General features: G+C 41.6%; 1 long non-coding RNA gene and 1 pseudogene across 3 annotated transcripts; one reads left to right on the top strand and one right to left on the bottom strand.

The window, feature by feature from the left end:
* Window positions 1–23330: 23330 nt before the first annotated feature.
* On the bottom strand, window positions 23331–47929 carry LOC112669784 (uncharacterized). Of its 3 annotated transcripts, XR_007405762.1 has the most exons (4): window positions 47650–47929; window positions 38614–38727; window positions 23964–24060; window positions 23331–23573 (listed from the first exon to the last, which is right to left on the bottom strand). It is a non-coding gene; the product is annotated as an uncharacterized LOC112669784 (long non-coding RNA). The 3 variants fall into 3 exon arrangements; XR_007405763.1 differs by lacking the exon at window positions 23964–24060; XR_007405764.1 differs by lacking the exons at window positions 23331–23573; window positions 23964–24060 and adding an exon at window positions 24068–25313.
* Window positions 47930–62967: 15038 nt separating this feature from the next.
* Window positions 62968–72089, top strand: part of LOC112670052 (putative elongation factor 1-alpha-like 3) — an 11787-nt pseudogene continuing 2665 nt past the window's right edge.

The raw sequence follows: 72089 nt of genomic DNA, 5'->3' as shown, positions 1-72089 counted from the left end.
ATCAATTTTATGTAAAAGACCAACCATAAAAGTCCTGTGGCAAGCCACTCGAGACCCCTCTCACTCTAGACAGCTCTTTTCTTTCCTTTCTGTTCTCACCTTCACTGAATAAACTTTCACTTCACTTCATTCTTTTGTGCCTGCAAATTCATGACTCTATGAGACAAGAACCCTGCAACCCTTCGACAGTATCTTGTTTCTAAAGAAGGCCCATTTCTTCCATCTGTGTTGCACACCTTTGCAATGTGACTTGGCAGCTCCTTTCATTAAAGGTGAAACCTCTTTATCCATCCCTTGAATCTCGCTGGCTTTGTGACTGGCTTTGGCCACTCAAGTGTGACAAAAGTGATGGTGTGAGACTACTGAGCCCAGGCCTCCAAAGGCTTAACAACTGCAGCTTTCACACTTTTGAAAAATGGCTGTTATCATGTGAAAGAAAAATGGATTTTCCTGTTAAGAAGGGAGAAACTATGCAGAGGAGAACCAGACACCAGTTAAAAGCTCCAGCTGAGGCATGAGAGTGAGTCCACATTGAGAAATCCAGCCCCCGTTGAGCTAGGGATGGGGCCCGTAACCACAACAGCGAGCCGCCACCAGACCAGTAGAAGAACCACCCAGCTAAGCCCAGCTCTCATTTCAGAACTGTGAGCAAATAATTGATTGTTGTTTTAAGCCACAATTTTTGGCACAGTTTGTTACACACAAATAATAACTAAAATACTAAGAAATAGAGTAATGGTCCAGTGAGTGTATCTGTGCTATAGAAAAGCCAGCTGTTCACAAACACCTTAAGATGCACAGTCTTATTTTATTTCCTCCTTGACCTGTGTGATAGGTGTTGCCATCATCTCATCTATGGATGAAGAAACAGAGACTGGGAGAGAATGAGTAACTATTCAGCGCCATGCCACCTGTAACTGAACCAGGACTCAACTTTTTTTAATTTCAAAAACCAGGGTACTACTTGTCTTTTAGTGGTTCAGAGTCTCTGAATCAAGAGAGATGACACGAGAGGAGTTATACTTAAGGAGCCTTATCTGCTTCTGAGCCTGATGCAGATCATGAGATTATGGACTTCAGGCTTGATGCCATCATGAGAACTTTTTGTCACACTACTGGTGCCTCTGAGATGCTACAGTTAGATGAAATTAATGCAATCTGGAAATGAAAACCCCTAGAACTCAGAGATTACACATAACAGCCCAACTGTGTACAAGAGGACAACTACAGAGATACTAAGTAGACGGATGTTAATGAGAACACCAAGCACAGCCCTGCCTTCAGGTCTTTGCACTCACTATTTCCACCGCATGAACCACTCTGCAAGGAATCCACAGGGCTTGCTCCTTCCCCTCCTTTAAATGCTCTGCTCTTTGCTGCCTGGTCTGCAAGGCCTTCCCTGGCTGCCCAATCACAATGTATTCCCCTTCCAGATTTGCTTTACTCTGTAGGACTTACCACCCTCTGACATGTTATTTTCCTTACTGGTTTACTTATTTGTCTGCCTCCCCCGACTAGGATGCAAACTCCATCAGGAGAGGGATTTTTCATCTGTCTTATTTAATAGTGTATCCCCACTGCCTTGAATAGTTCCTAGCATGTGGTAGGTACTCCACAAATATGTGCTAAATGAATGAATGAACAGAATACAGTTTCCCCCACCTTAGTAAGAAATTGTGGATTAAAGATAGCTAAACTATAGAAGTTTCTGTCCAAATATCTGTTTTCTCTAGCTTTCTGGTTTCTGTGTCTCTGGTCAAACTCACCTTTCCTCACCCTCTGAATTCTAAAGGAAACTGCTAGGCTCTTTGGCTCCTAAGAAATGGAGCTTTTCAGTTCCATTTCAGTCCCAATACTCTGAGCCTCTGACCCCAGAACTTCAAGGCACTCATTCTTCTTCTGTTCCTTTCCCTGCTTTTCATGTGCTCTCTTGGACTTCCATCTGGCCTTGGCCACTGCTTCTGCACTTGTTGAACAAGAATTCTAGATACACACAGAAAGACATGCAGTGAGGTGAGAGAGGGGGAAATGATGAAGCTTCCTCAGGGATTCCAGGCAACGAAAATGGAGAAATGAGCATTTTAATGGATTTCCTTCTCTTAGGAAAGTTGGAGATCCTTGGGGAAAAGTGTGGACTCTTGGAGAAATCATGTCATAGGTTCTTGTTTCTGCCCCAATACCTTTGTTTATGCTGGGCATGCACACACACACACACACACACACACACACACACACTCATACCCCTGTGTGGAATGCCCATCTCTAATCCCAGATTGATCCCATATTTCAGAATCTACTTCTCCTTTGCTGCTTATTCTCACCACACCATCTAATTTCTCTTCTCTGAAACGCTATGGTATTTATGGTCTATAACAATCTATATCAGTCAAGGTCCTAGCAGAAAACAGATGTCACCCTTAGCTGGGATGTTTGAAGAGATGTTTAATAAAATGTCTATTTACAGAGGTATGAGCAAAGGTTAAATGAACTGCTTTTTCTGGGCCCTCTGGGAAGAAGATGCCAAGAGAAGATTAAACTTGCAAGAATTTTTTTATGGGAAATATCTATACGAGAAAATGGGAGGGGACTCTGGGAAGGCTGGAAGAACAGTCAAACCATGATGCCAGTTTAACCCTAAAGGAAGCCCAGAGGAATAGAAGGTAGAAGCATCCTAAGGATGATACAGTCTTAAGAAAGTTCACGAGCCCTCAAGTCAATGGCAGTCATCAGACAGTTCTGTGTCATCCAAGAATTGACCTTCTTTACCATAGCTACCACACTCATTCATTGACTGGAAGTGGCTCATGGGAAGTGGGTCCTCAGTATAATGTGATGGTAGATTTTATAGCACAGCAATTGGCATCCTTGGTCATCTGTGCTTCCTGTAGTTGGGGATTCAGTCCACCTCTACACTACAGTCCACCTCTTGCACCAAACAAATTTACTTCATACTGATTTGGGCAGCATCCCTTAAAAGGCTCCAGTGGACTTTTCTTCCTGAGGGGGAATCAGAAGAGGGAAGTTGGTGCCCCATCTCTGGGACTATTGTTCTATCTTTGCAATTGACCATGAGGCCGCAGCTAATTTCCTTTCCACTACCCTTTTAAATTTTTCTCAACTTCAGCTATGCTTCGCCAAGACTTTGGCAGGTCTTGGTGCCTTTCCAGGTGGTGTAACCCAAACTTCCATTCCTGAGGGTTAAGAGCCCATGATAGTCATTTATCTCAGGGTAGGGCAATTGCATATGTTCATTCATACTTAAGATGAGGAAATGGAGCTTCAGGAGAGACCCAGGTAGATCACCTGAAGTGTTTGCTCAGGCTGATCTAACATAACACCAGATTGGGTGGCTTAAAAAAAACATAAATTAATTTTCTCACAGTTCTGAAAACTGTAAGTCTAAGATCAAGGTACCAACAGGGCTGGTGTCTGACAGGAGCTTTCCCCTTGGGTTGTCAGCAGCTGTCTTCTTGTTGTGTGTTCACATGGCCTTTTCTTAGCTCATGTTCACAAAGAGAGAGAGAGCTCTCCGATATCTTTTCTTATATGGACACTAATCCTATGGGATCAGAACCCCGTTCTTATGACCTCTTTTAGCCTTCTTTGGAGGGCTCATCTCCAAATATAGCTACATGGGAGGTTAGGGCTTCAAAACAGAAACTTGGGAGGAACACATTCGTCTATAACACCCAGATTCTTTCCTATCATAATTGTGTAAAAGTAGATAGGCATCTTCTTGTTGCTCACTGTCATTTGGCCCTGTAAGTATAATGGCTCCTCTCCTTGCTCATTGTCTCTGGGCACAGTGAGTCCGAAGTGCTTTGGCAACATTCTATAACTTGTTCAATGGTGCACTTGTTGTGATGCCTGGCAAGTATACACCCTTCAGCAATCTGAACCTCCAACCCTGCAGAAGCCAAAGTTGCAGGGACAGGGCATATAATATCTCCTCGTGGGTCATGATGGTTAATGGGGCTGCCCTTACTTCTACTCCTTCATTCCTAGAAAACTGCGTCTTTCTTGTGGGATATAGAGCATCATATAAGGGTTACTGATTTAGTAAATACTGCATCCTGAATGATGACCCAATCCCTTCTGAATGTTCCCTCTAAGCTAGGGCTTCCATTGTGCCTACAGACATTTGTTCCATCATTCCATTAGCATGACTGCCTCTGAGTGATGCAGTATTTGATAAGACCATTGTATCCTCTAGTCTTGGTCCCACTCCAACACCTTCTTTAATTTGAAGTGGATCCTCTGATGAAATGCTGCGCTGTGTAGGATTCCATACCTCAGGATCAGGCATTCTGCAAGAGCCTAGATAGTGATGCAAGCTGAGGTTTTGTGGGCAAGAAAGGCAAACCCAGCCCCAGAAAAAGTATGCTTATGACACTTTCAGGATGGAAGGGGGCCAATATAGTTAACTTGCCACTAAGTGGCCCATTGGTTTCCTTGAGGAATAGTGCCTAAGTGAATTGATTTCTGTGATAACAGTTTAGACATTCAGAATTTGCAGTGACTAAGTCAGCCTTGGTAAGTGAAAGTCCATGCTGCTGGGACCACAGATTCTTCCTTTCTGACACTGTAACTACTCTACTTGTGAGCCCATTATATGCCAGTCTGGGGTGACTGATGATGAAGGTTGGATAATGTCAACAGAACAAGTCCTTAGACCTACCTGGTTTTCCAGCTGATGATGGATGCTTGCTGGTGAGAGTTAATGCAAATACACTTACTGGTGAGTGAAGTACAAAAATCTTCACAGTTTATGCCCATATGTCCACCACATGCCTCTACTCCACACTTCCTTGTTTATGGCCCCCTATTCCTTTTGCATTCTGACCCTGGACCAGACCATTGGCCATTCAGCTTGGGCCACTTTTCCTTCCCTACAAAGAAAATAATCAGGTGTATCACTTATAGCTCTACCCTTGGGAACACTTTCTTTCTCTACTGCCTATTAAGGCCACCCCTAAGTGTGGGGACAACACAGCTGGTGTCCACTTTTGACTTGCACATATGTACTGAGTTAATCCATCTGTAAACCAAGCTCAGGCTTTTTCTTTCTTTTCTAGCTGGACATATGGGATTTTCCTATATGGCTATAAGCACAAATCAGAAAAGGACATTGGTTCAACTGGGTGAGTGACAAGGAGGTCTGGGCTGCTTATTCCTGCACATTACTCATGCCCTTTGGCCCTGCCCAGATTCAACCCCAGATGTACTATTTCCATACCACAATGGATGCCTGACGGACCTGTCTGACTTCATAACTTGGCAGGTTTGACAGAACCCAGCTCATAATAGACAGTTCCAGATGCATTGTCACTTGATGGTTATGGCTAAGTGCTCTGTCTCTACCAGGATCCAGTAACATGCCAAGAGCTATTTCTCAAAGGGTGCATAATTCTCCAGTGCAGATGGCACGACTTTGTTCCAGAATCCCTGGGGCCTGCATTGTGAATTTCCCACTGGAGTTTGCCATAAGCCAAGGTCACCCCTACCCATCCTTCCTTCCTCCAACCAATTACTCTCGGGCCCCTTTCATCTTATTTTTTCATCTCAAAACTCTATGTTTGACCTATATAACATTGTATTCATTTCCCAGGGTTGCCATAGCAAAGTACCATAAACCAGGTGGCTTAAATAACAGAAAGTTACTGTCTCACAGTCCTGGAAGCTACAAGTCTAAGATCAAGGTGTGGGCAAGGTTGGTTCCTCCCGAGGGCTCTGAAGTAGAATCTATTCCATGCCTCTCCCTCAGCTTCTAGTGATTTGCTAGCAATATTCAGCGTTCATTGTCTTATAGAAGCATCACCCCAACCTCCCACTCCATCTTCATGTGGTTTCCTCCTATATGTGTGTCTGTGTCCAAAGATTTGGTCCATTTTTATAAAGGTACAAATCATATTGGATTAGAGGCCCACCCTACTCCAGTATGACCTCATCTTAGCTAACTAAATCTGCAACAACCCTATTTCCAAATAAGGCCACATTCTGAGGCATTGGGAGTTAAGACTTCAGCATGCAAATTGTGGGTAACATAGTCCAACTCATCACAAACATCTTGACATTGTCTCCTCATTGAGCACCTCTCTCTGATGTCTTCTTCCTCCTGGAATGAGGACGACTGCCTCCTTATCTGCCAAGTTCTGCTATTCTTTGAATCTGAACCATTCATGTGGAATGGTGGTGAGCAGGAGGCCTCAGGGGCAGCTGTCCCACTGACACAGGCCAGGCCAGCAACCATACTCACCACAGGCTCCACCCTTGCCAGACCCGTTTGATCCCAGGACAACAGCATGTCCTGAGGCCTGTTACTCCTCCTGACCTTCAGCACAACCACCATCCCCTCCTTTTCTCCACAGACTTGATCCTGACACACCATAGTTCACATGTTCCTCACCAGACAGCATGAAAGGCACCTTTTAATGAAGCTATGTTCACTCCAGAAGCATGGAGCTAAATATAGCTGTGAAGGAGCCCAAATGACTTCAGGACTCCAGACCCTTTCATCATCTTTGTCAGGCCTTAATAAACCCCCAATTCTACCCTGCCCCTAACCATCATTATAAATAAGTAGCATGCTGCAATTAAAAAAAAATTAAGCTAGGAGTCAGGAGAGCTGGGCCCTAGCCCAGGTTCTGTTGTATATACCCAGGTGGCCTTGAGCAAGTCATTTCCACTCCCTGATTCTCATCTGTCAAACCAACAAATGGACAAGGAACTATAGTTGATCTCTAAGTTGCCTTCAAGCATGAATGACTTAGGGCTCAAGCCTGGCTGGTCATTAACTTGTCCAAAGAGAATGGAATATATTTGCTCAGTCAGGGCAGCTTATTTGAAAATGTCCTTTTCTTGAAAGTAATTGTGTGAAAGTAATTGTGAAACTGTGAACAGAAGACCCTTTGCCCATATTTAAAATTAGGTTCCTGATTATTTTCCTTCAATATATTTCCAGCTCTATCACTGCATAACAAACCATCTCATAACTTTAGTGGCTCCAAAAAATAATTGTTTGATAATAACATAGTAATTGATGATTATCCCTTACATCTTTGTGGGTTGACTGGGCGTGGTTGTGTGGCTCTTGCTCCAGGGTCTCTCATGCAGCTGCAGGCAGGTGGCAGCTGGTGCTGCAGTCACTGAAGGCTCAGGTAGGCTGACCTACCCAACAGGCTGTTAGGTGAAGCTGGCTGCCAGCAGACTAGTTAGCTGGGGCACTGAGCAGAACACCCACAGGAGGGCTCTCCATGTGCCTTGGACTACCCCAACATAGGGGTGAGTTGTGAGAGGAAAAACCCAAGGGTGAGTGTGTCAGAGAAGGGAAGCAGAAACCATAATAAATTCCTGTCACCTGGCCTTGGAAGTACCAGCATACCATTTCTACCACATCCTATTGACCCAGTTAAAGGCAGCCCAGATTCAAGGGGAGAGGAGTTCATTCCACGTCTTGATGGAGAAGTGTCCAGACCACATTATAGAAGGGCATGCCAAGCAGAATTGGTATGACCAAAGTTGGAAAATGTAATTTGCCACAATATAGAAACCTGTGTTACAAACCTGCACAATAGAATGCATATATAAATGCATAGAAAAAGCATCAATAATACTTACCTCTGGCTGACAATTTTTTAAATTTTACTTTATCAAGTCCTTATACGGGGCTTACTTACGTACCAGGTACTTTTGAAAGCACCTGAACACATACAAACATGTTTAGCTCTCAAAAATCCACTTAAATCACTATTATTACCTGCATTTTACTGATTGAAAAACTGAAACACTGAGAGGTTAAGGAAATTGCCTAAAACCACACAGCTATTAAGTGCTGGAATTTGAGCTTAGGCAGTCTCGCTCTACAGTCTATCTGCTACAATTAAACTGAATGTCTATTTTTCTTTTAATTGGTTTATAATTTCCACAATTGTTATTATTGAAGTATAATTGACACGCAATGTTGTATTAGTTTCAAATGTACAACATAGTGATGTGATAATTCTATACATTACTCAGTGCTCACCATGATAAGTGTAGTCACCATCTGTCACCATACAGCGTTATCACAATATTATTGACTATATTCCCTGTGCCATACTTTCCAGCTCTATGATTTATTTATTCTATAATTGGAATTTTGTATCTCTTAATCTCTTTTATCTATTTTGCAAATCCCACCCCCCACTCACTTCCCCTTAGGCAACCACTGGTTTGTTCTCTGTATTTAAGAGTCTATTCAATTTTTTGTTTATTTGTTTTGGCTTTTAGATTCCATATGTAAGTGAAATCATATGGTATTTGTCTTTCTCTGTCTGACTTATTTTACTTAGCATAATACCCTCTAGGTCCAACCATGTTGTCACAAATGGCAAGATTTCATTCTTTTTTACGGCTGAGTAATAGTCCGTCGTATACGTATATACTACATCTTCTTTATCCATTCATGTATGGATGGACATGTAGGGTGCTTACACTTCTTGGGTATTGTAAATAGTGCTGCAATAAATATGGTATCTATATATTTTTTAATTAATGTTTTTGTTTTCTTTGAGTAAATACCTGATGGTGGAATTATTAGATCATATGGTATTTCTATTTTTAATTTTTTGAGGAACCTCCAGAGTAGCTGTGCCAGGTTTACATTCCCACCAACAGTGCACCAGGGTTCCCTTTTCTCTACATCCTTACCAGTATTTGTTAATTCTTGTCTTTTTTTAATCTCTAATTTTTAACAATGCACATGCATTATTTTACAAGTCAGAAAAAAATACTCACTGACACTGAGAAAAAGAAGTCTATGAAAATTCAGCTGTGCATTTGTTTCCATGAACTTGATATTGCAGACACAGTGCTTCAGTCTAGACTAGGAGGTCTGAGAAGAAAAGGCAGCTCCCAAAGGAAATGGTATGGTGTTACAAAACTCGTCCTAGGGCTTGGGGTGCTTGGCTTCTAACTCTGGTTTAGCTGGACCCAATCAGGTGAAATCAGGCTAATAGCATCCCCAGCTATACACCTTCCAAATAAAATCTTTTTAGATAAGAACAAATGCTTCCATAGTGTAAGTGTGTCCTAAATATTGCATGGGACACACTTAAACTAAATATGTATCTAGTTTTTATCTGAAATTCATATTTAATGGAGCATTGCATATTTTCATTTGCTGAACCTGGCAATCCTGCCTGCAGTGAATGTGGTAGGGGCTCTGGGACCCCCACCAGGAATGCTACAAAGGTGGGTGAGAGGTCAGGACCCAGGGGCAGAATTTTATGGAAGAATTCAGCTCCATGTTTTTCCTTACTGGAGGCTGCAGAGGAGGAGGCTCTGAAATCAGAACACCCCTGGATTAAGGCTGTTCTGTGCTTGTACCTGACAAATTAAAAATAAGTCAGAGGAACAAAATAAGTCATAAGAATAGGAATCTGTTATCTGAGATACTTCCTCCTTCTACTGTGTCTTTGGCAATATGTCTGTCTGTCACACTGGGTGTAAAACCACTCACTTCCTCTCCTACCTGTGAAAAACAATGAAGAGCACTGACTCCAAGTGTAAGATGGCTGTGGGACAACAGGGGCAGGGTATGGGTTATGGGAAGGTGGACAGTGCAGAAGGGCTTAAGGTTTAGTGAGAGAACTTCTAGTTAATTCTGGAAAGGAATGCCCTTCTCTTGTGGTTAAAGGCTGGGATGGATCACAAATTCCTAGTGACAGTGTGTATTTCAGTGGGTACTTCCTGTCAAAGGGTCTTTACAGTCTCCTTTCTTGAAGTCATGGAGAGCAGTGGTTTAACTCTATAACAGATATTCCTATCTGTTATATATAACTCCTATTAATCCTATTAATCTGTTAATATAACTCCTATTCCCTGGGCAGGGTGGACCAGTGTGAGGACAATGGACCAGTGTGAAGACCTTGAAACTTGAATTTGCATCCCTGCCCCCTATTTGCTGACCATGTGACTCAGGCATGTAATTTAACCTCCTGAGCATTGAATTCTCCCTTTGCAAAATGGCAGGCCCCCCAGAATTCATCTCCCTTGCCCTTCCATTCTCCTCTGCAATTACTCTTTCCAGACTTTCCATTCCCTAGCAGGAAGCACGCTTTCCTTGTTCCCCTTTTTCCTCCCCTACACACCCTACACTATCAAAACTTCTTTCCTCTGTCCCCCTCCCAGCTCAGGCCCTCCTCCTCACCACCACCTCTTCCAGTGCCCACTGACCTTAGATTAAATGTACTCCATCTCTTCCTGCCTAGGGAGGTTGACACATTGCTGGGTGCAAAGGAAGGCAGGCACCTGTGATGGTCCAGGAGTGCCAGGAGGGTCCCGCAAGGTACCCAGTGCTGGATCCTGAGTAGACCCAGAGAAGGAGGCCTGCGTCTTATGAACATTTTTTATATGTCAAGAGTGAGTGAGCAGGAAGCTTACGGCCACCATTAGTGTGCAATGAAGCAATTCCAGAGTTGATGTGTTTCAGCAATTTAGTATCTGCAAAACCCTCTGCCTGAGAGAAGCCATAATCATGCCTGTGTGTGTGTGTGTGTGTGTGTGTGTGCGTGTGTGAGTGTGGGTGCATGCACACACACAGGCACAAGTGTACACATTTCAGAAACTCCAGTGTCTTCAAAACTCCAGTGTCTTCACATGGATATAGGAATTTCATGGAGTTGTAAGCCCCAAGCCATATCATAGAGCTTCCTGATCATTGCCTTCCTGGGAGGCCACAAATATCCACTCTTGTTCCCAGGATGCAGCTCCCAGAGCTGGCCCTCTGGATCTGATTACATCCCAGATGTTTCTAAAGCGTTCTGGTAAAAGCTGTGCCGTAGTGCTAGTTTAAGTAGAAATGATCCCCATTCCCATCACCATCCCATCATCATTTTGTAAAGAGGCCAGCCCCAGAGAACACTTTCATTATCTAATCATCTTAACTTGCATAATTATTTCCCTAAAAATACAATTAGCAGATACACCTCTGGGATTTAAAATATATAGATAGCACAGCCTAACACAAAAATTGTATCACAAAAAGAGAAGACACTGAAACACAGAAAAAAAAAAAAAGAGATTACAAGATTCGGGAGAAGATAGAGGCAGAGGTGGGGAACTAAACAGGAGAAGGGGAAATGAACAGAAAGGAGAAGAGCAGAGAGAATGAGGTAGAGGTAAGGAGAGAGAACTGCTTGCAGACGTGGGAAACCTCATGACAATGAGCATCAGTGCCCTTTATCCTAGCAGCCTGAGTGCCTCTGCTGCCCACGTGCTGATCAAAGAACACATCAAAGGCCACTGCAACCAGGAACTCCAGCCCAGAGAGCTGCTCCTGCTCCATGTTCTCCTGCCCACTTCCAGTATAGCTGTCCTGCTTTCTGCCCCGTTGCTTTATATCCAGGGCACCCCTCGCTGCCTCATCTCTCCAGGTTGACCACTTGCCTGCTGGTAAGGATGTGCTTCCTATAGGCATCAACCTTGGTTCCAGAGGCCTGAGATTCTAGACAAGTGACTCCCACTCCAGTGCCCTAGCCAGGCTTTTGGACACTAAACCTTAGGCCGAGCTCTGTCCTGGGATCCTAGTTGTCTGGGAGTGGGCATCAGACATCAAACCCCTCACTCCTCCTCCTTCTACCCTAGAAATTTATGAACATATTGTTAAGATAATGCTAGGAGAAACAGAGACCCCATGGCAGTGTTGAAGTTCCTCACCTCCTTCAGGTGTCAAGGGGCAGATGTGGTAAGGATGAAGCCCAAAATTGGGGCTGCAGAGGCCCAGCATCAGCTAGTTCTCAACCCCACCAGACAGCAGATGTAAAGCACAGGCACGGTCAAGATACAGAGCAGGGAACTCCGGACAGATACTGACAAGGTTGACCAATGTGATCCTGCCAAATTACCCCTGTTCCTTCCTTGCCCTTCAGGATGGGGTAGGAGCAACTCCATTGCTGCTGGCCTCAGTTCACATCTTGCCCATTACAGCCTGCCCATACTTTTGTATCTGGTCCCTTTCTAAATTAAGCTCCTTTATATTATCTCCATTTGAGCGTGCCAACTGTCTCCTGTGGGCTCCAACTGATACAGGTGTTAATAAACATTAAGGGGGAAAGGTATTCTGTTGCCAAGTAAGGTTGGAAAAGCCATGGTTAAATATAACCAGATTTTCCAGCTGCAAAGTATGGTTAAATATGTACTGAGATGTTAACGTGCTTTTTATTCTCATTGCTATAGGAGGCTCAAAAGTATTGGGGTGTTTCCCAGCCCCCAAATAAGAAGTTGGCTAACCTAGTTCCAAACCTTGACTCCAAGGACCCACGATGGGGTTATGTCAATGTTGTTGCTGTTATGTTACTTATTAATTAGCCATTATATTATTATTAATAATAATATTATATAATATTATTATGTTTCAGAGGTTAATGTCAAACACCTGGATGATAAACTTCAACTGAGATTGAGTTCAAGAAGTGGTGACCAATAAAAAGAGAAGGATAGGCTCCTCAGACCCTTGGGTGAGACTGAGGATGGACTGAGTGAGTATCTTTAGCAACAGGACCTGAGTTCCAGTTCCTGCAGTGCCCTAGGATGGTCAGAGCTTCAGTAGAAGCCTGAGTACATTGATGCCTGCAGGAGATAAACATGGTGTCACTGGCTTAAGAACCTTGGTTGAGATCCCTACTCCCAAACTGAGCACAGAAAGAGCAGAGCCATCATCCATGTTCAGGGTGCCTCACAGAGACCTTTCAGCTCCCCTTTTCAAGAATAAAAGGAAATAGAGGCACAGTAACTGATGTAGCAGAGTTAAGAAAGCTGTACTCTACAGGGGGCAGAGGGGCTCTCACATCTGTGGCTTTCCCTGCAAGGACCCCAGAAGTCTTGGCAATGGGAAGCAACAGCTACCTCAGAAACAGAAGGTGAGGCAGGGCTGAAAAAAAGAGATATCAGTTGGCTGAAGTCAACATGTGGAACTGTTAGGCTCCCAGGTCTTCTTCTTTGCAACCCTGGATAGCCACATGACTCTCCATCCTGCCCAGATGGCAGAGCAGAGGTTGGTCCTCTAATTATACTGAACTGGAAAAGCTTCAGATACAAGTGCAGGAATACTAAGCAAAACAAAAGCAGAGTTGAATCTCAGGGTTAAAAACAGAAATTAAATACTACATTTTGAATAGTGAGAACACCCCCTCCCAGCTCCCTATTGCCATCCAACTTTGAAAATGACAGCAGTCAGATAGAGACAAAGATAGAGGTAGAGATAGAGATGGTACAGGTAGAAGTAGAGAGACAGAGACAGAGATTCCAGGAGGAGATAGACTTTTCTGAAGAAATTGAATTCTCTTATCTTCTCACCAAAAAGAAAGACCTATATCCTGCTTGGTGCTTGATAACTCTACAGGGAAACTATGTAAGAAGTCGTCTTCCCTCAATACACACACACACACACACACACACACACACACACACACATAACACACACACACACGAGTGCTTCTATTTTTAAGATCTTGCTCTTAAACATGAATGACAACCATGAGATATGCTAAAAAACTGCAACCAAAATGAACAGTTGTGGAAAAAAGAACCCAGAGGAAACAATGTTGGAAAGAATAGAATTTCCAAAAACCTCTGTTAATATCTTTTAATTAATATGAGAAAGTATTGTATCTATGGAACAAATATAGGATTCCATTAAAGAAAAGAACAATGAGGGCAGCCCCAGGTGGCGCAGCAGTTTAGCGCCGCCTGCAGCCCAGGGCGTGATCCTGGAGACCTGGGATCGAGTCCCACGTCAGGCTCCTGCATGGAGCCTGCTTTTCCCTCCTCCTGTGTCTCTGCCTCTCTCTCTCTCTCTCTCTCTCTCTCTGTATGTCTATCATAAATAAATAAATAAATAAATAAATAAATAAATAAATATCTTTAAAAAAAAAAAAGAACATGGTCATCAAGACAGTGTGGTACTGGCACAAAACAGACACATAGATCAATGGAACAGAATAGAGAACCCAGAAGTGGACCCTGAACTTTATGGTCAACTAATATTCGATAAAGGAGGAAAGACTATCCACTGGAAGAAAGACAGTCTCTTCAATAAATGGTGCTGGGAAAATTGGACATCCACATGCAGAAGAATGAAACTAGACCACTCTCTTGCACCATACACAAGATAAACTCAAAATGTATGAAAGATCTAAATGTGAGACAAGATTCCATCAAAATCCTAGAGGAGAACACAGGCAACACCCTTTCTGAACTTGGCCACATAACTTCTTGCAAGATACATCCATGAAAGCAAGAGAAACAAAAGCAAAAATGAACTATTGGGACTTCATCAAGATAAGAAGCTTTTGCACAGCAAAGGATACCATCAACAAAACTCAAAGACAACCTACAGAATGGGAGAAGATATTTGCAAATGACCTATCAGATAAAGGGCTAGTTTCCAAGATCTATAAAGAACTTCTTAAACTCAACAGCAAAGAAACAAACAATCCAATCATGAAATGGGCAAAAGACATGAAGAGAAATCTCACAGAGGAAGGCACAGACATGGCCAACACGCACATGAGAAAATGCTCTGCATCACTTGCCATCAGGGAAATACAAATCAAAACCACAATGAGATACCACCTCACACCAGTGAGAATGGGGAACATTAACAAGGCAGGAAACCACAAATGTTGGAGAGGATGTGGAGAAAAGGGGAACCCTCTTACACTGTTGGTGGGAATGTGAACTGGTGCAGCCACTCTGGAAAACTGTGTGCAGGTTCCTCAAAGAGTTAAAAATAGACCTGCCCTACGACCCAGCAATTGCACTGCTGGGGATTTACCTCAAAGGTACAGATGCAATGAAACACCGGGACACCTGCACCCCGATGTTTCTAGCAGCAATGTCCACAATAGCCAAACTGTGGAAGGAGCCTCGGTGTCCATCGAAAGACGAATGGATAAAGAAGATGTGGCTTATGTATACAATGGAATATTCCTCAGCCATTAGAAACGACAAATACCCACCATTTGCTTCAACGTGGATGGAACTGGAGGGTATTATGCTGAGTGAAGTAAGTCAATCAAAGAAGGACAAACAGTGTATGTTCTCATTCATTTGGGGAATATAAATAATAGTGAAAGGGAATATAAGGGAAGGGAGAAGAAATGTGTGGGAAATATCAGAAAGGGAGACAGAACATAAAGACTCCTAACTCTGGGAAACGAACTAGGGGTGGTGGAAGGGGAGGAGGGCAGGGGGGTGGGGGTGAGTGGGTGACGGGCACTAAGGGGGACACTTGACGGGATAAGCATTGGGTGTTATTCTGTATGTTGGTAAATTGAACACCAATAAAAAATAAATTTAGTATAAAAAATAAAAAAAGAGAACAATGAAAGAACAGAAAGAATTCTTGGAAAATTAACATATGATAGCAAAAATTGAAAATGTAAATAGAATCAAAGGAAGACAAAGTCAAAGAGGTCTTCCAAAACAAAGAAACTAAAAAGGAAAGATTAAAAGCTATAGGGATCCCTGGGTGGTGCAGCGGTTTAGCGCCTGCCTTTGGCCCAGGGCGCGATCCTGAAGACCCGGGATTGAATGCCACGTCGGGATCCCGGTGCATGGAGCCTGCTTCTTTCTCCCTCTGCCTATGTCTCTGCCTCTCTCTCTCTCTCTCTCTCTCTCTCTCTCTCACTGTGTGCCTATCATAAATAAATAAAAATTAAAAAATAATAAAAGCTATAAATAAATGTAGGGAATAATCCAAGAAGTTCAACAATTATCTAATAGACATACCAGAAAAAGAGAAGAGATAAAAAACAGAGAGAAGAAAGCCATCCAACATGTGTAACAAAAATATCTTCCATGACCTGAAACATATCAGTCCCCTAACTGAAATGGCTCCCTGATTGCCCAACACAACCAACGAATAAAGACCCTACATTTAGGCTCCTCATCATGAAATTTTAGACCAACAGGGGTCAAGACAATGTCTTAAATTCTTGCATAGAGAAAAAAATGTCACATCAAAAGGCATGAAATACGAATGACAATTGATTTCTCAATAACTACGTGGGAGGTTAAAAGACAAAATTCTGAGCAAAATTTCTTTTAATTTTATTTTACTTAAATTCAGTTAATTAACATTAATAATTGTATCATTAGTTTCAGAGGTAGAGCTCAGTGATTCACTAGTTGCATATAACACCCAAAGCTCATTACATCACGTGCCCTCCTTAATGCCCATCACCTGTTACCCTATCCCTCCACCCACCTCCCGTCCAGCAACCCTCAGTTTGTTTCCTAGAGTTAGAAGTCTCTTACAGTTTATCTCCCTCTCAGATTTTGTCTTATTTTATTTTTCCTTCCTTTCCCCTATGGTCCTCATTTTGTTTCTTAAATTCCACATATGAGTGAAATCATATGATAACTGTCTTTCTCTGATTGGCTTATTTTGCTTAGCATAATACCCTCTAGTTCCATCCACATCATTGCAAATGGTAAGCTTTCATCTTTTGATGGCTGAGTAGTATTCCATAATATATAACTCTCTATATTATATATCAATCTTCTTTATTCATTCATCTGTTGATGGACATCTAGGATTGTTCCATAGTTTGGCTATTGTGGACATTTCTGCTATAAACATTGGGGTGCAGGTGCTCCTTTGGATCACTACATTTGTATCTTTGAGGTAAATGCCTAGTAGTGTAATTGCTGGGTGGTAGGGTACTGAGCAAAATTTCTTTTCAATATAGAATTAAATTCCCAACTAAACTAAGATTCAAGCATGAGAGTAGAATAAAGATATTTTTAGACCTACAAGGTACAGTCATTTCAACAGCACCTAGAGGGCAGCCCTGGTGGCTTAGCAGTTTAGTGCCGCCTTCGGCCGGGGGTGTGATCCTGGAGACCCGGGATCGAGTCCCATATTAGGCTCCCTGCATGGAGCTTGCTTCTCCTTCTACCTGTGTCTCTCTCTCTCTCTCTCTCTGTCTCTTTGTGTCTCTCATGAATAAATAAAGCCTGATGTGGGGAGAGTTGAAATCTTGACCTGAGTTCTTGAGTATAGGAAAGGAACAAGAGGAAAGGACACTGGGAGAAGATACAAGTTTCAAAGAACCAAGTATCATTGAGTCAAAAAGCAGGTGTCACAGAAGAAAGAGAGCAGGAAAACTGTTTTTGTTTTTTATACTCCTTCGTATATTGTCAGTTGACATACGCATTGTCCATCGTTAGTTTAGAAGTTGCGGACAATATAATTATTTGCATATCATAAACATACACAGGTCCACACATGGACATATAGATATATCTCAAAAATAAATTGCTCCATCATTTTTTAAGCACACTCCATGGACTCTGATTACAATAGCAATGTCACAGTGCCATCATACACTTTAAAAAGATACAAAAAAGCTTAACCTTATCAGCTGAACAAGTAGTTAAGTGAACAGTAAAAGTCAGAGAATTAACTTGAGCAGGTGCTTTATTAAGATGGGAGTTTGTGGGTGTGAGGGAGGGATAATGGAGTTTCTGAGGTGGAGTAAGTTGTGTCACACCCAGGAACTGTGAGACCAGGGTGCTGGAGAGCCACCCAATTGCCTTTGAAAACACAATTGGTGATGTCTGAGTTGAAAGAGGGGCAGCCCGGGTGGCTCAGTGGTTTAGCGCTGCCTTCAGCCCGGGGCATGATCCTGGAGACCCAGGATCGAATCCCATGTCAGGCTCCCTGCATGGAGCTTGCTTCTCCTTCTACCTGTGTCTCTCTCTCTCTCTCTCTCTCTCTCTCTGTCTCTTTGTGTCTCTCATGAATAAATAAATAAAATCTTTTTTTTTTTTAAAAAAAGAGCACCTAGATATTTAGTGGAAAAAAAGTGAAAAAGAGGAAAACATGGATCCCAGGAAACAGGGCTCTAGACAGGACAATAAGAAAGGTAAATTCTAGGATGGTAGAAAAGGAGAGCCCCAGATGGCAACTTTACAGCAGGTACAGAGAGCAAATTGATTTAAGTGGGATTGGAGGGTTACTTACTTTGAAGAAGGATGGCATTTTAAAAAGCAAGCTGTTACAATCCCTGTTAATGAGCACACAAGAAAGGAAACACAGTTACAGTACACTACTTGGCTCAACAGTACACAAGATTCACTTACCATAAGCATAGAAATACTGAATATTGGCTTACACAGAATTTGTGATATTAACTACATTATTGGTGTGGCAGAAATGGTGTTAAGAGTATAATTTCCCACATTAAGAATATGCATTCTGCACCCCTGAGAGTGAGCTGAAATAGGCATCCCCCCTCAAAATACATCTAACTACAGAACCCATTTGTGGTGAGGCATCCTGTAGGGCTGGTGTTCCATGAAATATCCTTGAAGGATTTTGTCCACCTACCCTCTGATTCTCCCAACCCAGGAGCCTGCCTTGGAGTAAAGAGATCCAGCACAATGCCTATTAAATCACAATGCATAACAGTGAACTTATAAGTCTAAATGAATGAGGCTCATAGGAGTCCAAAATCACTGTTTTGAGGCAGGAAGTTTTAATGAAGAGAGTGGGACACATTGACATCGGCTTCTAAAAACTGAAGAGATTCTAAAGCCACTCCTTGACGTGCTTTCTGCCAGACTGACCAGATTCCCTGAGGCCTCTGGGTACCTGAGATGAAGTCCTCCTTTCTCTTTCTTTCTTTTTTTTTTTTTTTTTAAGATTTTATTTATTTATTCATGAGAGACAGAGAGAGAGAGAGAGAATGGCAGAGGGAGAAGCAGGCTCCATGCAGGGAGCCTGACCAAGGACTCGATCCTGGATCTCCAGGATCATGCCCTGGGCTAAAGGCGGCACTAAACCACTGAGCCACCCGGGCTGCCCCTCTTTCAACTCAGACATCACCAATTGTGTTTTCAAAGGCAATTGGGTGGCTCTCCAGCACCCCGGTCTCACAGTTCCTGGGTGTGACACAACTTACTCCACCTCAGAAACTCCATTATCCCTCCCTCACACCCACAAACTCCCATCTTAATAAAGCACCTGCTCAAGTTAATTCTCTGACTTTTACTGTTCACTTAACTACTTGTTCAGCTGATAAGGTTAAGCTTTTTTGTATCTTTTTAAAGTGTATGATGGCACTGTGACATTGCTATTGTAATCAGAGTCCATGGAGTGTGTGCTTAAAAACTGATGGAGCAATTTATTTTTGAGATATATCTATATGTCCATGTGTGGACCTGTGTATGTTTATGATATGCAAATAATTATATTGTCCGCAACTTCTAAACTAACGATGGACAATGCGTATGTCAACTGACAATATACGAAGGAGTATAAAAAACAAAAACAGTTTTCCTGCTCTCTTTCTTCTGTGACACCTGCTTTTTGACTCAATGATACTTGGTTCTTTGAAACTTGTATCTTCTCCCAGTGTCCTTTCCTCTTGTTCCTTTCCTACACTCAAGAACTCAGGTCAAGATTTCAACTCTCCCCACATCAGGCTCCTTCATTTTTTCCCCATGCCTTCAGTCTTCTGTGCCATCTGCCCTACAAACACCCTTCAGTCCAGGTGCACATGGGTACCTGAGCAGCGCTAGAGAATTCATATAACCATGATGATTGGAGGACTGGCGATATTTTCTAGTCTCGACCGTGTCTTGGGACTACTTGTCCATGTTAGCTTCTTCTCCCATTCACAATATTCCCTATCTCCTTAAACCTGTACCTTCTTTGCTTCACCTCCTATTCACAGTGGAAGAGGCATCTGTCTCCAGGTTCACAGCCAACACCTCCTCTTCTGTCCTCCGTCTCATCCACTGCCAGCTCAATGGATTGCTGTCATTCATTCACAATGGCAGCTCTTCCCCCTCTACCCGTTCCTCCCCCATCAAGTCTTCTCCTCAAATCTATGTCACTTGTCATTATTACTTTCTCTCTCTCCTTCCATTCTGAGCTTCTTAGGGGATATGTGTGCACTCGGTATCTCCACTCAGCGTCTCCTATTCCCATTTTAATGTAAACATGCTTTCATATGTTTCTGCCCCCACCATGGCAGGGAAGTTATTCTTGCCAAGGATACCTGCCAACTGCCAAGTGAAACAAGTGCTTTTTAGCCCTTACATAACTTTGTTCTTTGGTGTACTTCATGCTCTTGACCAAGAATTCTTTCTTTTCTCTCTAGAACATTCCTTTCCCTGCTTCTTTCTTCTTCTTTTTTGACAATTCATTTACTCATCCAGAAAGCATTCATTGAGCACCTATTCCATGCAAAGCTGGGCACAGGAGCCCACAGTCTGGTTGAGGAAGTTGGTCATGGAGACCCAGAGCACTCTGCCAAGGGCTACAGGTGTAGTGTTGAAGTTTATGTATGGGAGGGAGCATAATGAAGGGATTGTCCTTTACACTTACAAGAGAGGTTGTCAGAGAGGACCTGAAAGGTGACAGAGTATTTGCCAGAAAGACACAAGGAGATGTGTAGTCCTGGAAGATTGCCTAGGAAGCGAAGATTGGGAACCCATATTGGCCTCAGACCCCTAGCCTCCTGTAAGGTGTGTGGTGTGGTTGGGGAGTAAGTGGAGGGGTCTGCTCATCACTAGGTCTCCCTCCACCAGCATCCTATGGCTGCCATTACTACAGTCACTCCTTTGTCTATCTTTACTTCCCCCTCAGAACCCTCTCCCTGAGTGATTTCAGGTTTACACCCATCTGGGTGTACAAAACATAACTTCATCCTCCTCCTGAATTCTCCTTTGTGGTTTATAGTTTCCTCATCCCCCAGTGACCAATGGTGGAAGCCTGGGGGTCCTTCTGGACTCCCAGCTGTCCTTTCTCTTCCTCTGACAATATCCAGATCCCTGCCAGTACTACTGCCAGATGCCTGCACCTCCCACCCCCATGGCCACTGCCATGGTGCGCTCTCAACCTCTCTAAAGCAAGCTATCCTGAAGACCTTCTAACTGGCTTCCTTGCCTCAAATCTCACCCTCCCTCTTCATGCCAACCACTAAGAGACCTTCCTAAAACACAAGGATGGTTACACTTTCCTTCACTTCCTGTCACCATAGCAGGTTTCCTCAAACTTTCCAAGAGACTCTCCCAAAGGTAGAGCAGAGCCAACAGACTCCCCCTGAGGGGGCTGGCCTGGGACCCAGCCAGAGGCTTATCCCAATGCTATAATCATACTTTAAATTACTTAGCTACTGAATTATTCAACTTCTTCCCCAAGGATGTTCAAATAAAATTAATGCCCCAGGAAGATTACACTGTGTTTATTTCTCTTGTGGCTTTGAGTTCTCCCTGACATACCATCTCATGCCATCATGTAAACCCGTTCCCCAGACTGAGGAGCAGACATGCCCACCTAAAGCCTGGTACATAAAGCTCTCCTAACCTGGCCCATGCCTGGCCCTCCAGTGCCACCTCTCCCCTCTTCCCACCTCACACTCCATTCCAGTGATACTCTCTTTGTGTCCTCAGATAACAGGCTTGTCCAGAAAAAAAACTTAACTAATTATACTCTGGTTTAGAAATGGTCTTCAACCAGAGGGCCCCTCTCACTTTAAAGCCTCAGGGCTTTCATTTTGCAGTGGACTTCTGGAAACCTCACTATGTAGTATTGTTATTTTTATTAAAGTAATAAGTTTCTCACTTTTTATGAAGTGCACATGTTCATTACTTAAAAAGTAAGCAATAAAAAAATACGAAGAACAAAATAAGTCAGTCAAACTCCTACCACTATCTAGAAATAAGCAATATTAACATTTAAAAATCATTTCAGGAATACCTGTATGCATAACAACTTTGTGATTGTTTATATGTTCATCTCTGGTACAAGGCAGTGAGCTCCTTGAAGACCCAAGTCTCACTCACGTGCCCAGCCCCTCCGAATGCCTGACTATGCTGGGCTAGGGTAGCAGCCCCCTAGTGCCATGTCCTCCAGAAACAAGAATCCATCCTTCCTGCATGAGCCTCCCCCTTCGCTGACCATCAGCTTTTATTTATTTATTTTTTTAAAGATTTTATTTATTTAGGAGAGACAGAAAGAGAGAGAGGCAGAGACACAGGCAGAAGGAGAAGCAGGCTCCATGCAGGGAGCCTGACATGGGATTCGATCCTGGGTCTCCAGGATCATGCCCCGGGCTGAAGGCAGAGCTAAACTGCTGAGCCACCCGGCTGCCCTGACCATCAGCTTTTAGCTCCAAACCTTGGGCTCACTGGGTCCCCCAGCTTTACCTCCCTCCCCCACTTTTTACCACCTGTTTCCTTACATCCTGCTGGGGTGAAGATTCACCAGGTGAGAACCTGGTGGACTTTCTAATTACAGGGGAATTGACAGCCTGGGGTGGAGAGATGTCTATTTTTAGCTGTGTGAAGAGAAAGGAGATCAAGAGCAAAAATCTTCTGTCAGAACTTTCCTCAGCTCCTACTCCTGAACTGAGCGGGTTCCCAGGGTCTCAAATTTAAAAAGTTTTGGAACGAAAGCCAGTGAACAAGAAAAGTGATGGGAAGAGCTACAGGGAGGGGAGAAAATGGTTAACATTGCTGTCAGAATATTTGTTTTGGAGAGGTTTGCAAAACAGTGAAATGTGTTTACTGTTCAACGTTAAAAAGCTAACAAGAAATAGATACAGAGGCAGTGTGACACTAACTGTCTTTGACACTGGTGATGGCCCTTTGGTTGGAACAAATTCACCCAGTGCCGAAACAGATTATTTCATGCGTCCATTGTCTTGAGAGCCACCCTTTGCAAATATTCTAATGCCCAAGTTGGCTCATCTGTCCACTTATTGATTTATTTGAAGGCAGATTGGTGTGGAGAAGCATCCGGCAGGAAGGACCCTGCAAGGATGCAGGAGCCAAGGGCAGGGGAGGATGAAGTCTCCGGTAGGAATCACCTCAGCTGCAGGCCCTTGGATCAGGTGAGGCATTGTCCCCTGGGACCATCCCCTAGGGTGATGACTCATTCTGACCTGCCATTGTCACTCATTTAGTCTTCACAGCTATAGGAGGAGAGGAATTCTCAGCCACCTTACAGATGAGGGACTGAGGCACTCAGACAATTCTGTGGCAGTCAACTGGCAGAGGGACAGAGCAGGGATCTGGGCTGAAAGTCAGTGCACTCCCCACCACCTTCCCCTTTCCCTGAGTCCTGCTCCTTGAGAAAGGAAACCAAAGCCTCTTCCCTCCAGCAAGCTGGGCCTTTGCCACACTGGCCCATCTCTCACTCTGCTCCTCTGCAGGCATGCTCCTACCCTCCTCCAGCTTTCACACAAGCACAGGGGCTCAATTTAGGGGTATAGGGATTAGGCAACTCTGCCTTCTGTAATTAGAATAATAGAGTCCATTAAAGTTTTCTTAGCAATTGATATTGTTCAAAATGTTTCAAATATATCTTTAAAAATAACATCAACATAGTTCAGGGAAGCCAATTCCCATTGACTTGGTTACAGCTGCCTTGATTGTGTTCTGAGTTGAGATGGATCCTGAGGTCAACTCCAGGTGCAGTGGGAAAAAGTCCAGGGGTTAATGCATTGCATCATCTGTGCATATAGTCAAATCACATCATAAGCACATTTAATTCGCCCAAATCGACCACTAAGGTTCTATAAAAATGAAAGCAGAGACAGAGCAATTTTAGGAGTTCTACACATTCTAACACTCAGTAGACACATGCCCTGGAGTGAACGGATGATGGGCTCTCACCCACCCTCATGCGTCTCCTGGTGTGAGCATCTCACCACACTAAGTGGGATTTTGCTGTTTCAAAAAGATAACAAGTATTTTCAAACAGCAGACCCTCAAATATGAATCCAAATATTTCATCCACACTGTTCTGTTTTAACACTGAAAAACATTTTTGAAAGGCTTGAGGTTTCCAACTTGGCACCTTCCTAAGAGATTTTCAAGGCTAATTTTGTTTATGTGCAATTTTGTAAGGAGCCCATTCCTTTAGAACTCATCACTCACACGGGACATAAATCTAGAGTACTTACCATCCTGGTAGAGCGGATGAGCACTGGGCTGGATTTACACCTGCCAGCTCTGCCATTTACTACATCTCCAGTAAATTAGCAGCTTCCTAAGGCCTCACTGCAGACAGAAATAAGTAGCCCCAGGTAAACCCCAGAGCCAAGTGTTGGGAAAATACTTCAGCTGTGTTCTTCCAGGTTCCCAAGTTTTGTCTTTCACTCCATCTCCTACTAGCCGAGCCACCTTGGTCAAGTCAGTAACCTTTCTGATCTGTTTCCTTATCTTTAAAATGGGGCCAATAATCCACCACAAGTGGCTTCAAAGAACAAATCCAACAAGATAATGTGGGAAAAAGTATTTTTAATTTTAAAATCACTCTAAAAACAGTTTTGCTTTGCTTGTAAGTGGTTTTCTATTTGTGTTTTTAAGTTGCTATTGTGTATCAGAATGCAGAGCTGATCCTGTCATTCTCTATCTAAAATCCTTCTGCTATAGACTGTTTATAACCCTCCAAAATCCACATATTTTAGCCCTAACTCTCAAAGTGATAGTACTTGGAGATGGGACCTTTGGGAAGTAATTAGGTTTAGATAAGTTCATGAGGGTAGGACTACCATGATGGGATTAGTACCCTTATAAGAAGAGGGAACTACTCAAGACCTCTCTCCCTCTCTCACTCTCTTTCTCTCCCCACCCCCTATCTTTCTCCACACCAAGGAAAGACCATGTAAAGATATATCCATGGAAAGGGACCTCACCAAGAACTCAACCATGCTGGCACCCTGATTGTACACTTCCAGCACCCAAAACTATGAAAAATAAATGTTGTTTAAACCCCCAGTCCATGGCATTTTTTGTGACAGCTCAAGTAGACTAAGTCACCTTCACTGACCGCCTGGGTCCTCAGGGAAGAGAGTATCTTCCAGCCTTACATGCCAGGTTCTTCATAAGCTGGCCTTTGTCTACCACCCCCTGCCCATTCAACACATACAAACACATCTGTAACTTCAATTTCCCTCACAGACCATGCTTCAAATAATTCTTTTCCATTGTGTATGTTATTTCCTCCTTTGGTGAATGATTCAAACTTCAGGAATCAACTCAAAATTAATTTCTCTGTGAGGCTGAATCAATTATTCTGTTGTCTTTCTTATGCCCATGTGTGCTGTGGTGCTTGTCGCATCGCATTGTAATTGGGTATTTAAATACCTTTACCCTCAATTGACCTTGGGAAGTATGAGGAGCTCTTTCTTATTCCCTTAATTAATGTCAACCTTCAGACTAGAGCTCAATAAATTGATGGGTGGATGAATTAATGAATGAAGGAAGGATCCATTTTCAAGTCAGAGGTTCATGGCTGTCTCCAGACAGTTCTGAAAGTGAAGAAAATAGTAGTAGTAGCAATGTGACTACTTTGGAGATGTCTACCACATTTCCCTCAAAAACTTGAAATTCTTTTTCCCCATCCACCTAACCTGACTACTAAGCTTCCTTTATGCCCTCACTAAGGAAGAGCAAACTTGGAAAATCCCACTGAAGCACCTCTTTGCAAAGAGAAGGATTGAAATATCTCACAGTACCGATTAAGTTGGATCACCAAGTATTTTTTATTTAGTGCCATTTAAAAACTATCTATTCAACTTACAGTTAACATGATAGCCAATGTAAACTCTTCTGATATCTTCTTAAAATATGAACAAAGATACTGAAAAAAAAAGAAACCTTACAACCAATAAAACTAAGAGAACTTTACAGGAAAGTAGATGGAAGTGTATTAGGGAAAAATACCTAGCCAATCTTTGCCATATGATATATTGGGACTCTGTACCACATAAAACAAAGACTTTTTACTTTTATTAATTAATTTATTTATTTATTTTGTGGGTTTTTTGTATATATTTTTTTATTGGAGTTCAATATGCCAACATATAGCATAACACCCAGTGCTCACAAAGACTTTTTAATTTAGTCTCTGACTCAAACTTAGAAACCAAGGTCTATACCAAGCATCAATGTGAGGAGCCATTCCTTGGTGCTGATCTTGAGTTTTGACCAAAAAACTACTGCCTGATCAATTGCTCCCTCCTACTGGCCACCAACTTAAACCCTGCATTTTTCTACATCTCTTTGGCAAGAACTCTTAGGGACCACTCATTACAAGTTCAGAGAAGCTAGGAAATCTACATTTTCATGTATTCCATCCATTCAGCTTATCAGGGAACAAGGCAAATAAATAGCAAAAGGAAAAGATGCCTTCTAGGTTATTACCAGAGTTTGGCAGTTAGACTAGAGGTTGTATACACAAACCTAGCTGATAACTTTGGGTCTGGGAAAGTGAAGATTTGAGATTTTGCCTCAAATAGACAAAGAACAGGGAAAGTGCTATTGGAAATATCTAACAAAAGAATAATACAAATTTTAATTTGTTTGAAGATGAATAAAGGAAAATAATTCAAAGTAAGATAATTACTTAGCAAGAGAAATGGAACAGCATCTAAGACACAGTGGAAGAACATACCTCTGAAAAATGATCACCTCCGGGCATCAGAAGAAAATGTCCAGAAATCTGTATTCTCAGTAGAATGCAACAAGTCATTACCTCTTATGAAACAGAATGAAAAGAAGCTGAGATTTCAAAGACAATTGAATGAAAAGCAGAAATGGATAAAATATAGAAATGATTACCAACCTTTCAGAGTTATAATGGACCAGACCTGAGTGGATTATAAAAATCACCTTTTAAGGCATTTTGAGTTCTCAAGAAAAGAAAATCTACAAGAGAGGGAGATGGAGAAAGCAAGAACAACTTGAGAGAAGGTGCACTGAGGACTATAAGGACAGGATTGCTTTATAATTAAGTTCCTTTATCATTAAAATCAAGAGACTAAACTTGTAGCCCTATGCTAATTGAGGAAAATGAATCTGATGACCTATTAAACCGAGGTCCTCCAAAGACACTGAAGAGGTCATAGGTCGCTAATGCTCCTTGCTTCCTAGTAAAAGTAAGCACAAATCCTCTGGATTATAATAACCCATCAGATGTTCTTAGTATTCCCATCCATTAGGTTCAACCAAATATGAACTCACAATACAAAATTTCATCCAAACCCACAAGAAAACAAGGTACCATGATTAAGAATCATCAGAAATAAAATGCAACACATCACAATATCTGAGGGAAACTACAAAACTTTAAAGAAATAAATCAAAGAAGAACTAACTAAATGGAGAGATAGTTTATATTCATGGATAAGAAGACTCAATATTGTCAAGATGTCAATTTCTCCCAGCTTGATCTATAGAGTCAATACAATTCCAACCAAGATCCCAGCAAGTTGTTTTGTATCAGTAAATTGATTCTAAGGAATATTACACTACTTGACTTTAAGACTTAATATAAAAGTACAGTAATCAAGACAGTGTGATATTCAGTGTGAAAGAATAGACAAATAGCTCAATGGAGCAGAGTATAGAGTTTGAAATTAGACCCACACAAATATAGTCAACTGATCTCTGACAATGGAAAATAACAAAAATGTTGCTAGAAAAATTGCACATCCATGAAAAAAGAAAGAAGAAAGAAAGAAAGAAAGAAACTAACAGAGACCTTACATCTTTCAAATATCAAGAATAAAATGAAGAATCTTATAAAAAAATATAGTCAAGGAAAATAAAATAGCTTTCCTAAAAAAAAGATAGCAAGCTATTCTCAGAATTTACCTATCTTAAACTTAAATGCCAAAGGCAATGGAATAATAGCAACAAAGTTTTGAGGAAAAAAAGACTTACTGCCTGAAAACTCTATGCTGGTTGTTGCTTACGTGTAATAGCAATAGAAAATATTCTTGGATATACAAGGACGCAAAAAATATACCACTCACAGTCTTTTTGAAGGAAATAAAAACGAATTAAAGACAAAACAGCTGACAGGAATAAATGAATAAAAATAACTCAACACTGAAGAAAGTATTCTGTAAAAAAACTGGTAAATACTGAAATTATTAAGATAAAGATTAATTTTTTAAAGATTTTATTTATTTATTCATGAGAGACACAGAGAGAGAGAGAGAGAGAGAGACAGAGACACAAGCAGAGGGAGAAGCAGGCTCCATGCAGGGAACCCGATGTGGGACTCAATCCCAGGACTCCAGGATCATGCCCTGGGTCAAAGGCAGGTGCTAAACCACTAAGCCACCCAGACATCCCAAGACAAAGATTTAAATGAAAACACCTGCTATCAATGAAATAACAAAAAAAGGGAAATGTCAAAAATAATTATCAAAAGAAAATATATATAACATAAAATGATAGTAAATACACAGTAATTTACTAGTCTAAATATTACATATTAAATTAACACATACTCTCAGTAAGAGAATGATTGAGGGAAGTAAATTATGCTAATTTGTAAATAATATATTAGAAGGTATTAGGTAATATTGATGATATTTTGATAATACTAGACAATTGATATTTGGTTGACATTGATAAAGACAGGGGGTAATTATATCCTTTTAACTAAAGGTAATCACTTAGAGAAGAAAACAAAAGAAACATTGATGTATTTACCAAAAATAAAACAAGGATATATATTTCTAAAGTACAAAAATGGCCCTAAAAATAAGATGAAAGAAGTAGAAGAAAACTTTTCTGTGATAGTAATAAATAACAATAGGATAAACTCACCTACTGAAATTCAAAGACATTCAGAATGAATTTTAAAGAGTCCAATTATAAATTATCTACAAGACATACATTTAAAATGACACAGATAGTTTAAAAATAAAAAGATGAACAAAGATATACCAGACTAATGTGAACAAAAAGAAAACAGAGACCAGAAGATTAATATTAAAGTAGAACTCAAAGCAATATTCAATAAACAAGATAAAAAGGTCCATATTTAATTGATAAAGGGCAAAATGCACAAGGCAGATAAAGTAACATAAAATGTCTATGTTTTGAATAATGTAGCACCAAATTACATGAAAAAAAAACTATTAGAAATACCAGAAGTTGATAGAAACACATTAGAAGCATGAGATTTCTTAATACATATTTTTGGGACCTGATAGAGATAATAGGAATATAGAAGAATATAGATAATGTGATTAAGAAAATTGATTTAACTTTTTCATTAAACCCGGCAGTTTATACAGAATATATCTTTTCTTCCAGTGTCCATGAACATTTATGAAAGTTGACCATATAACAGGCCCTAAAGAAAAACTCAAAAATTTACTCAGAAGCAAAAGCTAATCTCTTCATTCTCTGGTAGACACTATTATAAGATTAGAAAGCCAGTGCAGATGCACACATATACCAAATCAACTGGAAAATGCTATCCTAAATCATTATGGAGCTAAAGAGGAAATCAAACATATACCTAGAGAAAGCTTGGATAAGAAGGGGGACAGACCATGTCTCCCATTAAAAGATTCAACATTATAAAAAGCAAAATGCACACTTCTCCATCAAGCTTAATTTACAAATTTTAATGTCATTCTAACAAAATCCCAGTCAGTATTTTTATTTGGAGAAATAATTCTAGAAACTATATAAATGGTGAATTGATGAGCTTTTTTATAGTAAAAAAAGATTTCGAAAAATAATAATTGGAGAAAAACTAGCATTGGAAATTATTAACATAAAGGATAAAGCTAAAACATTAGAAAAGGTACTGATACAAACGAAAATTTTACCTAGAAGTCTAAAAATATACAATATCTCAATATAGTTACATAATGCTTCAAATCAATAGGGAATCAGTATTATTATTATTATTATTATTATTATTATTATTAGGTGCTTGGATAATTGGTCAACAGGGAAAAATTTAAAAACCCACATCCCATCATTAAAAATAATACCCAGGTGACAATAGAGTATGAACTAAAATAACAAAATACTATTTAATAGTTAGGGCAACCTGCCTTGGGGAAAACTGATAATGCATATCAGTTTAAAAATGTCTATCATCTTTTACCCAGAAATTCAACTTTAACTATTCAGAATTTGCACAATGGAAAATAACAAAAATGTGAATAAAATTAAACTAATAGAGATATTTACTGTAGCATTAATAATAATATGAAAATTAACTGTAGTGTTCATAACAAAGGAACTATTTGAGTACTGTGTATGCAACCATTAATAATGTTATAAATAATAATTTGAGAAAATATGATCTGAAAAAGCTATATTGCATTGTTGCTTCTGTATAGATCTATATGATTTTCTACATAGACATATATGGTATCTGAGAAAAAAATAGTTTTACATCTTTCTTCATAATATGGCTATTTTTATTGCTTTTTCTTGCCTTATTGCACTGGTTAGGCCCTAATGTTGAATAGAACTATTGAAAGTTAGCATCCTTGCCTTGTGCCTGATCTTAGGAGGAAAAGATTTAGTATTTCACCACTAAGTATGAATTAGCTGTCTGAATTTTGTAAATACCCTTTATCAGGTTGAATAAGTTGCTCCTATTCCTAGTTTGTAGAGTTTTTATTAGGAATAGTACTGAATTATATCAAATATTTTTTCTGCCTGTGTTGAGATGATCATATGCTTTTGCCTTTTTTAGTTTCTTAATATTGTGATTTATATTGATTAAGTTTTAAAGTGAAACAAACTTGTGTTCCTGGAATTAACTTAACCATAGTAGATTATGGTTTAGAATAATCTAAATATGAAGAGCATAATATATATACTCTTCATAATTTTTTTAAATTTTTATTTATTTATTCATGAGAGACACAGAAAGAGAGAGAGAGGCAGAGACACAGGCAGAGGGAGAAGCAGGCTTCACGCAGGGAGCCCGATGTGGGACTCAACACCACCCCCCCCACTCCCCCCCCACCCCCCCACTCCCCCCCCACCCTCCCCACTCCCCCCCCACCCCCCCACTCCCCCCACCACCCCCACCCCCACCCCCGGGTCTCCAGGATCACGCCCTGGGCCAAAGGCAGACGCTTAACCAGTGAGCCACTCAGGCGGCCCCATAAGTTGTTTGACTTGGCTTCTAAAATTTGGTTAAGAACTTTTTCATCTATGTGTATAGGATATTGATCTATATAATACTTTACTCTGGCTTTGGTATCAAATAAATGTTAGCCCTATGGAAAGAATAAGAAAGTAGTCCCTCTCTCTTCTAATTATCTGAAAGAGTTTGTGTAAACAGTATTTCTTCTTTAAATATTTGGTGGAATTCACCAGTGAAGCCACTTCATCTTTCTGTATGGAAAGTTTACAATTACAATTTATATTTATTTCATATATAAAAAATTTTTCAGGTTATCTATTTCTTCTTGAATATGTATTAGTAATTTCTCTTTTTAGGAATTTACCATTTTAACTAAGCTGTTGAGTTTACTGGCATAAAGTTGATTCTAATAATCCCTTATTATCCTTTTAATAAGTGCAAAATCTTTTGTGATATCACCTTTCTCATTCTTCATATTCATTTTTTATGCCTTCTCTATTTCCTAATCTGATTAGTTTATTGATTTTATTGATGTTTTATTAGAAACAACTTAAAAAGTTGTTATTGATTTTCCTTATTTTTTGTTTTCTAGTTTATTGATTTCCATTCTGATCTTTATTATTTTCTTTTTCATGATTACTCTGCATTTAATTTGCTTCTCTTTTTCTAGTATCTCATGGTGAAATATGAGATCATTAATTTGAGACCTTCCTTTTATTCTAAAAAAGCATTTAGTATTTTAACTTTGTTTTGATAGCATTCTACATATTTTGACATGCTGTGTTTATATTTTCATTCAAAATACTTTCTAATTTTTTACTATTCTTTTTACTCATATGTTATTTGCAAGTGTGTCATTTTAATTTCTAAGTATTTGGGAATTTTTCCAAAGATCTTTCTGTTACTGGTTTTTTTTCTTTCTTTCTTTCTTCTTTTTTTTCTTTTTTTTTTACGATTTTATTTATTCATGAGAGACACAGAGAGAGAGGCAGAGACACAAGCAGAGGGAGAAGCAGGCTCCATGCACGGAGCCTGATGTGGGACTCAATCTCAGGTCTCCAGGATCATGCTCTGGGCTGAAGGCGGCTCTAAACCGCTGAGCCACCCAGACTGCCCTGTTACTGGTATCTAATTTAATTCCACTGTGGTTAAAGAATATATATTGTACTATTTGAATTTTTAAAAATATCTTGAGATTTGTTATGTGGTCCAGAAATGACCTATCTTGATAAAAACCTCCTAAACATGTGCCTTGTACTTTTGTTAGTATTCTAGGTCAATTTAGTATGTTGTTTGTCTTCTACATTTTTACTGATTTTCTATTTGTCCTATCAATTATTAATAAAAGGATGTTGAAGTCTCCAAGTAGAATTGTAGACTTAATCTATTTTTTTACTGTTGTTTTATATATCTTGAAGCTTTGTTATTAGGTGCATAAGGATTTAGAATTGTAATGTCTGCTTAATGGACTAATCCTTTATCATTATGAATGATATAAATGACCTTTTTATCACTATATTTTCTCTCAACCCTACTTTGTCTGATATTAATAGAACCACTCCAAATTTCTTTTCATTCATTTTAGCATGGTGTATAGTTCATCCTTTTACTATTCATGTCTCTGTATTTAATGTTGGCTTTTTATATGTAGAGTATACGGAGTTGGACTTTGCTTTTATCTAATCTGACAATTTCTGCATTTTACTTGGGCTCTTTAGACCATTTACATTATATGTGATTATTGATAGGGTTGGCTTTTAATCAACATCTTGCTTTTTGTTTCTGTTTGTTCTATCTAATCTTTGTTCCCCCTTTCCTGCCTTCTGTCTTACTGAGTAGCTTCTATAATTCTATCTTATCTCACTTGCTGGTTTATTAGCTATAAGTAAGGCCTTTCGGTGGCTGTTTTAGGCTTAAAATAATACATTAAATAATACATTTTTAATTTATCACTCTTCTCAAATAATATTATATCAGTTAATGTATGGTATTAAAACGTATAGCAGCACTGGGTGTTATACTATATGTTGGCAAATTGAATTTAAATAAAAGTAAAAACAACATACAAAAGTATAATTATATTTCTCCCCTCCCTATCTTTGTGCCACTTTTGTCACATATTGATATTAACATAAGTCCAAAAAATACCCAACATATTATTTTTGCTCTACACAATTACTTATCTTAAAAGATATTTAAACATTATGAAAAAAGGCAAGATTTATCCTTATAGTTACAATTTCCAGTATCCTTAATTTCATTGTGTAGACCTGGATATTCATTGGCATCTGTTTCCTTCTGCCTAAAGTTTCCCTTAACATTTCTCGTAGTGCAGGTCTTCCAATAATGAATTCCTCCAGTTTTATATATATCTGAAAATTTCCTTACATTACCTACATTTTTGAAAGGTATTTTTATTTGGTATAGAATCCTAGATTAACAGTTTTCCCCCTGAGTACTGTAAAAGTATTGCTTCACTATCTTCTGATTTACATCATTTCCCATGAGAAGTCTACTATCATCTTTATTCCTCAGTATATAATGTGTCTTTTTTTTTCTTGCCTACTTTTAATATTGTCACTTTACAACTAGTTTTAACCAATTTGCTTATATGCCTTGCTCTAGTTTTCTTTATGTGTCTTACATCAGGGCTTCACAGAGCTTCTTGAAACTATGGGTTTATAGTTTTCACCAAATTTGTAAAATTTGGGGCTATTATATCTTCAAATATTTTTATATCTCCATCCCCCTCACCTCTGTTCTACTTTGTGGATTCCACTTACACATATATTAGACAGCTTAAAATTGTCCCACAGCTCACTGGTATTCTGTTTATTTTTTCAGTCTTTTCTGTGTGTTTCATTTAAGTAGTTCCTATTATGACCTTTTCATAAATCTTTTTTCTATAGTGTCTAATCTAGTTTGTTGCTTATTTCCAACATTATATTTTTGTCTCTACAAGTTTCACTTTGATCTTTTAAAAATATTTCATGTCTTTAATGAAAATTCTCACTTTTTCTTCTAGCTTCTTGAATATATAAAATACATACAATATAGTATGTTAGCACTTCTATCTCCCAATTTATCATCTGTGTCCTTTCTAAGTCAGTTTATATTGATTAATTTTTCTCATCATTGTGGCTTCTTTTCCTGACCAGTAATTTTTTATTGGGCATTAGACATTGTCAATTTTACATCATTGGATGTTGCATATTTTTGTATTTCTTTGCTCTAAGATACAGAGATGCAGTTACATTAATAGAAATAGTTGTAACCTCCTGGGTCTTGCTTTACACTTTGTTAAGAAGGACTAGGCAAAAAAAAAAAAAAAAAAAAGGACTAGGCCCATGTTTGGTCTAGGTATAATTTTTTCCCATTAATGGAGCAAAGACCTTTTAATTACTCTACTCAATGCTCAGTGAATTGAGTAATGTTTTCCGTGTTTCTGGTGGGAACAAGACTTGACCCTGTCTGAGTTTGGTATTTGCTCATTCTGCTCTTTTGGACCATTCTCTCTCCTCTTCAATAGTTTCCTCATCACATGTGCTGAAGGGTCATGAGTGAGCTATTGTAGATATTCAGAGCACCTTATTGATCTACTGATCTATCTATCTCTTTCTCTCTATTACTACTCTCCCCTCCTGCAAGTTTCCCTGGCCTAGCTTCCTAGGCATTCCCAACACCTACCTCCAAATCCACAAGTCAAGAAACTGGAGTTCCATGTCATTTCCCCCTCCTCATGCTGCTGCCTAAAATCTCTCTAGGTAGTAAGCTGTGGAAATCGTAGAGATTACACTTTTTGTTTCCCATCTCTCAGGGTTCACTGTCCTTTGTTGTCAGAAGTCCAAAGACTTGAAAGCTGTGGTTTAATTTATATACATATATACATATGGATGCGTGTGTATATATGTAATACATATGTATACATAAGTGCATATGGGGGTATACACATGTATTCTTTTTTTTTTTCATTTATTTCACATAAGTCAGAGCCCTGTTTTTCTATCTTGCTAAAAGCAGAGATCCTGATTGATACCATTTTATTCTTTAAGAGATAGAAGCACTTTAGAAGCCCGTTCTAAGGAACTTTTTGCTAAAGCTATTTTATATCAGAGTGTCTGAGAGAGATAAACACAGAAAAAGAGATATTCTGAGTAAAAACATGTTTCCTAGTATATAAATTAGGACTACATAAAACAAAAAAAAAAAAACAAATTAAGTATAAAAACTAAGGAAGTCTGTGTAGTAAAAGACGACATCCAAAAAGCTAATATCCAAGTGAAACTAGTCAGACAGAAAAAGACGAATGCTGTATGCTCTTATTTATATGTGGAACCTTAAAAAAGAAAAACTGTATTCATTGATACAGAAAATAGATTGGTGTTTTCCAGAAGCAAGGACTTGAGAATGGCAATGGGTGAAGGTAGTCAAAGATACAAAATTTCAGTTATAAGATGAGTAAATCCTGGGGATAGAATGCACAGCATGGTGACTACAGTTACAAATACTGTATTATATATTTGAAACTTGCTAAGAGAACAGATCTTAAAAGTTCTCATCACAAAAAAATAAATTATAACCATGTAAGATGATAGATGTTAACTAAACTTGCCACTTACTGTGGTAATCATTTCACAATGTGTGTGTGTGTGTGTGTGTGTGTGTGTACTCTGTTGTACACCTTTGAACTAATACAGTGTTATATGTCAATTATATCTCAGTAAAGCTGGGGGAAATTTTACCTACATGAAAAAGAGAAAGATTTGCAGTAGCAGTTTTGTTATCTTCAATTAAAGAATTATTTGACTTTTTTTTAAAGAAAGAAAAGAAATATACTTAAAATGAAACAATAACAAAAGCTTTGAAATAAAGACATGGAAAAAAGATACACCGAGAAATAATAAATGAAGCTAATGTAGTGGTATTTTTAAGTATCAAACATTTAATGAGGCAAAGAGAAACATTTGATATTTAGAAAATAAGCAATCTCCAAGAAGATCATAAACAAAATAGCTTGGAATGTGTAAAGGAAACAGAATTACAAGAATAAATTGATAAATTCACAATTGTGGTGAGTGATTTTACATCTCTTCCCCTCAAAAATTGATGGGACAATCCCATAAAATATTATGATATAAAAATGTAAAATATATTTATGAAGAAAAATCTCACACCCAAGAGAATAACTATTTTCAAGTACATAAAAAGATTCATAAAAAATGACCATATATTAGACCAGAAAAGATATCTCCTCAAAAAAAGGTTAATAGATATCAAAATGGAGAAAATATTTGCAATGTGTAAATCTGAAAAGATAGTTTATAACTACAGCTTCACTGTCTTATATGGTAGCCATTATCCACAAATGGCTAATGAACACTTGAAATGTGGCTAGTCCAAATTGAGGGATACTGTAAGTATGAAATACAAACTGGACTTTGAAGCCTTATTATGAAAAAAACACTGTTTGTTTACATGTTGAAATAATTTTTTAGATATGTTAGGTTAAATAAAATAGATTATTAAAAATAATTTCACTGGTTTATTTTGATTCCCTTAATGTGACTAGTGGAAGATTTTTTTTTTTACTAGTGGAAGATTATGTGGCTCACATTATATTTCAATTAAATAATAAATCTAGAATATACAAGGAACTCTTAAAAATCAATAAGGAAAAGACAGCAACAGTAACCTCAACAGAAAAAAAGGCAAGAGATACAAACAGGCCGTGTACAGACAGGAAATCCAAAATAATCTAAAATAAGCATATGAAGATCTACTCAAAATAATTAAGAATGAGAGAAATGCAAATTAAAACAGCAATGGAAAATACAGATTGGCAAGCATAAAATGAATAATGCCAAGAATTGTTGAGGATTTGGAGAAGCAAGTATCCTTATTACTGCTGGTGAGAATGCAGTTGGGTGCAGCCATTCTTTTTTTCTTTTTTAAAGATTTCATTTATTTATTCATGAGAGACACAGAGAGAGAGAGAGAAAGAGAGAGAGGAGAGACGGGCAGAGGGAGAAGCAGACTCCATGCAGGGAGCCTAACGTGGGACTCAATCCTGGGACTCCAGGATCACACCCCAGGCCGAAGGCGGCAGCAAACTGCTGAGCCACTGGGGTTGCCCAGGGTGCAGCCATTCTGAAGAATAAAATTAAAGAGATGCATATGCTATAACCCAGAAATACCACTCCAATGTCTATATCCCAAAGTAATTCTTATGCAGCTACAAAGGGGCATAAGTATAAGGATACTTGTTGCAATGTTATTTATGGTGACCAAGAGATGGAGGCAACCTCAGTGTCTATCATTGAGAAAAAGACATAAAATATGTGATGGATATTCTCCAGACAGTACTATGTAGTAGTTGAAAGCAATAGATTATATTTGCACAGAGCAATGCATATGGGTCTTGAAAACAGAGTAGGTGGTGTGAAATGTATGAAATAAATTTCCATGTATATCATATGTTTTGTCATATATTATATATAATACACACATAAAACAATACCTTTTGTGGGAACATACCCTAAGATAAAGTTACACATTATTTCTATTGTAATAGAGCTGTCAGTGGGGGATATAAATGGGGGAAATGAAGAATAAGAACATAATTTAAAAATAATAAGAGTAAGTAAATAGATATATGCCTGCAAATTCATATACATACAACTCTGGGATGATAATGTATCTTGAACTGGGGATTTAATAAATTCAACCCTCTACACCTTTGGTTGAAAAAATTGGGACAAACTGTTGCATCTATTCTAGGACAAGAATAAATGCTAAATTTGAGCATCTTACTTATTGAAATTTCCTGTCATTCAAGGGAAGAAGGGAAATACAGTTACCAATCTGGGCAATATCAAAATAAACACAACTGTTTCTGAGGTGAGACAAACTATGTCTTAGCATAAACTCCCATAATAATATCCATCTTAGACTAGCATTAATGATTTTTACACTATGTTCAGAGGATATCTTCAACAAATGACTATGTAGAGAAATGTGAGGTAGTGGGTAAGAAGGAGGTGGAGAAAGAAAAGCAGAGGGAGAAGGAAGACCCAGCTGTAGGGCTTCCAGCTTCCATTTCAACCGTATTGACCTATTTTAAGGCATTAAGCTTCCACATAAGGTTTTATTTGAAGAAAATATCTTGTGGTTAAAAAAGAATATATGCCATTTTCCTAGGCCTTTGTATAAGATATTGAACAATATAATGAACAGAATCTTCAACCGGAGTTATACAAAAGTTGCAGAGTATTCTTCATATCACTGTGTCTGTTACCAACACTGGATGGGAACTGAAGACATCATATTAGATCACTGTTCTCTGAAAAGACACTTCTATGGGAAGCTAAAGTAATATAGTACAGAGTGTGTCTCTCTAGTAATAGAACTCACTAAAGAGTTAATTTAGAAAATTGGGAATTTACAGTTAATGATCTGTAGGCTAATTCTCCAAGGTCTTTGGCAGGCTGCTTCCAGAGGATTTAACAGGTAAACATTCCAAGTAAACAGATATGTTCAATTGTTGACTAAAAGGGAGCCATTTATTTTAAAGAAAATTGAAGTGTTATTAAACAAAAAGAGCCTGATTTGTGGTTACCAAATAAGGATTCCTCTAGCTCCCCTCCAATACACCAACATGCATGCACACAAACATGTGAATCTACACACACCTGCATGAGAGTGGTTTGCAGAAACACGTAAAGGTAGGATCAGACTTCCACAGAGAGCAGCTTTCCATCTGCACAAGTACTTGAATAGTGGCTCAACTGAAGTCCTATGCAACACTCTCAAAAAAAGAAAAATGAGTTTTTCATCGGAGATTTTAAGATCAGTCATAACCAATCTACTTGACTACTTTTTATATATACATTTTTTATTAGAGTTCAATTTGCCAACATATAGCATAACACCCAGTGCTCATCCCGCCAAGTGCCCCCCTCAGTGCCCGTCACTTAGTCACCCCAACTCCCTGCCCACCTCCCTTTCCACTACCCCTTGTTTGCTTCCCAGAGTTAGGTGTCTCTCATGTTTTGTCACCCTCATTGATATTTTCTATTAAAGACCCCTATATATTGCTCTAATTTTTCTTATAGAATATCAGAGAACAGGATATCAGACCCTAGGATGGGATCCAGGACCTTGGACTAGATTCAGGGGCAAAAAATATTGGCTTACAAGTTGACAAACATGGACTCAACGAAGATTGAAAATTAGCTCATGGACTTCCAGGTTTTGGTAACAGTGGAATAGCTAAAATTGAACTAACCTCTGTGCCAATGACAATTATAAACCTGGGACAATATTTTTTAAAGATGTAACTATTTGAAGGACTGGAGAGTGACACAAAGCAGGAAGAAACTAGAGTCTCAGCGCTCTAAAGGCTGAAAGTTCGATATCAAGGTATGATCAGGACTGGGTATTTCCCAGAGCTATGAGAAAAATTCTGGTCCATGAGTCTCCCCTAGCTTATGGTGGTTTGCTGGTAATCTTTGGCATTTCTTCACTTAAGGATACATCACCCCAATCTCTGCTTCATCTTTATGAGGAGCTCTCCCTATGTATGTGTGTGTGTGTGTGTCAAAATTTCCCCCTTTTGGGGGACATGAGTCATATTAGACTAAGAACCACCTTACGACTGCATTTCAACTTGATTATCTCTGTAAAGACCCTATATCTAAATAGGGTCACATTCTGACATACTGCAAGTCTTTAACATATGAATTTTGAGAGACACATTCAACCCATAGCAGTAATAATTGCATTTAAGTAGCTTTTCTCTTGAAGACAGACCACAGTCCACATGGCACATAAAAAAATAGAACTCAAGAAAGAAACGACATTGAAGTGTGAGGCTGTCAAAATGGCTAGAAATTGAGAAGAAAAATCCCAGAAAAGAGTGAGCCACCAAAGAGAGAGCCACAAAGTGCTTATAAAAACTGCCCTCAAAATCTTAGCTGACTTCTGAACTGCTCATGCATTGAGTGATCAGAAATCTATAACTGGTAAGCTAGAAGAGATATGAAGATTGTCCTAGTTCAGACTAAAACAAAAATACCATACACTGAGTGGCTTAAACAACAGAAACTTATATAACATAGTACATGCAGCTGGAGGTAGATTTGGTTTCTGGTGAGAGCACTCTTCCTGCTTTGTAGACCCCTTCTCACTGTGTTCTCATATGGCAGAGAAAAAGCTCTAGTCTCTTCCTCTTTGTATAAGGACACTAACCCCATTCATGAAGGCTTCATTCTCATGACTTAATTACCTCCCAACAGCCCCACCTTTAAATGCCATTACCTTAAGTATTAGGGCTTCAATTTAGGAATCTGATAGGGACACAACATTCATTCCTGAACAAAGATATTCCCGGAGCTACCTCATGCTGAGGAGACAGAGTTTATGGCTCAAACACTAAATTTAGAGATCTTTGGCAAACCCCAGAAATCTATTTAAGCCCCACAAGGGTCATACCTTGGACTAGAGGCTACATTTGAGCCCCAAACAGGGAAAAACTGAAATAGAGACATCTGAGAGAACCTAAAGTTATATCTTCACAAGTTGAAGTGGTCTGCTAGTGATTAACTCATTTATAGAGCAAATTTAACACTCATCAGTATAAGAAAACAGACTCCAGAGTCTCTAGAATATATCATCCATAATATGCAATAAATAATAAAATATTATTGGATATGCAATAATATTGGAAAATGTGACACATAACAAGTAAAATAGTCAATAGAAATAGACCCTCAGACAACATAGCTCTGAAGTAACTATGAGAAAGAGAAGGGGCTAAGATAAGATGAGTAGTGGCATTTGCTTTGGGTGTTAAATTTAATGAATTGTCCAGAAAGTCAGTAATCAAAGTAATATAATGCAGTATTATAACAAGTCAAAACTAATGCAGAAGAAATCCATAATGTATAAAATGTCAAAAATTTAAATAAAAGCATAATTAATAATAATGCCATGTTGAGTCTTGCTGGAACCTGAAGAAAAGGAAAAAATCCAACATGTTTTACTTAAAATTTTTGTCAGAAAAAAGTTATAAAATATCAGGCAAAATTTTTCTAAATCTGAGAAAACTTTAGCACAAAGTACTAAAACTTTCAGCAAAACCCATACAGAACAAATACAAAGACAATCTCACTGAGGTATATCATAATTTAATTGTTAAAAACAGACCAACAAACCAACAAAGACGTAAAAAAAAATCTGTAAAGCAGCCAGAAAAAAAGACACAGGTCTTTTGCAAACAGGTCAACAGTAATAGGAATAGTGGCTTACTGCTTATCAGAAAAAAATGGAGAACAGAAAACATAAGAGTATCTTTAAAGTGCTGAAAGGTATAAAAAGCAAAAAAAAACTTTAACAGAGATTCCATATCCAGTAAAAAATGTCCTTCAATACAGAAGATAAATAAAGACATTTTCAGATCATTGAAAGCAGAATGAATCCATCACCAAGAGGCCCATACCACAAGAAATGTGAAAGGTGACTATTTTGGCTGACAAGTGACACCAGTTGGAAATTTAGATCTATGCGAAGGAATAAGGAGCACTAGAAGTCATGATTTTATGGGTAAATTTCTTCATTATTTTTAGTGTCTTTTTAAGAAAATTGAATAAAGTAATAATGTATTGTGAGGGTTATAAAAATATGTAGAATTAAATATATAACAGCAGTAGAACAAAGAACACTAAAGGTAAATGGAATTACACTTTTTATAAGATCCTTACATTAAACAAAGTATAGTATAGTATCAATTTCAGTTAGACTGTGATTAACTTAAGGATGCATATTATAATTCCTAGACAACAGACTTTTTTAGAAATACAAAAATATAAAAATGTGTAGGCTATAAAGCAAACAGAATATAAAGTAAAACATTTTAAAAATACTTTATTATCTCAAAGGGAAGAAGCAGAAGAAGAGCAAAGGAAAAGAACAGAGAGGAAAAAAAGTTTTAAATAACAAATGACAAATGAGAGCTCTCAGTGGCCATATAAATAGTGGTTTGAGACAGACTAGAGTTTGAAACTCGACTTTACCATTTGACATTTGAGTCACCTTGATAAAGTGTCTGAACCTCTCTAAGAAGTTTCCTTATCTGTAAATAATAGTACCTGTCTGCCAGAATTATTGTACAAAGTTTGTTTAGATTATGCACATAAACCCTTTATCACAATGCCTGACCTTTAATGAACCAACAATAAATAAACAGTGGAATCAGCACAAAGGAATTCAGCCCAAAAATGAAAAATATGAAAGATGACAGGTGGAAGTTCTATCTATCAGACCCCACTGGGATGTTGATAGCTCAGTGACACCTTCATTGATTCCTCCATGAAGAAATAATCTACCCATCCTCAGAGCTCCCAAAGAATTTTATAAATCATGCTATGAGAGCACTTATCAAATTGAATTATACTTATTTCCTTTAACTAATCTTTTTATTTTGAGAGAATTGTAAATTCACATACAGTTGTATGCACCTGTTCCATGAGTATGCTCTCCTTCAGCGCTAACATCACAACATCACAACCAGAATGTTGATTCAATCAAGATATAGAACATTTCTATCACAAGATCTCTCATGTTGCCCTTGTTTGGACACATCCACTTCCCACCACCTCCCTTAGGCCCTGGCAACCACTAATCTGTCCTCCATTTCTATGATTTTGTCATTTCCATAATGTTATAAAATGAAATTATACAGTATATAATCTTTTTGAGCCTGGCTTTTGTCACGTGGGGTTCACCCAACATCTTCAATCTCCAGGATTCAAATTTTACCAAATTTAGGAAGTTTTCAGACTTGATCTCCTCGAAAACTTTTAAGCCCCATATACTTTCTTCTAATCTTCTGGGATTTCAGTAAACAAATGTTACAGCTCTTGTCAGAGTCCCACCATCCCTGACACTGTTCATTCTTTTTCTATGTATTCTTTCTCTGCTGTTCAAACCGGATAAATTGTATTGTTCTACCTTCCTCTGACACTATTCTGGAAGGAGAAGGGGAGGCACTGCCTCTTTACTGCTAGGGGGAGGGAGAAGTCCAGGTTCCCCACCAGAGACTCGGGTGGAAAGGCTTGCAGTTATTCAGGGCAGGGCTGGGAGTTTGGGCTCTTGACTTAGCCTCCACTGAAACCACCCTGGCTAGGAGAGTGCATAGAAGCACCTCTTTAATTCTCTCTAGGTGGTCTTTCCTGGCATCACAAAGAGGGAGTGACATTGTGACCCCTGGGTGGTGATGAAAGCTCTCACTGTTCACTAGGTCCAGCCTACACCACCCGAGGAGAGCCAGTGACCCTCATTCTAGTTTGGCAAGAGTGGGAGTCTAGGCTCCCCACTCAGCTTTTGCTGGTGGTGATGGGCTACACTCTCTTCCGTGCTGTTTGCCTGGAGTTCTGAAGTCATTGTCTAACGATTTCTTTCCTGGGCCTTTGACTAAAGAGAGGCTTTTATGGGGGCTTCTTTGTGTCTCTGTGCCTATTGTCCTGCCTGGGCTGCAGTTTTTTTCACCTCCAAGTGTGGGATATACCAGATAATAAGAAGACCCAGGGAATTCACTACTGGCTTTTCTTAGGTCCCGGGAGCCCTTAAACAGGGTGCCTTCTTTCCTCAACCTTTCAAAGTCTACTTATGTTTTTTTCTTGTATAATATCCAGGATTTTTCATTGTGCTTAACAGGACGAATAGGAGGAAGTACATCTGTTCCTCCTTCCCAGAAGTGCCAGTACTGAATTGCAATTTGGTTTTTACAGTTTTCTCGTCCAGTGGAATGATTTGAGGGCAAGGAACAAACTTGATTCATTTCGGTTTCCTCGGCACCTAGCTCAGAGTGTGTGTCCCATACACGCTGTTAAATGAATGTGTGAATGAATCAGTGCCTAAGGGTCCGTGAATCATCCTTTGCAGTGCCAAGATCTCTGTGCTATGCCTTACAGCCTTTCAAACACTGAAACTGGAAGTTCTTACCTGTGTGCCTGCAGCTGGAGCTCTGAGATGTCCTCGTGCAATGCCAAGGGCTTATATTCTGGTTTGACTGTGTGCTGTCCTAACGACCCACCATGAGGAAAGCGGACCAGAGACAAGGAAAGAACAAAAGCCATAGTTCTAAAGTGTAAGGAGGGCATGTACTCTAGCAGAAAGCTCCCCAAGGAAGAAAATACCAGAAAGCCTTTAGAAACATTATGCCCAGATGTTTTCATATCATCTCTCCATTTGCTGTTGCCTGGAAAGCTGCTAGGTTAGAGTCAGAGAAAACAAAGCAGGGAACCTTTGGGGATTTCCCAAATTGAAACAAAATTGCATCTCATTAAGATGTGCACACACACTCACACACACAGCATACTCGAGTTGTGGGTTACATGAATTCCCACATCACTGGGTAATTTATTCAGTTCCTATTCCCGCGCTATTGAGACGCACGGAAATACAAACCAGCAAACATAAATAATGAACAGCTTTAGTGCCTTAATCAATCATAAACATTGTGTTAAGCCCCTCAAGAGAGGCTTGTAATGAAACCCTCCATTCATAATTTGGGGTGCCCAGACCATGTCTAGGGACATGGTCTGGGCATGTAGACCAGCCTTACCCACTCTGTGATATTATTCAAAGGGGTTAATCCCAAGCTGGGCTTGCTTTTTAACCAAGACCTGTCAGCCTCATGTCCCCTTTCTTCCAAAGGAACAGATATGATTAAATCAGCCTTATACAACAGAAATATAATGTAAATCACATAGGAAATTATAAAATTTCTACTAGTCCCAATACAAAAAATAAAAAGAAATCTATGAAATTAATTTTCATAATCTATTTTATTTAACCCAATATCTCCAAAATGCTATCATTTCCTATGTAACCAATAGTTTTTAAAATTATTAATGAGTTGTTTACATTTTTTGTACTAAGCCTTTGAAATCTAGTGTGTGTTTCACATTTACGGCACATCTCAATTTGGACTAACACATTTCAAGTGTTCAATAACCACATGTGACTAGTGGCTACCATTTTAAATAGTACAGATCAAAACCGTGAGTGAACAAATAAATGAGTGAATAAAAGGCTCTGAGGCCACCGTCCATCCCCATATGCCCATCACCCATGCTGGCTGGAGATGGCTAGCCAAGAGCTAGAGACTTATAGTTATGATCAGTGGGAAAATGTCCTGCCTTAATGCTTGTGCACCAATGTACCCCATTCCAGGGTTCTTTCACACACTCCTTTTGGTCCTCATTATGCCCCATGAAGGTGGTAGGAGTCTACAGGAATCAGGACCTCGGGCCTAGCAGACAGCCCACTCCCACCCTGCTGGCCGCTCAGCAACAGGCCAACAGATAGTGTGCCAGGGCCACCACAATGAGAAACTTCTGCTAAAACCCTCCCCTCTCAGTTCTCCCTGGCTGTCAGGTGCTGCTGTATTTTTTACTTCCTTGGAGAGTGGCCTCTGGCCATGTTTGTGTTCCAAAGGCAGGCAGTCCCACAGAGGTGCTATGGAGGAACTAGCTGCCTTCCTGGAACAGGTAAAGATTCCCAACCCTACACTGTAAGCTGCACTCTACAGTTCATCAAGGACTCTTTCACACACATCTCTAATCCCTCCACACTCAGGGCCAGGCCAGCACAGCTGGGGCTCAGACCAGAGGGCTGATTCCAGGATGGAGTCTCAGAGCCTAGGATGGACTCAGATAGGATGTTTTACCTAGAGCACAGGCAAAAACCAAAGTGTGAGCGTACACACACAGGTCATGAGGCCCCAAAATCACATTTGTAAGAAACCAGAAAGCTGAGGTGGTTGGATTATAACAATTCATACTACTCATCTCAATGCTCTGGTACCCTGGCTTCTTTCAGGGTACCTATGGAACAAGGTAGGTTTAGAAAGGAAGGCAACACCTGGTCAGCCAGGTAGGCTTAGGAAGTAAAACTAATCCTAGAAATTCCATAGAGACAGAAAGCAGCTTAGTGATTGCCAGGGTCCAGGGGAAGGGGAACATGGTGAGGGAATGCTTAAAACATGTAAGCCTTCCTTTTGGGGTGATAAAAATATTCCAGAACTAGATAGTAATGATGGTTGCACAACATTGTGAATGTACTAAATGCCATTCAATTGTACACTTTAGTAATGGTTAAAATTCATGTGTTATATGAATTTTACCACAATAAGAACAATTAGGGCTAGAACTTAAATTCAAGGCTTATGACCAAGTCCTGCTCTCAGGGCCAGGCCCACACAGCCCAGCACAGACCCTGGATGCCTGCCATGCCCACAGAGTGGGACACTCAACTAACAGCGAAACCACCTGGCCATAGAAACTGCAAATTGGCCACTGTTGAGTCTGGAAGATTTGATGCAGCCAGTCTCTGACAAGAGAACAAGAAGCTTGTTCAAGGGATGGAGTCTGTAAGTACCTAAACTCCACTCCTCGGCTTATTAGGGAACTTTAATCTTTGAAACCTATAAACCCTTCTTGATGTTATTTATATGATCAGTGTGTGCAATATCTCTTGAGGATAAAGAGTTGCATAAATTTATACTACTCACTGGGCAGAGCGGAATTCCCGTTAGTTCTCCTAAAATTCCCTCCTGTCAAGTTTTATGGGGCTGGAGGAGAAGGAGGGATTTAGGTCTAAGATGTCAGGATTTCAACATACACTCTCTCTTTCATGATCAGCTAACCTTTCATCTTACCCTCTATCAAACCTGATCTTTCCAGATTTAAGAACCCTAATTGCTCCCACATCCCTTTTGATCATTTTTGTAGCCTTTCCATCAGCTTTTACTATTTGTCCTCTTTCTCTCTGAAAAGGGAGTGATTAGAATCTCCTGAAATACTAGAACGCACAGAAGAAGCAGCATCTACCATTATTGAATCTTCTGCACACTTGGTTCATCAGATCCCCCCATGAATTTAGCATCAGCATCTGCTCCTAGGCTTAGAGGCCAGCAGGCCCTGCACAGCCCAGCTCCCACCTTCCTCACCAGCCTGTTCTCATACTACCCTGCTCCTCGATCTCAATGCTCTGGTACCCTGGCTTCTTTCAAGTGCATCAAGATTCTTTGAACCTCAGAGCTCTTGTACATGCTCCCCATTTAACAGGAGAGAAGCTGTGCCTATTACAGAGAAAGCACTCCATACATATCTGTTGAGTGATGACTCAAAGCTTAATCACCTGCTAGGCACTGGGAATTCAGAGATGAACAAAACACAATATCTGCTCTCAAGAAACTCTCAGTCTAGCGGGAAAAGACAGAAAAGTAAAGCAATGAATACACTTATAAGCAACAGCTGCCTTCAACGCTAAGAAGGAAGCACAGCAGAGTCGAGGAATACAAAAGGAGATCATGTAAACTAGGTGAGGGGGTACCAAGAAAGTCTTCTCAGAGGAGAAACATTTGACATGAGCTTGAAAGGATGAGTAGGAGTTGTCCAGTGGTAGAGAGGACCCCCTTCCCATCAGATCAAACCACATGAGCAGAGGAACTGAGCAACGAGAGATCTGTGGGTGACTGGATCTGAGATAAGTGGCAAAAGATGAGCCGAGGAGGCAGGTAATACAGGAGTTCAAGCCGCCAACTCTTTTCAGAGCCTTCCCTAAGCCCAACACCCAAACAAGGACTAATGGGAACATGGGACAATCTTCCAAAAGCATTGAACGCACAAATAGAGCTGGTGCTATTAGTGCTAGATACTTACATGCTCTTAGTGTGGAGCACAAAGGCCTTTATCATGCAGGTCATAATGGCAGTCAACATCAAACACCCATTCATTGGAGACTGGTAGGGTACAGGCATGAACACACAGTGGAGAGGAAAAAGAATATCTCAGAGCAACTTAGACTTTTACATATACTTCCGTATCCCAGCATCGTACACACTCACACCACACAGGACAGTTGCCGCCTCAGGTTTCACTTCAAGGGGACTGGCAGCCGCCTGCTGAGGGCAGCAGAAAGCCACAATCACCCCTCCCCCAGTGTCCTCTTACACCCATACCTCCTTGAGGATGCCTGGAAATCCAAGAACAGAAGTTTCCATTATGACACAAGAGAGAAGATTCAAAGTATAAACACACTGAGAGAGTTAACACCTTGCCTGGCATTCCCTCAACCATGGTACCAATGAACAAATGATGATTTTACTGTTAAATCCAGGTCCAACTTTTCAATCCACTGTAGCTCCTGGAAAGAGAAGCCCTTTGCCTCAAACTCCACATTAGAGCTTCTCAGCCATGTGTTGAACTTTCAAGACTTTGGTTAGGTGTTTCCTCTGCCTTTCTCAGTTGTCTTCCTGGAGACCTCTTGCTGGCATCATCAATGTCCAACTCAAGTGGTCACCACCACTGTGAAACCCCCTGGATCTCCTTGTTGATACCGTAGCACATCTTGTCATCAGTGCTGATGTCCCTCTTACTAGATGGTGAACTACCCAAAGTCAGGGACTGTCTTATCCATCTCTCTCCCCACAACATCAAACACCATACCAGGCAAATGGCAAAAACTTGGTTGTAAACTTTTAGACAAACTACAGAAATCAAAGGGACATGCTCTTTTCTAGCTGGTGGAAAGATTGCTGTATATAAGGCCAGCTGCCCAGTTGCCCCCATGCCTGTAGATCTCTATATGCCCTCGGGCTATGGCTCTGTTAAGAGGAAATGATTCCCAAAGACTACAACTGCACATGACAGATGGATTGTTTTACTAAAATATCTCATAATCCCACCTTCCTTCTGTGATGAGACCCAGAGAATGGCCACACTGGCACACATTGGTCCAGACCTGGAGCACCAGCCCACTATCATCTCCAGCAATGGCCTCAGAAGCTGCTGTCAACTACAGAGTCATCTGGGACAATTTTGAGCACTCTTCCAGATGACCAGGCCTCTGCCTGTGATGCCACCAACAGTTTCAACTCCTGTTCTCCAGCTTCAGATGGAGGAGCAGCTCCCCTGCCAATTCCTTCTCTGGTCATAACCAAGACAGAGATTTGGTCCCCAGATAGGGTGCTATAGGCTCACTTTCTCTTGCTCCCTTCCTCAAGATAAAACTAAACGCTCTTGAAATAATTAAGCAACCAGAAAACTACTCTTAGGGGTAGAAAGTGGGCTGGATAGAGACCTTGAGACTTGAAGAATGACACTGCAGCAAGTTGTCTGGGTTTCATTTATGTCTCCCATTAATACCCAACTGGGTACCAGAGAGCCCAGCAGTGCAGAACCACCAGGTACAGACAGATCATTTCAAAAGAAAGACAACAAGAAAGCTTGCTCTTTCTGGTGAAGGCATTGGGAAGGGAGAGGCCCAGTTGGGACCTGGCAGGGAAATCATATTCTGTGGCCAAATCCGCCCACAGCAGCTTCACCAGTCTGGCCCAAGCAGACCAACACACCCCGATCTCATGAGGCAAGTTTGATGGCTGTTCTCTTCTGCACCACCCACCCTCTCATCCCACATAAATGCTGGGGCTGACCCCCTTCCGGGTCCACACCCCATGATGCTACCTCTGGGGGTCCCACGCCTCAAGCCACACTCCTCTCAGATTAGAGCTCAGGCTATTTTTGACTGATTTTTCCCTAACACACCTCCTCATTATGTCCCCCACCTGCTCCAGCTACCACTTTGAGCTTGGGCATGTCAGCCCTGCAGCTACCTCCCACCCTTGTTCTGTCTCAGATTATCGATGTTCTTTTTCTTCTTCTTTTTTTTTTCCAACTCTCTTGCAAGGTTCCCCAGCACGGAATTTAAGGGAACACCCAAAATCCCTGGCCTCCCCACACAAACATATGCCCCCATAGTAGCAGGGCTGGAGGGTCTCAAATAACAGCCCCTATACTTACCAAACCTTCAATCAGCCCCTGAACTGCAGCTGCCTCTGAGACTCTACCAGCCAAGTAAATGGCTTCAAGTTCCCCCCAGAGATTTGTCCTCTGCTGCCCAACTCCCATTTGCAGTTTACCAGATATGTCTGAACCCCAAATTCAGACACAGTTGCAGTATTTCTCCCCAAGAGGTTTCTAGCCTCCATACAAATCAGCAGAAACAAATTTGATTTGCAAGATAGTCCCTGACTCCACATAGCAAAATAAATCCCTATCTCACCTGCAGGCCATGCTGGACTCTGCTATATATTTTGCTTAGGTGGATTTCTTATATACAACTCACTTATTTTTTGTCTTAATGTTAGTCTGGCCCTTTAAAAAAAACCAACCTACAAAGTCAACTCACCAGTCTCAACTTGAGGAACAATTTGGAATCACTGGGAACAGAGTAGCACCAGCTCAGGATAGCAAGGTGGAGAAGAGCTGGGGAAGGTGCCCTTTCCAGGAAGCTTTGTGGGGGCTGGCGTCAGGGGAGGTTGGATTTGCTCCAGTTCACAAGTCTAAAGTCTTCAACTTCATTTTGAGTGATTTAATTATGGCTAATAAAGTAGATGAACTGTTTGTACTGTGTTAGTGTAAATAAATACTTTTCTCCTTTGTCTTAAAATGGCTGTTTCAATACCAAGACCCAAGTTCACAAGGGTATATTAGACATGTAACCTCTATAAGCTCACCTCAGGCAACTGAAACTAGAGAGGGCAAGGCCAGAAAACTTGAGGGGGCTGCTACTGCCCTTGAATAGTGCTCAGTGGACCACACTGTTGATGACCCTGCGTTCGACATTAATTGATCCATTAGTGAACCTGTCATCAGTGTACTCATACAAAGTTTCTAGACTATGTACATATATTGTTACGGGCTTATAGGTTTCCTAACCATAACTAAACCCTGTGTGAGGTATAATCTCTTATTTGTCCTATAACTCTATGGCAATGTTTCTCAACGTATGACAACCTGCAACAAACATTACAGGGTACTTATTGAAAAGAAAGATTTCTGGGTTCCACTGAGAACTTGTGATCCAAGATCTCTGGAGGTGTGGCCAGGAAGCTACATTTTAACAAGCAACCCAGATAATTTTAAGCATGTTGCTCCATGCTTTTGGTACTTTCTGATTCATTCCTTCTTCCTACAAGATAGTGATGATGATGATGATGGTGATGATGATGATGATGATGATGATGATGGAAGATACACTAAGATTCCTTTAGTTTTTTTTTTTTTTTGGTGCTTTACCATTTACAAAGATCTTTCATAATTATATGACTGAATTCTCACCATGACTAGATTGTTGCAACCCAATTTACAGATTAGGAGGGATCTGAGATTTAGAGAGAGATTAAGAGGTTTCTCAGGCTCAGCAAAGCATCTACTGTGGGTCGTTTTCTGGAGATGACAGACTTTCACAAATCAATTCACTCTTAGCCTGTTCCATCTTCCCAGATACCACCTTGGAATTGACTGGCCAGACCCAATTAGGTCTCAGCTTAAGACCAAAGAACAATTTGACTCAAACACTAAACCAGCTCAAGGACTAAACATATGATCTTGAGTCGTGTCCTATGGAGCCAGGAGACTCCAGTCACCTTGGCAAATTGCTACTTATCTCCCCACCCCACACACTCATCAGAAGTATTGTATGGCAGTTAGAAGACCTGGTGTTAGTTATGACAATACCTCTGCTAAGTAAGTGGGGGGTCCCCAGACAAGTCACCTAACAGAAATCTCATCTCCTATGGAAAAATAGGTTGTAACAAGACTGCATGGAAATCATGCTTGCCAGGTACTTTACAGTTATAAAGCATATAAATGTTAGCTAGTATTCCTGTTAGCTTATTATCATCTTTAGGGGTTCAAATTCAGAGCTCCTTCCATTTTATCTTTGCATCTCCCACTGCCCTCCTCCCAGATCAGCTACCACCATGACTGCCCAGGATGGAAGCCAGAAGCCCAGCATCTCCACAGAGAATGGCTAGTAGTAATTCAAAGGCTGTTTTTCCTCCACACTTTGTAGCAGTTCAGAAAGGCAAGTCACAGCCATAAATTGTGTACAGAAAGGACGGTGTGTCACCAAAGGGGCCATTACCTCCTTAGAAGTCAAGCAATATAGATTAGAATGGAAATTATTTGGGATCTTCATCAGTCGGCTGAAATTGTTCAAGGCTCAGCAATTCACTGAGGTTTGCTGCTGGGTCATTGATTTTAGTAAAGTGTGTGTGCGTGTGTGTGTGTGTGTGTATGTGTATAAATGCGTACAAGTGAGTGTGTGTGTATGCGTGTCTGTGCGCTCCATAGTTTGTTGAAGTTCAAAACAAAAAGGAAAAACAGAAACTACTTCAGGTTTTCAGGAAGCTGGGATTTCCCCCAGTGATCTGGGCCTGGGAGTGTGGGGCCTAATTCAGTCTAGCAAAATCCTCCTAGACCATAAGGAGGTCTCCCCAGGAGAGGCAGCCGTGGAAAGAGATGGCCCAATATGAGACTTCTGGAAAACACCTCCACCCCAGAATACAAAACTGTGACAGCCAACAGCCAAGAGGGCAACCTAGACACCCAAGGATATTGTTAGAGATGAGGCCTCAGACCAGGCGTGAAGCTCAGGGTGCCTACCCCAGTCCTCATGGTGCCTCAGCCCTACCCAACATGGGATCCAGTTGCCCAGTCTCATCCACTGGACTTCTGGGTCAGGAAAGAAGTGTAAAAGTAAGAAAAAGACTAAAAACTAGCCTTTATCCAGTGCCTACCTCATGCCAGGCTTTGGTAAATGTTTTATATGTATCGCTGCATTTGATCCTACAAAAACCCTATGAACTAGGTTTTACTATTATCCTATTAACAGTTGGGCACACTGAAATTCACCATGATGAAGCGACTTATGCAAGATCACAGAACCCATAACAGGAGAGCCAGGATTCAGATTTGAGCCTTACTCTACAACCTTGCTTGTAACCGGGTTTTGCCAGTTTATTCCATTATTCAGACCTGGCCCATGGAGTGTAGACCTACAATACAGAGGTTCAAAACTCAAGTTCTGGGGCTGGACGGATTCAACACTCAGGATTGCTATTCCCTAGCTATGTACTTCATCCTCTCCGTAGTTCAATTCTCCTATTTATAAAATGGGTGTAGTCTACTTCATAGAGCTATAATAGAGTGTCAAATGGATTAGTGTAAGTAAAGCCATTCAAGGGGCTAGCACAAGTAAGTATTCGATAGTAAGCATTTAAAACAGAGAGAATTTAAGGAGGCTAAGAACCCAAACAGGAGAAATGGGACCCAGAGATCAGCAGTAACATCCCATCCCTGGGCTGGTGGGGCAAGGAAGACCTGGTTGAAACCAACTGCAAGCCTGCTGACCCAGAGCCTGGAAAACAAGTTCACGGGGGCAGCCCCAGCCAAACACAGTAGGGCAGGGCGTGGGCAAGCAGTAAGTCAGAGAGCAACAGGCTCAGAATGGGCATGCCTGTCTGTGGTGCAGAGGAAAAAAATCCACACTAGCATGGCCCAGGCTCTTCACTCACCACCAGCCCGGCCTCTCTATAGCTACACAGGCCTTCCTTTAGCTTCCAAGAGCCAAGCTCCTGCTGACCCCGGGGGCTCCATTAATGCTCTCCACCTATCCCTCTTATCCCACTTTTGTCTCTGCTCATCCCAAATCATTCTTCACATCTCAGCTTAAATGTTATGTCTTCTGAGGACCTAGGGGAGGATCCCTCTGTTAACTTTCATTCCAGTACCATCTTCTCTTCCTTCATAGCAATGCCTACTCCCCACCTTCCCAACCCACCTAGTATGATGCTAGGTAGATAGTAGATGCTCAGTACTAATTGCTGAGTGAGCAAATGGAGGTGGTGCCCAGCTTTCATCCAGCAGGCCAGAGAAATGTCGGGAGGATCAAGATGGTGGGTGCTTGTCCGCAGAGATGCCAGGCTCGTGGATTACCTCTTTCACATGTCCCAAGGGCACGGCTAGACCTTTTAGGTCACTCAACAAATGCCCCCCTGCAGCCTTGAGAAATCTGGTAGCAGGCCAAGAGCAGGGTAACTCTTCTGACCTTTTTCTCTTGGCTCATTCCACCCCTCCCTCTCTCATTCACTCCCAGTACCCCTACTTTCCAAAGAAAAGCCTTCGGATCCCATCCCGCGAGCATCCCCAAGCGCTTCCCTCTCTTCTGTATTTATTATCACCCTTATGTAGATTAAGCCTGGGGTCAGCTTGAGATCAGGATAATGCAGCTTTAGAAGCTCCGGAGTCATTTTAAAGTGTTGAGGATCCTGGAGGAGCAGACTAGGGCCCTCAGAAGCTTCTGGGGTCTCCTTTACCTGGAAGACAGGAGGAGAGAGCATAAAGAGAGACAGGAAAGTGAGGGCAGCTGGCCTAGAGGAGAGAAGGAGGGATAGGAAAGAAGGGAGTGCGCAGGCCCTGGAAACTCAGCAACTGCCTGTAAGTAGGCCATGAGGGTCTGGGCTGAGAATGTGTGATTGGTACTACTAATCATTTCACCAGCTCAAAATAGGTTCTCTCCTCTGAGACCGTCCTCCCAGGGTCAGCCACGGCTTCTGATTAACCAAGGATGCTGCTGCGCTGCTGCACTGCAGGAAATGACTCTGAGGAGGGCCCCAGCATGGACCCCAGGGGCCTGTGCTCCCCAGAGGTCACTCCTCAGCCTCTCAGCCCCCCCAGCACAGAAGCAACCTCAAACTCACTGGCCGGGCACCCTGGACAGGGTTAGTTCAGGCCCCCTCCCCAACAACGGAGCCCAGCAAGCCAGGGAGGTAATTGGCAGAGCCTGGGGCCAGCCCCAGGGGGACAGTGATCCAGGAGAATATCCTGTCTTCTGGATGTCATCCTCACTTATCCTCAGGGTGCTGTGGCCCCCCGATGCTCTCTGGGAGCTGTCTTACATCTGCTCCCAGAACAGCATCTGTAGTGATTAAAACCACACGGCCCCTCCGTTCAGACTCCTGTCATCTCTCAGCCTGGCCGCCTCAGCTGCCAGACCAGACAGTCACTTTCCCTTCTCTTATAAAGACTCTTGTTCAACATGGTTGTTGGGAAGGGGGGCCCATGGGGACAGAAAGCCAGAATTACAGCGGCGGTTAATTGCCTGGGTAGTGGCAGGGCTGATTCGAGGACATGTCTGCCTCAGAAGCTGACTTGGGTTCTCTGCTGAAGGTCATTAGTAGGAGGCAAGCTTCAATGTCTTCATCCTGCAAGGCCACATGGAAGATGACAAGTCAGCCGGGCCCAAGATGGCACCACTTCAAATGCTGCGGTGGGCATCTGGGATAGCCTCGGGGTACACTCGTCTCTCTACAGTCTTCACTGGCTTGCACTGTTAATTGGCAGCTATGGGAATGCAGCTGAGACTGCCATTTCCCTCCTAAGACAGGTCCCTTTACCCAGAAGCCCCAAATTCCCTCTTGCCACGGTGCTTTCCCGTCTGGTATCCAGAGCCTTCATCTCCGTAGTCCAGACTCCACTACAGAAGCCCACTGGGTCATTTATAGACCTGGAGGTAGGCTGTGCCTGGACACCAGGGAGTGGGGAAGTCGTCGGTTCTGTGCTGAGGAAATAGCAGACAACGTCAGATGAGTTTCATGCAAGGACTGAGCTGAGTGTCCAAACTGCCCCTGCCCAAAATAGATGATGAGCACCAGACCCAGGCTTCCTCGGGGAGTGGGGTTGGCACTTTCTCTGGAAATGCAACCCCACTCCCAGAGGAAGCCTGGGTCTGGTGCTCATCAAGTACAAGTGGTGAATAGAGATGCAGGAATGTCCTGAGTCCGTGGCCCCAAAGGAGCCATCCACAGGCGAGCCACAAAATCCCAACAGTGCCATAAAGGCAGAGCCAGTGCCAGGCCCCAGCAGGACTAAAAGTCATGGCATGAGACAGGAGGAGTGCCAGAAGGCAGACAGCAGAACTGCTTTCCTAGCTGGTTCTGTAGCCCCAGTTGAGGACATATTCTGAACCGTAAAGGCTGCTGGAGAAGAAATACTGAGGGGCCTATGGCGGGTGGACCAAAAACTGGCGGAAACTGGTTTCTGGCTGACCAGAAACTGGCACGGCAGATGCACCAGTCTGGCAGAGCAGATCCTGTCTGTGGACAAGAACTGGCACTTTCGACCCCTGTCTCCCACCCCACCCAGGGAAGTTGAGGCAGAGAGCGTCTCAGCCAGCAGTCCTGCTTACCCCAGCCTGCAGAGGTGGAGGCAGGATGGGCACTCACCCAGGGCTGGCGTCAGCAGCTTCCCAGCCCAGCCCAGGCACAGGAATGTCCTGGCAGCCCTTCAGGCAGCATACAAGCCCTGTGCGCTTGGGAGGCCTACAAAGGCTGCTTGTCTATCCGGGAAGCCTCTCCCATGCCTGTTAGTAGGGCCTGGCATTTGGGGCTTTGTTATAGCAAAGTGACTTTTGCCCCTTGAGATCATTGTTAGGGAGGCAGGCCAGGCCAGCTGCAGCTACTCCCAACCAGCTGCTTGGGCAGAGAGCAGTGAGACAACTCTCAGCAACCCATCACAACACGGCATAGCCAGAGTGCACAGGCATGCACACGCTCGCACACACGCACTGCGTAATACAGTTTCCTGCTCTAGCCCACAGCCACGCTTCCAACGAGCAGTGTACATCCTCCTGACTAGTCCTTAATTTCTAGCTCTTCCATCCTGGTCCTTTAGGGATTTAGGTTCAGATAAGAACTTTGCCTCCAAATTAAGAGTCCCATTTCAAGGGACGCCTAGGCAGCTTAGCGGTTGAGCGTCTGCCTCCGGCCCAGGGCGTGATCCTGGAGTCCTGGGATCGAGTCCCATGTCAGGCTCCCTGCATGGAGCCTGCTTCTCCCTCTGCCTCTCTCTCTCTCTCTCATAAATAAATAAAATCTTTAAAAATAAAAGAGTCCCGTTTCAGAATGCAACATCCCTTTCACAGTGGCTTCAGTTTGTACCTGAGTAAATTGGATCAGAAAATTTGTCCAAAACTCACAATATACCTTAAGTAACTAAGCCTCTTTGAGGAGTGAGTGATGGGTTCACCTAACATTAAACATAGTCTCAGACCCTGGACACTTTAATACAAATAATGTACAGTGTACTTGGAGAGACAAACACTCATAAGTGTAGTTTCAGGATCAACAAGTGTTAAAATTAAATCTATTTTCATGGAACAGGTGGCATCGGACCTGTGTCTCAGAGGATGAACAGGATCCCTCCAACATTATTAGGGGCCAGCAAGAACTTTCTGTACACTGAGAACTAGGACAGGTGTTTAATTAACAGAGGGATTAGTTAATCTTCACAACTATCCTACAAAGTAGACACTTTCCTCATTTCCACTTTATAGGAGAGTGAGCCCCAGTGTGTGTGACCCAAGTCATGGAGCTGGATGGGGCGAAACCAGGATCTGAGCCTCAGTGGCATGACTCCATTACCAGCACTCTTTTTTTTTTTTTTTTAGATTTTATTTATTTATTTATTTATTTATTTATTTATTTATTTGAGAGGAGGGGTGGAAAAAGCAGACTCTCCGCTGAGGAGGAAACCCAGTATAGGGCTCAATCCCAGGACTCTGGGATCACAACCTGAGCTGAAAGCAGATGCCACCCGGGCACCCCAGGACAAGGACTTAATCACCAAGTGATGCTGCTGCCCACAGTGGGAAACAAGGGGGTTTCAGTAACAGTTCCCAGGTGGCAAATAAGGAGAAGGGCATCTGAGCCACGTGCACAGCATAGGCAAAGGCACAGAGGTTGAGGAGCATGGTGTCCTTAGGACCTGTAAGCAGCCAAGTCCTGCAAGAGCAGGAATCGTCACCAAAGAGGCAGATGGCATCAGATTATGCATGCATGAGCTACAGAATCTGGACTCAGACCTGTAGGTAATAGGGAGGAATTTAAGGATTTAGGCAGGGGAGCAACAATTTTGTGCATCAGCAAGATCAGCTCTGGAAGGCTGGGACAAGGAGATCAGTTAGGAGACTGTGACCCCAAATGGAGAATGTGGCTCTGGGAAAGAAGTTGGCCCTGATTTGATGTGAGGAAAGTGAGAAAGATGGAGAAGCCCAAGACAGCTCCTAGGGGCTGGCACCCAGGAGTGCAAGTTGAGAGTAGCAATAAAATGAGTCCAGTCAGGGGCAGGTTGTGTGGGAGGAGTCACCCTTGAGGGAGCTACCTAGTGGTGGTTCGGGTAGGGCTCATGATGTAAGAGAGATGCGTGGCTGCCTGATAAGTGTGGTGCGAGTGGGTGGAGGTGTAGCCAAGGGAGAACCGTGGTCTGGTGAAGGGGTGGTAAGAAAGGGCAGGAAGACCCTCAGACAGGAATCTGGGGTTGCAGGCATGAGCACACTCAGCAGAAGAAGAGGAGGCAGCAAAGATACTAGGAGATACTGGGCAGCAAGCTCAAGGGAGAGAGAAGCAGGACAGAGTAATGGCTTTGGTCTCAGGGGTTTCAGAAGATGAGTAGCTGAGTGATCAATGCAACAGGGATGGCAGGTGAGGTGTGGGCTGCACAGAGACCTATCAGTGGTCACGAGGGGCTCCTGTCAGTGGAATGGTAGTTTAAAGAGGAAACAAGAAATGAAGTTGGAGATAAGTATCTAGGTGATCTTCCAGGAACTTCACTAAGAAAGAAAGAGCAAGGTGCTGTAATACGGTGGAAGGAGAGCTACTTTCATCAAATTTGATTATTTAAATTATATAATAGTGGCTACTTGTGATAGGATACAGGTAAAGTGCCCATGAACTTGGCACTTGGTTGCTCATGTAACCCAAGAACCAGAAACTCACTGGCACTGCAGTAGCAGGTGCCTGTGCTCCTCCTGCCCGCCTTCCCCTCTACAGAGAGTGGCCCTGGCTAGAGCACATTTAAAAACCAGGAGGAAGGAACCCATAGAGCAGGGGCCTGGGGAGTGCATGCCAGAGAAGGTGGGACAGGGTGGGCTGTGAACACCAGGATCACTGAATAGGAAAGCCATTCCCTGCCCCGAGCCAAGAGGACAAGAGGTGAGGCTTGATGCAGATTTGGATGGGTTAAAAGATAATGAGAAGAGGGAGCTGGGGGAGTTTATGCCAAATGACCCCCATCTTGTCTTGAAGAGAATCATCACAATAATAAATGGGCCAGTAATGAGGTGAGAACCTTGAAGAGAGTAGGCCGACCAGAGACACATAAAGGCTGTTCCCAAGCAGCCTGGCCAGGGGATCTGTAGTGGCTCCACCCACCCAATGATATAATTCCCTTCAAGTGCTCTCAGCAAGCCAGGTAAGCATAGCTGGACTGACCCAAAGTGGGAAAGTCATCAGGGCGAGTCTAGTCCAATGGGAATGAATCCAGGTTCTTGATAAGCAGGGGCTCTGACAAGAATTGGATTGAACTGATGCACCTCAGGATCCTGGCGACCCAAAGAATAAGATGCCAGAGAGGGAATGGGGACTGGCCTGAGGGCAAGTGGAAGGATCAAGGGATCTCAGTTCAGAATGAGGTCAAGAATCAGAAGACACAGTGAAGCACTCTGAGGTAAGTGTCAGATGAGTGCTGCAAAGTGCTGACGCAGTTTGCATCTGGCTTTGACACCTATCAGCTGTGTGGCCTTGGACAGATTTTTTAACATTTCTGAACCCCCATGAACTTACTCAGACCAATACCTCTCTCAAACAGTTGTCACAAGACTCAAAAGAGAGAACTGTGTGACTTCGTTGTAAGCTGCGTGCAAATGTCAGCCATGATGGATCAGGCAAGGGAGGCCAAGAAAGTTTTCGGGTTTTAGGCAGGGCTGGGACGTAGCAAGCCATTCCTCATCATTCCTTTGGCTGCCTCTTCCTTTGCCCTTGTCCTTCCTGAATCTCATCTGGCTGGTTTCTGACCAATCTCTAAGACCTACTGGAGTCCATTTGAATTCTAATCCAATCCTCCAAGGTGCCCCTCCAGCCTCAGCTGGGTGTCATCTATGAAATTAATGAGCATTCTTTGTCTCATCATCTAGTTCATTGCTGGAAACATTAAATAGCCCAGGGCTGCAGACTTCGAGATACTCCAAATAGCTCCACAAGTCTCCAGGTTTTTTCTTTGGAGACAGTGGAAAGGCAGATGCTCTTCACCCTGGATTCTCCCATAACCTACCCCTTCACCTCCATTATCGCCCACAAAGGTGGTTTAAAAAAAAAAGATTTTATTTATTTATTCATGAGAGAGAGAGAGAGAGAGAGAGAGGCAGAGACACAGGCAGAGGGGGAAGCAGGCTCCATGCAGGAAGCCAGATGCAGGACCCGATCCCAGGACTCCAGGATCACGCCCTGGGGGAGGGCAGGCACTAAACCGCTGAGCCACCCAGGGACCACCCAAAGGTGGTCTTTTTGTGAGGCTCAAAAGATACGCTATGTTATGCAGTAAAAATCAAGGCTCCCTGCACTTCCCTGAAGACCACTCCACTTCTAGCCCCTTTGTTAGGAGACCCTGACCCACAGCCTTGACCGCAATTCCTGCCTATTGCCCTTCCTCTAAAGGCCTCTGAATCATCATTTTCTCAGTCCTCGATGTCTAATGTAGAAGCAATAATTTAGCACTAACAGAGAATTCTTGGAATCTAGATGGAAATGTCTTGAAATGCAACCCAGGACCATGCATCTGCCTCTACCTTGCTTTTGCCTATAAGCCAGTCCTGAGATCTTAGACATAGGAGTCTGCACACTTCTCCTACCTGCTGCCATCCTTCTTCCCTCCACTCTGCCTTGTTCCCAAAGATCCCACCCAGAATTCATTCAACTTTTATTGATCACCTGTGAAGCGGCAGCCTCAGGCATAGTTACACAGCCATTATAAATCTTGTCCTTATGGATACTCCAGTCCAAACTCTCCCTAGTTTTCTGTCTCCCCTGATGTCCCAAAAGAGCTACCCTCCATCCTCCTGAATTCTAGTTGACAAATCCTATACTGATTTCTTCCTTTATGTGCTTGGGAAAATCACCTTCAACTGCTCATCTTCCATCCCAGCTCTGGCTCCTGGTTCACCCTTAATTCTTTCATGCCATCCTTGTCACCTTCCTTGCCCTTTTTATTTTTCACCGTTTCTCTACCTTGTGCCTAAGCACAAGGCATCCCTTCCCTCTTTTTGGTTCCTACCCTCTCCCATCTAAGCCCAGCCAACCCTCCTTCTCTTTCCCCTTCTGTCTCTACCTTTCCCACTTCCAACTGATGAGTGAGCCAACATCAATTTACATTTACAAAGCAACCACTTTGTAATTCTCTGTGGCCCCATAGGAGTCTGGCTTTGGCATTTCTATAATTGGGTAGGATGCTTGGCACCAAATTCTCATACCTTAGTGTCTCACATCTCAAGACAGGAGGAGATCCAGGCTTTTGCTGAGAAAAGTTTGGAAGTATACCCCAAAATTCCCTTTGTGACGGATCAGATCCAGTGCCTTTGGGGTCCATTGGCTCATCAGTCATTCAAAAGTGACATGTACTAGACACTGGGGATCCAGAAATGATGAAGACACACTATTGTGTATGAAACTAACATGGGAACAGAAACAATAACAAAGGATGTAGGCACAACACAGAACAAAGGAATTCACTTTTTTGCTTAAGGAAATCAGGAATATTTCATAGAAGTGATGTGCAGAGACAAAAAAAGCAAGTGAAGAAAGTGTAAGCAGTGACCCTATTTTTGACTTGGCCATCTGTCAGCTCTGCAGAGAAGGACTTTTTACCCACCCTACTGAGCACACAGAGCAGCCAGAGATGTGTGTGTGTCTCTGTGTACAACCAAGTAAACAGGTTTACATGTGTGCCAGTGTGTGCTGGCCATGGAATGAGGGGTTGGTGTTAGAGTTCCTTTTGAGAAATGATAGAAGAGGCAGAGAGAGACAAAGCTATAGGACAAAAGGCCACCTCTCCTCTACTTTGTCCTCATCTAACATCAGTCTGGTGGAGACTTTACCCTTTCTACCTTCTGAGCATCTCCTGGATCTATGTGCCTCCCCCCATTGCCCTGTACTACCTAAGTCAGACCCTCATTGTCTGCCACCTTGATTACTGCAATAGTCTTCTAACTGGACTCCCCTCCTCCATCCGACCCTCTTCCAAACTGTTCTCCCCACGGCAGCCATGATGTCCTTCTAAAGCATTATCAATATGCTTTCCTTCTTCAGTGGTTCCCCAATGGTCCTTTGCTTAATGAGGCTCTCAACGTCTGCCAGTTATGGCCCCTGCTGATCCTTCCAGCCTGGTAACTCACTCCTCTTCCCACAACCCCAGGCTTGATGGCCCAGCCATGCTGTGTTGTCCTCTATTTCCAGCACTCATGTGTTATTACTTCTTCCTGAAATGAATCTGCCATTCCCATCCCTTTCCCCTTCCTAATATGGTTGACCCATGGTCAATCTTGAGGTCTTAGCCTAGGCCTCCTGGCCCCCACGTGGCATGCCCCCATCGCCACAGGATAACATGAACACCTGTTCAGGCATCTGAATCCCATTAGACCATCATCTTGGTGCCTGTGCTGGGAACCAGTGTATCTGCATCTCTAAATCACTACTCGTTAAGTTAGAGGTGCTCAATGTTTATTGAACCACCAGATGTGCTGTAACTGCTTGTAAGGCTCTACCTTCATCATTGGCTTCCCAACTAAAAAATGAAGCATTTTAGTGGTTTCTCCTGAAAAATAAGAGTCCCAAACTACCAGGAGTGAGAGGACCTTGGAAATCACCTAGTTTAAGCTATGAACAGAAGGAACTGAGTGAGGCCCAGAAAGCAGAGTCTCCTGAGGCTATAGGGGGAATATGAAGATTATTGCTCTATCATAAAGTGTGGTAATTAGTAGTACCTGCCCACATCCCGCACAACTGCAACCCCCAAAGAGCCCTGTCTGTTACTGATTACAAAGCATTTTCTCATCCTCATTTCATTTGTTGTTTGAACCACACAACTCCTACAGAATTGGTTGAGTGGGTGATCTCAGTGCCCCCATTTCATTGATTAGGGAATTGAGGCTCAGAATGCCCAAGCCACAAGTCCCAGAGGAAGTCTCCTCTGAATCCATATCCATGTTCATTCCCCTTGCTGCACTGCATCTGGCCCTTTGCCCTTTTCTCATAAGAGGTAAGTTGCCAGCTAAGACTGGGATGATGAAGCCAATGCCATGTCACCATGGCAGCACATTGCCAGGAAGCTGACAGGGTAATACCAACAGATCTGCAAGAGGAAATGTCCCAGCTAAAGCTGCACGGTGTCCAGAGCTGCGAGTGTGAATGGGCAGGCAGCAGCTCTCAAACTTGCCAACCATCAGCCAGGTGCTTGACTTTATTTAAGAAAATTATTTTTCATTTGGTCTCATGGGCAATGGACCATGTCCTGCCTTTTTAAAATGAGATTGGGAAGCTGGAGCTGACCTGACACATCCCTCCAGTTTTCCTATGCACACTTAAACATCCTGCCAAAACTAATATCTTTATTCCTAAAACCTTCAATTCACGTAGGGCAAGCAGCGTCTGCCTGTGCTGTATGGAGCATGCACTTCAGCCTTTATATTACCCAGAGGAATGAGCTGCTATTATGAAATCATTAAATTAATAACTTGGTAATATAGGCAGATATATAAAACAATCTGTTCATAGAACAAAAGAAATTACTACGTTCCAAACATTCATAATTTAATTTAACAGCAAATTAAAGTAGCATACATAATTTTATCCTCAAAATGTCAATAGAATTATGTAAATAGAACACCAAGTCCTATTGCTCTGTGTATGTGTGTGTGTGTGAGTGTGTACACACACGCAGGTGTGTAGTTGTGTGTGTGACAGGAGGGCAGGGTACAGGGTTGACATTTACCTCCTGTAGGCCTCTCTTCTTCATGACAGAGAAGCAATTGACAGAAATAGATGAGGTTCCCAGCTTTTAATTAAGAATTTATTAAACATTCAAAGAGCTGCAGAGGAAAAAAGCTAGCAAGGCACTCTGCTGGCTGCCAGGATTGGGTGTCGAGCAAACAGTAAGAGTTGCAGAGGAGGCAGGTCCAATGGGGCTGTGCCAGGGCTCCCTCAGGAAGGGCAAGCACCAAAGGCCACCAGGTCTAGATCATAGGATCTTAGAGAGACTCCATATGAGTTTGGAGATGAACAATGGAAAGATGGGCTGCTGGCTACTGTGGAATTATCTCAGGAGAATGACCAGGACAGGGGAGCTCTTCTCGTGCCTCAGCATTGTTTGGCAAGAACCAGCCCTCCTGCCCCAGGCAGCTCTGACATGGGTAAGTTGTAAAGTAAGCTGGAGAGTCTCTGGTCCATTCTGGTCAACTCCACAAACCACCTGCCTTATGTGAACCAAGAGGAATGAGGCCAATATGAAGCTGTGTGAGGGACAGTGAACTGCATGGCAGGAGTTCCTGACCCCTCTCCCTGAAAGGTTGGCAGGCAGTGGTCCCTGTTAAAGCAAGAAGAGACAAAGGGTTTCCTCTGTGAGCTGACTTTGCCTCCACCCAAGCTCTCTTCACCTCTGAGGTTATCATATCTATTTCTGCTCTCATGAATTGTTTTCTAGGGACAACGGGAATCCCAGTCTCATGGACTTGCAACACTGCAAGGGATATATGAAGCCGGTAAGTTCAGTCCTGCTTCAAAGCAACAAAATATACACATGCACATACACAGAATTTAGAACATAATTTCATGGGATTCACATATCCCACTGATGAGCCCAAAGTAAAGAATCTCTGGTCTGCCTGAAGACATTCATTAAGCATGGAACTGTATGTATAAAGAGTAACATATGTCTAGTGCCAAATGTATGAGACAGAGAGTAAGATAAGAATTCACAGAAGGCTCCCTGGAGGAGGGAAAACACTTGAAATTGAAGGATTGCTAAGCCTTAGGCAAAAAGATAGGAGGAGGAATAGATGGAGCCAAGATTTAAAAAAGAAAAAGCATGAATGCGTGTAAGATGATGTGTGTTCTATGGAGGAGGATAGAAGAGGAAAGAAGACATCCTATGGGGAAAGGCCCCAGATAACACAGATTTGTAAACATAAGCATATAAACATTTATCCTCTTAGAAATATTTCTTTCCTGTATGCATGAATGGTGACCTAGAGGAGGAATGAGTAGAACCAGGTAATCTAGTTAATAAATCTTCCTAGTGGTTTAGGAGTGAAGGAAGCAGCGATAAGATTATGATAATCTAAATAGGCATGGGAAGGAGAGGACAGGGAGACACATGTTGAAGATAGCCTTGACAGGACTTTGGAATTATTGGGGGATCAGTCTGCACAGGTCAGCTCCTGTAACAAAACCCACAAAATCTAAATGGCTTAACATTAAAGGTTTATTTCTCACTCACATCACAGTACAATGTGGTGAATGGAGGGACCTAATCCATGCAGTCATTCAGGGACCCAGGCCCCTTCTGCCTTTTGGTTCTAAGAGAGTTCACATTGTCCTCCACCAGATGTGTCTCCATTCCACACATGGCAGGAAGATGAGGGAAGATAGACAGCATGGAGGGATTTATAGAAGCTTTTACTGCCAGCCCAGAAGGTAGTAAACATCTCTTCTGCCCATGTGTTGTAGGCCAGAGCTCATTCCTGTAACTGCTGGGAGGCTGGAAAATGTAGTCAGACTGTCCAGTAAAATAAGGGAAACAATTCCCCCATTTCTATAGCTGTCCATGAAAATAAAGAGACAAGAAATCAAGAATGACAATTTTCAGGGCTGGGAACTAGAAGATTGATGGGACCATTGATACATATAAGAAAATTCAGAAGGGAAGCTACAAGGATCTGAAGCTTGCCATTGTACATCCATATATCTAATTAACCCAAGAGAATAATAAAGTAGATTTGCTCAGACATACAGTTACAACATTATCCAGGAAGCTTAGCATAACAATGACTCTTTCTTACAAGATAAAGAAGTAATGTGGTTAGATATGACATACAAAAAAATGGCAACAAGATAGCTTAGCTTTCATCAAAATTAAAAACTTTCTTTTTTTAAAAAAAGATTGTATTTATTCATGAGAGACACAGAGAGAGGCAGAGACACAGGCAGAGGGAGAAGCAGGCTTCCTGAGGGGATCCCCAGGACCCAGGGATCATGACCTGAGCCAAAGGCAGATGCTCAACCACTGAGCCACCCAGGCTCCCCAAAATTAAAAACTTTCATGCATCAAAGAACACTATCAAAAGTGTAAAAGAGCACCTCACAAAAATGAGAGATAAAATTTGTAAAGTATTTACCAGATAAGGGATCAATGTACAGAATATATAAAGAACTCCCATAACTCAACAACAAAAAACAAACAACCCAATTCAAAAACCGGGCAAAGAACTGGAATACACATTTCTCCAAAGAAGAAACACAAGTAGCCAATAAGTACATGGAAGAATTCTCAACATCACTAATCATTAGAGAAATGTAAATCAAAACCACAATGGGACATCATTTCACACCCCTTAGGATGGTTATTATTAAAAACGAAACAAAACAGCTTTTTTACATGAGTTGGTCACCAGAACACAGGTGTCATGAAAACCACTGCTAAACCTAAACCAAAATGGGAAAGAAACAGTCTCCTATCAATATCACGATCACTGGACATGTAGATTCAGGCAAGTCTATCTCTGTTGGCCATCTGATCTATAAATGTAGTGGGACTGACAAAAAAACCACTGAAAATTTTGAGAAGGAGTCTACTGACATGGGAAAGTCTCCTTCAAGTATGTCTGGGTCTTGAAAGCTGAACATGAATATGGTGTCACCATTGATGTTGCCCTATAGAGATTCAAGACCAGCAGGTATTATGTGGCCATTGCTGATGCCCCAGGACATGGAGACTTTGTCAAAACCATGATTACAGGCACATCTCACTCTCGGTGTTCTGTCCTGATTATTGCTGCTGCTGTTGGTGAATTTGAAGCAGGTAGGGGAGACCCATGAGCATGCCCTTCTGGTTTACACATTTGGTGTGAAATACTTGGTGTTCACAAAATAGATTCCATTAAGCCACCTTATAGCCAGAAGAAATACAAAGAAATTGTTAAGGAAGTCAGAACCTACACTAAGAAAGTTGGCTACAACCCCAACACAGTAGCATTTGTGCCAATTTCTGGTTGGAATGGTGACAACATACTGGAGTCAAGTGCTAATAGGCCTTGGTTCACGGGATGGAAAATCACCCATAAAGGTGGTAATGCCTGTGGAACCACACTGCTCGTAGCTCTGGATTACATCTTGCCACCAACTCATCCAACTGACAAGCCTTTGGCTGCCCCTCCAGGATCCCCACAAAACTGGTGGAATTGGTACTGTCCCTGGGGCCCAGGTGGAGCCTACTGTTCTCAAACCTGGCATCGTGGTGACCTTTGCTTCAGTCAGTGTTACAACTGAAGTAAACTTAGTTGAAATGCACCAGGAAGCTTTGAGTGAAGCTCTTCCTGGGGACAATGTGAGTTCAAGGTCAACAATGCATCTGTCAAAGATGTTTGTCATGGCACCAGGGCTGGTGACAGCAAAAATGCCCCACCAATGAAAGAAGCTACCTTCCAACTCCGTTGATTATCCTGAACCATCTTGGCCAAATCAGTGCTGGATATGCACCTGTGCTGTATGGTCACGCAGCTCACATTGCTCGCAAGTTTGCTGAGTAGAAGGAGATTGAGCATTGTTCTGAGAAGAAGCTGGAAGATGGTCACAAGTCCTTGAAATCTGGTGATGTTGCCATCATTGATATGGTTCCTAGTGAGCCCATGTATGTTGAGAGCTTCTCTGACTATCCTCCTCTGGGCTGTTTTGCTGTTCATGACATGAGACAAATGGTTGCTGTGGGTGTCATCAAAGCAATGGATAAGAAGGTGGCTGGAGCTGGCAGGGTCATCAAGCCTGCCCAGAAAGCTCAGCAAGGTAATGAAAATTCTCCCCAATACCTGCCACCCCAGTCTATCAGTGGTGGAAGAGCAGAGTCAGAGCTGTTTATGCCATTTGGCCATTTAAATTTAATAGTAAAAGATTGGTTAATGATAACAATGCATCATAAAACTTTTAGAAGAAAAAGAGAATGTTTTGTGGACTCTGTGTGTGTGTGTGTGTGTGTGTGTGTATGTGTGTTGTGTGTACGGCAAATTTAAGTTCTTAGTTTTTTAATGGAAACAACTTGACCAAAAATCTGTCACAGAATTTTGAGGCCCATTAAAACAAAAGTTTAGTGACAAAAACAAAACAAAGTGTAACAAGTAATGTGTTGGTGAGGTTGTGGAGAAATCAGAACACTTGTACATTGCTGATGGGAATGCAAAATGATATCACCACTATGAAAAACCATATGGTGGTTTCTAGAAAAATAAAACATTAACCTATAAAGTGATCCAGCAATTCCACTTCTGCATATATACACAAAAGAACTGAAGGCAAGGGCATGGACAGATATTTGTACACCCATGTTCATAGCAGCAGTATTTACAATAACCAAGAGATGGAAGCAACCCAAAGTCTACTGACTTTGATGAGTGGATAAACAATATGGTTTGTGTATACAACAGAATATTATTCAACCTTTAGAAGGGAGGAGATTTGAACACATGCTACAATATGGATGATCCTTGAAAACAGATGCTAAGTGAAATAAGCCAGTCACAAAATGACAAATATTCCACAATTTCATTTACATTGTCAAATTCATAGAGACAGAAAGTAGAAGGGTGATTGCCAGGCTGGGCAGTAGGGGAATGGGGAATTAGTGTTTAATGAATACAGAGCTTCAGTTTGGGAGGATGGAAAGTTCTGGAGAGGGATGGTGGTAATGGCTGCACAACGTGACTGTACTTAATGGCCTGAACTGTCTGCTTAAAAATGGTTAGTAAATTTTATGTGATGTATATTTTGCCATAATTTTTTTAGTTCCAGTATAACATACAGTGTTATACTAGTTTCAGGTGTACAATACTGGGATTCAATAGTTCTCTACGTTACTCAGTTCTCATCATGACAAGTGTACTCTTAATCTCCTTCACCCAACCCCCTACCAACCTCCCCTCTGGCAAATACCAGTTTATTCTCTATACTTATGAGTCTGGCTTTTTTGTTTGTCTCCTTTTTTCTTTGTTCATTTGTTTGTTTGTTTCTTTTTTTAGAGAGAGAGAAGGAGCGCGAGGGAGTGGCAGAGAGAGAGAGAGAGAGGAAGAGAATCTTAAACAGGCTCCAGATCTAGTGCAGTCAGTTAAGCATGAGTCACCCAGAGCCTCTCGTTTTGTTTCTTAAATTCCACATATGAATGAAATCATGTAGTATTTTTCTTTCCCTGACTGACTTATTTCACTTAGCATTATACTCTAGATCCATCCATGTTGTTGCAAAGGGCAAGATTTCATTCTTTTTATGGTCGCGTAATATTCCTGTGTGTGTGTGTGTGTGTGTGTGTGTGTGTGTGTGTGTGTGTATCATGTCTTCTTTATCCATTAATTTATCCATGGACACTTGGGCTGCTTCCATATCTTGGCTCTTGCTGCAATAAGAATATATCTTTTCAAATTAGTGTTTTCATTTTCTTTGGGTAAGTACCCAATAGTGGAATTACTGGAGCATATGGTAGTTCTATTTTTAATTTTTTGAGGAACCTCCATACTGTTTTCCACAGTGGCTACATCAGTTTGCATTCCCACCAACAGTGCACAACGGTTACTTTTTTTCCACATCCTTGCCAATGTTCTTGTTTCTTGTGTTTTTGATACGAGCCATTCTGACAGATGTGAGGTGATAGCTCATTGTGGTTTTGATTTGCATTTCCCTAATCACTAGTGATGTTGACCATGATTTTTTAAAAGAGTAGCATGGGTAAGTTCATCTCTCTAAAAATGCAGACTCTGTCAAAATGTGATTAGCCTACACATCCTCTGTTCTGAAGCCCCTCTCAACCACACGTCTTCTTCAAATAAGCTCATCATCTCCATTCATCCCCAAACCTTCTCCTCCTGGCGCTTCATCTCAGTCCATGTGCATACATACTGCCAAGAGCCAGGTGAGAAACCTCACTGTCCTCTTCTCCTCTTCCCTCCTGTGAGCCTGCAGGTCCAACAGGCAAGTCTCTCAAATCCATCCTCCCCTTTCCTCGCCATGGCCCTAGGCACACTTCAGTTCTGGCTTCATGGAAATTTAGCTCACTTTGTCTCACATTGGCAGCTGTAGCAGCCTTCAAGCAGGTCCCACTGCTCATGTCTCATCCAACCTTCCTCTCATCATGGGGAGTCTTTCTGATGCAGACCACAGTCTGCTCTAACATGCTCTCAGGTAGGTACTATGCAAAAAAGCACACATTATCTCACCTGCATCCTCAGCAGGTGCATTTCTACTGCCCCATTTACAAAGAGGAAAATGAGGATTGGAGAGTTCAGCCACTATGGCAAGATCACATAACTGACAAGCAGCAAAGCTAAGATTCCCACCAGAGCCACCAAACACCAATTAATAATAACAGCCAGCACTGAGTCAGGGCTAGCTCTGCGTATAGCATCGTCTAAGTGCTTTATACCTAAAAATTCATGTAATCCTCACAACAATCCCACAAAACAAGACAATTATCATCCCCAGTTCACATTTGAGGTGGAGAGAGCTTAGATAACCTGTCCAAATAAAGCTAGCAAAAAGTGAAACCAAGATTCAAACCCAGTCTGGTCAAGAGCATGAGTGTATAGGGCATTCCCCTCCTCCAAAACCTGCATAGTAAACATCACCCTCTGTAGACTGGGACCTAAAGCCCAGCCCCAAATGTTCACATTCAACCTTCCACGCCCATCTAATGCTGTACCTACAAGACATGGCACCCCAGCACCTCACACTGCTCCTTCATCCTAGGGTGTCGTTTATAACCTCTTCAACCGTATATACTAGGGAAATCTTTACAAAGTTCTATTGACTATCATCCACTATGGATGCCCACCCTGATAGCTGGGACCTGTTTAAAATTCATTCATTTAGGGGGATCTGGGTGGCTCAGTCAGTTAATTATCTACCTTCAGCTTAGGTCATGATCTCAGAGTTCTGGGATCGAGCCCCATTCCAAGTTCCCTGTTCAGCTGGGAGTCTGCTTCTCCCTCTTCCTCTGCCACTCCACTCCCTGCTGCATGTGCTCTTTCTCTCAAATAAATAAATAAAATATTTCTTAAAAATTCATTCATTCAACCAAATTTATCAAATACTTTCTGTAGCCAATCTGTATGCCAGGTCCTGGGGACACATTGTAAATGAAACAATGTTTCCATCCTTAAAATAGTGCCAAACAAGGGTTATCATTTTGTCCTATTCATGGGTCCTTGGATTATCATGAACAATTTATGTGTTTATCTCTGTCACAACATAGTGGGCTCCCAGAGGTCAGGGTGACATCTTATCAAGCTCTGCATCCTCTCCTTGTATTTTAGTAAATAAACTCAGAAAATGTGTTCAGTGAATCAATGTTTGAATGACTCAGTGGGCCCCACTGAATTATAAATCTCATCAAATAAAACCGAGCCTCCCATGATGAGTCATGAACTCGAGGAGTTGAGTGTCTTCATTTGTAGGACTGGCGTCTGCATACTCTGCTAAACTTGCTCTCTCACTGCTAATATTGTTCATTTGCATAGCGGTCAACATTTTATAAAATATTTTCACATCCATTTCCTCATTTGATTCTTCATGGTAGGGAAATATAATCTTTTGCATTGGCTTGAAATTAATTTTCTGTATGTCCATAAGCATGTTTTGATTGCTGTTGACTAAGTTGTCAAACCAAAGAAGTCTGCCGAAACTAAACAAAATGTCCCTACAGTAGTAATCTGGAGAGGCCTAGTTCAGGGAGTCCTGGAACAGGGTCTTCATATGCTCACTGGGGACACCACCTTTATGGGGCCATTGTCCGTTTCAAGGGAAATAAGGAGACATAGTGAACCTGACATAGGATAAATAATAAAGATGATAAAGGGTTTTTTTTTTTTTCTACTAACAGTAGCAAAGCAAGAATTAGGTTTTTGAACAGATGCCTTGAGAAGCTGGATTTAAGTGAGTTTCCCAACTCATCGACGGAGTTTGCCTTAAACCCCAAAATGAAGGTCATCCCTGGGCCTCAGTCTTTCTAGAAAGGACAGTTTCTTACAGAATCCCGACCACTCCTCAGTGAGACCCTAACTCAAGCTCTCCACCAAAGTTCCACACTCAAAAGCTCACCCCTTCCTTGTTTTGAGTGGCTCACTTAGAAGTTCCAGTTCAACATTCATATTTGAAAGACTAATGTTTTCCGCTGGTTTG

This window comes from Canis lupus, chromosome 25 (genome assembly GCF_003254725.2).
Source record: "Canis lupus dingo isolate Sandy chromosome 25, ASM325472v2, whole genome shotgun sequence".
NCBI lineage: Eukaryota > Metazoa > Chordata > Mammalia > Carnivora > Canidae > Canis > Canis lupus.
Note: the sequence above shows the minus strand (reverse complement) of the source record. Positions and strands in the feature narration are given on the sequence as shown.